The sequence below is a fragment of the Tetrao urogallus genome (genome assembly GCF_951394365.1).
Source record: "Tetrao urogallus genome assembly, chromosome: 11".
Lineage (NCBI taxonomy): Eukaryota > Metazoa > Chordata > Aves > Galliformes > Phasianidae > Tetrao > Tetrao urogallus.
This window is the reverse complement of record NC_136824.1, coordinates 7,333,668-7,404,199: the sequence shown is the minus strand read 5'-3', so window position 1 is coordinate 7,404,199 and position 70,532 is coordinate 7,333,668. Positions and strand designations below refer to the sequence as shown.

Here is a 70,532-nt window from a genome sequence, read left to right as displayed (position 1 = left end):
CTCTCTCCTTTCCAGCCACTGCTTCTCACCGTGCCAGGAGCTAAAGGCTTGCTGGTCTCTCATAACTAACAAATGGAAGCCTGTGCGGGCACTGGGTGCGTGCTCCCCGCATTCCTCATGCCCCACTGCTCCGAGGAGACGTGCAGGACTTTCTGAGTGGGATGCAGGCACCTGGCCGCACCTCAGAGGCACTGTGCCTGAGTGGCTGGGTGCTGGAAGGGGGATGGAAAATGAGGTGGGTTATAGTGCAGAGCAACACGGCTGAGCTGCTGAGGTGCCAGAGCCAAGAGAGGTGCAATTCTGGGGAAGAGTCAACACTGAGCAGCATGGAACTATCTGCAGTTGATCAGTTAATTCTAAAACGGGGCATTTTGCAAGAGGAGATAAGATCAGCTTTGTGTTCGGGAGGAGGGAGAGGAGCGGATTTCCAGCGCAGAAGCAAATCGTCCTGCATTCATTTACCGTGTGGTTTCCTGTACCCTCCTCAGAAGCGGTTGCTGCTGAATACGAATTCAACCTGAGACAGCTTAGCCCCACTGTTCCTGCCTTGTGGGGCCGAGCTCCTCACTTGGCACCAACCCTGGAAAACAGCAGGGCTTTTCCAGCACGGGTTCTGAGCGGCCACCACTCAAAGATCAGCTTGTTCGCACCGTGCCGGCCCTCCCCGCAGCGTGCCGCGCACACCCAGCATGCTGCTGCCGTGTGGGTGCACCGCAGCACCTCGCTTCCAGGCTGCTAACCCAGCACCTCGCCCTACGATGCCCATTTTGCTTCGATCCCCCCCACCCGTAGCCGCGACCCGCCGGGGCAGCCGCTGCGGGGCTCCGAGGGGCCGGGCCGGGACCGCCCCGGGGGCGGGCAGCGGAGCACGTGGGGCCGGGCCGGGCCGAGCCGGGCTGGGCTGAGTCACTCCCCGCCCCGAGCCCCGCGGTGGAGTGGAGCTGCACGGCTCGGCTCGGCTCGGCTCGGCTCGGCTCGGCTCGGCTCGGCTCGGCTCGGCATGGCACTCAGCATGAAGACAGTGAGGCAGTGGCAAGCGCTGCTCCTGCTGGCGCTGGGGCTCACGCTGCTCGTGGTGGTGGCCGGTGAGTTGGGTGCTGTGATCCCGGGACGGGGCCGGGGTGCGCAGCCCTGAGAGCGCAGGGGGACGGGTAGAACGGAGCCTGAAAGCCGTACATAACCGAGCCGCGCTATGTCCCGTGCTTGCAGGCGAGGATAAGCGTGCCAGCAGTGTAAACAGCTCCTGGGAGCGGTTAATGCGGCACCTCCCCTGCGTCCCGATGGGGTGCGTGACCCCAAAGGGATGAGTGAACGAGGAAAGGGGTGCAGAGCCACGCGCGGGCTGTGGGATAGGCCGAGGGGTGCTGCTGGAGGCTCTGCTGGGTCCGTTCTGGGTGCCCGTGCAGGCAGCCCTGACCCTGCCTCCCCCAGCCCCGCTGGGTTTTGGAGGATGTTGTTTTTGCCTTTCCGCCAGCTCATGGGTTCATATAAGCAAACATTTCCCAAAGCGGTGGCTGCTCTGTTGTCTCTGCTGCTGGCTGTCCAGTCTGCGGCAGCGCTGGCCTTGACCAGGGAAATGCACGTGGGAAGGATGGAGGTGCTGAACCGTTCTGAGAAGGCCAAGAAATAGGAGCATCTCAATCTCCAAAGGAAACCGTGACCTGTGTGCTGTGCTGCTGGGCAGGGGGCTGGCGAGGAGACACGGAACGTACGGGATAATTCTGGGAGAGGATGAGAGCCTGCTTACTTGCAAAAAGCAAAGCATAAATCTAGCAGCGGGACCCCTCCCGTCCCAACCCTGGGGAGAAATGTGGGGAATTTTACACCGCTTCTCCTTTGCTTGCTGCGTCCCACCCCAGGAACTCTGGGCTGCCGAGGAGCACACATCACAGGGAGCCGCAGGGCTCTGGCAGCGCAGTCCGTGGGACCCTCAGCACGGGGATGCATCCCAGGCCGGCGTGGGGCAAAGGTGTCCCAGTGTATCAGCCTGAGCCCTCTCCTCCCGCGCCGTAGCTCATGGCAGCACATTGATGGAGCATGAGGTCATGCGGAACGCGCTGGGCAGTGCAGGCAGCGACTTGAACCGCTGCCCAAATTTTTCTGCCTCCCGAGGCTGGGCTGAGGGAGACGCTGCACCTTTTGGAAATCGGCGTGTAACTTCGGGTCCTGCCTGGCCTGCCTGCTCCCAGTGCGCACCCTGCAGTTGTGGAGCGTTGGGAAGAGTGGGATTACCTTGGAGGAGCCCTGCTATTAAAAGACTGGTGATAGGAGCTTGCTAAGTGATAGCTTAGGCTAATGAGAGCTATGCTGCCTGCTGCTTGCAGGGCTTTCAGGTAGTGGGGGTGGTGGGTCTCCACCTGAGTTCAAGCCTTGCTCTGAGCTCAGCAAAGAGATGGCACCAAGCGATGCACTGTTCTAGCACCTGGCATGCAATCAGTACAACTTTCAGCCACGCTGGTGGAAATCTGCTCCGTTTTTATGGAGAGTGCTACTGTTCTGCAGCTGTTAGGGCAAAACGCATTGGAGGGGGGGGGGAGTTCCCTGATGCCGTGCAGCATCACACAGAGTAGGACAATTCTTCTTCCAGTGCCTCCAGCATCTGAGCTGAGGCACGTGGGCCCCCCCTACAAGGAATGTTTTGTCTTGCAAATGCTAACTTTTGTTAGGAAAACCCAGCAATGTGAGCTGCCTGATTCCCTGCAATAATCCTGTCCTGCTCGTGGCACTGTGCCCCAGCCTGGCTCGCCCTGCTCCCTGGCTCAGCAGCGTTCCCTGGGCTCTGATTTGACATTCAGACTCTGTCTAACAGATTTTTCTATGTCCAAGGAGCCCTGCGTGCCTGTCCCGGCTACCTCTGTTGGTCACTGCCCTTCCTGAGATACCCAGCACGTGGGTCCTGCCGGGCTGGGCTTCTGCCAGCCTGGGATGGGGCCACCTCCACGTGAAGCTGGGGCTGTGGCGGCTGCCCAGCATTGGTTTGGCTCATAGTGACATGTGGCTTTGCTGGTAGGTGACTTCTGCAGTGTGAACTACTGTCAGAATGGGGGTACCTGCCTGACTGGCATCAATGAGACCCCCTTCTTCTGCATCTGCCCTGAAGGCTTTGTTGGGATCGACTGCAATGAAACAGAAAAAGGTGAGGCTTGGGGAGGAACCTGTGTTCCCATCAGGGGTGACTGGCACACAATGAGGATGTGCTGACTGCTTCAACAGAAATGAACTGTACTGCATCCTCAAAACACTCTGGGTGCTCTTATTTCCCACCTGTGCCCAGCTGAGAATCCATTTTCCTCCGTTCTCTTTCCCCAGGCCCCTGCCACCCCAATCCTTGCCACAACAATGGTGAGTGCCAGTTGGTCCCGAATCGAGGGGATGTCTTCACTGACTACATCTGCAAGTGCCCCACTGGGTATGATGGGGTGCACTGTCAGAACAGTAAGTACAGCAGGGAACTAAGGGGACACCAAGGTGACAGGTCAGGGACCACAGGGCTCTGCTCTGGGGGATGCCATGGCTCTGAGCTCACCTCCTAAGCCCTCCACCTCCTCTGTCTCCTAGACAAGAATGAGTGCTCCTCAGAGCCTTGCAAAAATGGGGGCACCTGCATGGACATGGATGGTGACTACGCCTGCAAGTGTCCTTCTCCCTTCTTTGGGAAGACTTGCCATGCCCGTAAGTCCCCTGTGCTGATTCCTAGAGATCCCTTTCCATCCCTGCTCTATAGAAGAGTTATCATCAGCAGTGCGGTGCCAGTGTGCTGCACTGAGCCTGGTCCTGACGGAGGTGGAGGTGCCACCTCCTGTCCAGTACTCTGACAGCGGCAAATGAGCTCCTGGCATTGTTCCCTCATCACCTCCTCCCTTTGCTGCCATCCTCAGGCTGTGCCATTCCGCTGGGCATGGAAGGAGGGGCCATCTCTGATGCACAGCTCTCAGCCTCCTCCGTCTACTATGGTTTCCTTGGCCTCCAGCGCTGGGGGCCGGAACTCGCTCGCCTCAACAACCACGGCATTGTCAACGCATGGACCTCCAGCAACTATGACAAGAGCCCATGGATCCAGGTGCTGACGGGAAGAGTAAAGCGTAGGTCTGTCTACATCTGGATGCACACCATGCTCATCTTCTTGTCCTCTCCAGGCCAACCTGCTGAGGAAGATGAGGCTGACTGGCATTGTCACACAAGGCGCTCGCCGTGTGGGCAAGGCGGAGTACGTGCGTGCCTATAAGGTGGCGTACAGCCTGGATGGGCGTGAGTTCACCTTCTGCAAGGATGAGAAGCTCAACACAGACAAGGTGGGCTGGGATATGGGGCTGGGTGCTGGGCTTGGGTCAGGACCACGTGGAGACCTATCCCAGCAGCATTTGCTTGACCAGAATCATATCATAGAATCACAGAATGGCTTAGGTTGGAAGGCCATTCTGTTCTGACCCCCTGCTGTGGTCTGGTTGTCCCCCGCCAGCTCAGGCTGCCCAGGGCTCCACCCAACCTGACCTCGGGCACCTCCAGGGATGGGGCACCCACAACTCATAGTGCAGACAAAGGAGCAGCACTGATTTATTGGGGTCATTTGGATAATGACTTTGTAGCTGACACATGGTGGGATGTGGGCATGGTCTGCAGATGCTAGTGAACAGCTTGCAATGCTCTGTGCTGAGCACAAGACCACTGTGTATCTCACAGCCTCAAGTCACTGAGTGCAGCATTCTCCATTTTTTTTAATGGCAAATGCATCCTGACTGCTTTTTCTGCATCCAAGGAAGAGCTGAGAATATCTGCCTTGCTTAAACCAACAAAAAGTCTCACTCATCTCTACAGTGCTGGAAAAAAAATCACATGCAAGCATGATCTGACAGCACTCTTCAAACAGGTGTCATATTTTGGGGACTGCAGCCATAGCTGCTGTGTTAAAAGAGTTCGGGATGCTGCCAGCTCGTGCAGTCCTCGGGTAGCCCAGCTTCCCTGCTCTGCCCATTTTGGGTACCAAACCCTGTGCAGTAGGCAGGGGGCTGCAGGATGCTGGGGGCTCAGCCCTGTGTGCTGTGTCAGATTTTCCAGGGGAACGTGGACTACGGCACCATGCAGACCAACATGTTTGACCCTCCCATCACAGCACAGTTCATCCGCATCTACCCCGTGGTGTGCCGCCGCGCCTGCACGCTGCGCCTCGAGCTCATCGGCTGCGAGATGAATGGTAAATGCCCCCCTGGGCCACTGCTGGTCCCCGTTTGGCCAGCGGGCGTTCATTCTTCTCACGGTGCTGGGAGCTTTAGGGGCTGTTAATCCCACAGCTCAGCTGGGCCGAGCTGCACTCTCACACTGCTTACCCTTCCCAAGCTGTCTCACTTCAGTCTGTGGTTTCTCATTGTTCCCTATCTGAGCCCCTACCCGGCTGGTTCTCCTGCGGGAGAGCTTAACAAGCAGCAGAAGATCAAAGTCCCGTGGGAAACGTGACTGATGATTAGCCAGAGCCCTCGGCTTGCCCCTCGCCTCCCCACATTCCTGCTAAGCACACGTCCTAGGCAGTGCCTGGTGCTGGGCTCTGAGCCACATCCTGCTGCTGCCCAGGACCGAGGTGTGTCCTTGTGCCGGGCTGTGCTGTCAGGCTGCAGCAGGAGGCACTGTGCTGCAGGGAATAGCTCTGCTATGAAAACACCGTCCTGGCTGTATCCAGGAGAGCTGGTGAGCTGCATCCCTGCACCTCTGCGGTGCTTTCCTGTGCTCCCAGGTCCTGCTGTGACCACGGGGTTGTGCCACTGGTGTGTGGAGCTCTGCTGGCTGCGGTCGGGTGTCGGTGCTTTGGACTCTTTCCCTTTCACTGTCTGTATAAACCGTTGTGTTACAGTCTATTTCAACATGGCAGGTTGCTCGGAGCCTCTGGGCATGAAATCCCGCCTGATCTCTGACCAGCAGATCACAGCCTCCAGCGTCTTCAAGACGTGGGGCATCGATGCCTTTACCTGGTATCCCCATTATGCCCGCCTGGACAAGATGGGCAAAACGAATGCCTGGACAGCACTGCACAATGACCAGTCCGAGTGGCTGCAGGTGGGTAAGGGCTGGGAGGGCTCATGGCACACCTCTGTGCACCCCAGCCCAACTCCTCCCCTCTGTTTTGCAGCAAGGATCGGGTCTGTGCTTCTATTCCCGGGCTGGAATGGGAACAAATAGTTCTGAAATTTCCTTCTCGGTTTCCTTTGCTCCGCTGTTTTTATACTTTTCACATGATTTCATGACATAATGGGACAAAGCTGTTTAGATATTTGTCCCGCTTTTAATTTTATTTGGGGAATGATTAAAAGCAGCTGCTCCTCAGCTCAGAGTGAACCAGCTTATCGGGACATCTCCCAGCGGGGTTGCGGTGACACACTGCGCTGGGCTCTGACACTGAAGGCTGTGTGCTTGTGGACATGTAGGTAGATTCACACGTACACCTATATATATATAAATATGTACATGTATGTGTGGTTAGCGTGGCCCTCGATGAACATAAAGAAGGAACAAAATTAAGGAGACCTTTGGCTCTTTAGCTGCGTTACCCCGCGCTGTGCCAGCAGAAGTAACGCAGTGTGGCAGGGCAGGAAGCAAAGCAAACAGCACAGAAACGATCTCCCTTGCTGCCCAAATGTCAGCCTGCATTCAGCTGCGTGTTTTCTCATCCAGAATCACTTTCCATTGGAAATGCATTTCCTCTGGGAGTCCTTTTTAATCATTTTTTTTTAAATTGGGATTTTTGCCATCATTCCCGCGTTGACCTCTCCAGCACGAGGTGCCAAAGCAGCCGCAGTGATGTGTGGGGAACAGTTCCCTGCCCTGAGGGTGCTCAGGGGTCAAATATTTCCCACAGCATTTCGTTAGTCCTGCTGGGGCAGGGGTTGGTTGAGCAGTAGGCAGGGACTCAGCCCCATCTCTATTCCAGATCGACCTTCGGGACCAGAAGAAGGTGACGGGCGTCGTCACGCAGGGAGCTCGTGACTTTGGCCACATCCAGTACGTGGCAGCCTACAAAGTGGCCTACAGTGACAATGGCACCTCCTGGACTGTGTACAGGGACAGCCAGACCAACAGCACCAAGGTATGGGGGCAGCGAGCCGCGGGGGCCTTGGGGACACCTCCCGGCTTGAGGGCCATGCGTAAATGGCGTCGGGGTCCCTGTGATGCTGACTGCTTCTCTCTCCTCCCAGATCTTCCACGGCAACAGTGACAACTACTCGCACAAGAAGAATGTCTTTGATGTGCCCTTCCACGCCCGCTTTGTGCGCATCCTGCCCGTGGCCTGGCACAACCGCATCACGCTGCGTGTCGAGCTGCTGGGCTGTGACGAGTAGGGGCGTGAAGGAGGGACGGCCCCATCCCCATCACCCGGCCCACACTCTGCCCACCCCGCACACCTCCCGCTCACACCTCCCTCTCCTCCTCCCCGAATTTTGGAGGGAGGCTCCGGGCGCTGCCTTGCCTCAGGAGGTCCCCTGCCCTGCGCTGGGGCTGCAGCACTGCACTTTATGGGGCTGCTCTGGGTAGGATGTGGGGATGGCTCCTGCCCTTCTGCCCTACAAGCTGTGAGTGAGACCTTCTCCTCTGCAAATGGATCTTGGCTGTGGGACCCTATCCTGCACGCAGGTCTTGGTTGCAGCCTCCCCTAAGCCTGGAGATGACTTTTCTCCCTTTTCCCTCTGCTTCCAGCAGTCAGCAGCAGCACCCTGTGTGCGCTGCACCGTAGTTTAGGGCTCAGCCATTGTGGGGGACCAAACCTAACCTCTACCATCCCTCCTCCTCCCTGCATGGCCATGTGAAGGAGCTACAAACCTCAGCTCTATCCTTTCTGCCAGGCCCCGGGGCTCTCTGTCGGCTGTATCAGTGCTGCATAGTGCGAGGGGAGTGCTGAGAGGGGGAGAGGCTGCTCCTATCAGTAGTTCTTCCTGCTGCACTGATTTTGTGGCAGCTGAGAGCCCTCCCCAGCCCCCAAGAAAGCAAACCCATGGGTCTGTGGGGTCGAGTGGTGAGGGACATCTACCCTGGGCACCCTGCAGCCCAAGGCAGGGGGGTCTCAAAAATGTTCTTTTTCCCTTTTGATCACATTCCCAGGGTACCAACACTATTGTTATGGAGCAGCTGGAGGAGCTGGTGGAGCAGCCCCAAACACAGAGCCCTGATCCTTTTTGTATCCTGATTTTTCCCTTTTTGGGGTGGCGATGCTGGAGCTGTTGGGATGGGCAGTGGGAAAGCATTGAGCCAGCACCAGCGAGTGGGATGGCTGCTAGGAAAGTGTTGGTGGCACCATTGTCCCCGTGGACTGGTATGGGATGTGGCCACAGCGCTGGGCTGGCTTTGGGAAGGACCGAGGGGACCCAGGTGGCACGGCCTTGCTCCAGGGTGTTGTTGACAGTATTAAAACTGAAACTTTGGGTTGTTGGCTCACTGCTCTGTGCTTGCCGTCTCTCAGAGGCATCCCTCCTGCCCTCACACACTCCTGGCTCCCTTCCTTTCTCCAAAAAACAGTACCAAGGCTTGTATACATCCTCCCCCTGGCCTCCACCCCATCCCAGCTGCTGGAACCTGTGCCTGCAGCTGGCCGAACGCAGCGCGATGGGACGCGGGGATGGGAAACTACTATCAGCACCCCACGCCCTGCGCATCCTCCTTTGGCTTTGATCCTGGAGCAGATCCCCAGCTTGGAGCAAAACCTCTCTCAGAGCTGCAGCTTTGAGGAAGCTGTGGCCAAACCTCCTGGGCATGGTGCTGGATGGGGGCTGCTGGTTGGGATCCCACGCTTGGGAGAGGAGGGGGCACTGGGGTGTGGTGGAGGAGCTCTACCGCTGAGTAGGGTCCCTGAAGCTGATAGGAATGGCCCAGAGCCTCCTGCATCCCTCAGTCACCTCCTGCATTCACCACAGCCATGGCTGGTCGGAGACAAATAGCACCCAGAGCCAGAGCAGGGGGGACAACACTCCCACCCAGACGAGCCCTCTTATCGCCGGGAAGCAGCAGCAGAGATAAGGGCAGCCTGCTCTGAGTCTGGCGAGACAGCTCTGAGGTAGGGAGGGCTCTGCAGGGAGGGCAAAAGGAGCCAAAGCCACGTATCACTGCAGCTGTCACCACTGCCCCACTGAGGGGCTGAGCCCTTCCCTGCCCCACAACATTTCCTTCCTCCTGCCCAGCACCAGTGCTGCCATTGAGGGCAATGAGGGCTCCCTCACCCCATGCAGACCCTCACCCCTGCCCCTCGGATGCTGTTCCTGGAGGCAGGAAGGCTGGCATGTTGCGGCACCCCACTGCCTGCCTGCAGGAAGCAGCAGCAGGACAGCATCCTCTCGCCAGCACCAGGAAACCCAGCACTTCTCACAGCCCCTTCCATCCTGCAGCAGATCTGGGTTTCCCTCCCCACTTCCAGCCTCAAGCGTGGGTTCCCGCTGGAGCTGCTGGCAGAGACTGAGCCGCGTCCTGTGCAAGCAGCGTTTTGCCAAGAAATCCCCCTCCAGGACCAGGTCGAAGCTGCCATTCACTGGCTCTGAGGTTGAGCAGCCGAGCTGACACCTTTATGGCTCTGTTTGATCCATCCCCAAACACCTGCCCATCTCACACAACTGCTGGGTTGGATCTGCGCTGACCCCACAGCGCTGCCCCACCCGGCTGCATCCCTGGGGAGCTCAGCTCCAAGCCCAGCTCCAGGATCATCCTCCAAGCAGCGAGGATGGGGGTCACAAAGCACCCTTCTCCCAGGGAGGGCTCTTTGCGGGGTGCTTTGGGCACACTGCAGCTTTTTCTTCCTCTGGCAAACAATGGGGTGGCAGCGCCAAGGAGCAACGTGCCCTGGCGGGAGGGGACCGTGGTGTGGCTGCAGCACGGGGACACGGTGCCGGGAGAGGTAATCACCCCATTGTGGGCCACGGGACAGCGCGGCGTCGTGCCGGCCGTCACGCACCGGGGAGGCCCCTCCATGGGGACCCTGTGGCAGTGCCACGTGATTCAGTGTCAGAGAATCATAGAACCATTAAGGCTGGAAAAGACTTCTAAGATCATCCCGTCCTGTTATCTGCCTACCGCCAACAGTGCCCACTAACTGTGCCCCCCAGCATCCGAATCTCAGCAGCGTGCACGGCACCCACACTCTGTATCTCTGTCCCTCGAGGATGGCTGAGCAGAGCTGTGAGACCCTGTGCGTCCCAATGATCCCAGCCACACTTCCCACGGGGACAGAGCCGCAGGAGACATGGCTGATAGCGCCGTGTCCCAGCCCCTATCAGCCCGCTCCGGTGCCAGACGGGCTCAGTGCCTGCAGGATGGGGTCGGCGGATGCTTTATTTTCACACGCGGTGTTTTCTTTCCGGTTTGACGCCATCCTGCGCGGTGGGGCAGGGGGCAGGGAGCAGGGAGCAGGGAGCAGGGCCCCGCGCCTCATTTCCTCGCCGTAAAACAACAAAGCAGAGCAGGGTCAGGGCACACGCGTGGCCCCGAGGCCTGGCAGCGTCCAGCCTGGCAGTGGCTCTGGAATTACGTGGGTGATGCCTTGACAGAGGGGTGCAGCCGGATAGTCTAAAGGTTTTGGTACAGACCTCCCAAACCCACCATCCTGGAGCTGCTCGTGCTCGTGGCACTCCTGCAAAGTGCTTGCATGGCACTGCCATTGCCAAAAGTTGGTTCTGTGGTGGGATGCAAGGTGCTCTGTGGCAGTGTGTGCGGCTGTGAGTACGGCATCACGGGGCTCACCCCAAGATTTCAGCATCCCCAATGGAGCACGCCTTTCCCCTCATCTTCTCCCTTGCACTAGGCAATGCTGGTGAGCAACGCATCATGCAGAGGCATGCAGTGAGGGCACACGGCTCTGGTTGGGTGTGACAGGCAGGCAGGGGGCTCGGGGCACCCACCCCTACTCCATCCTGAGAGCAGGGGGTTGGGAATAGCGTGTGTTTCCCTTTAAGAGGCAGGCCCTGGAGCTGCTTCCTCTCAACCCTGAGAGTCCTAAACACACTGCATCTGCCTGCAGCCTGCCCGCTGCCTGCTGCTGCTGCCCGCCGTGAGTGGGGCAGGGGATGGGGCTGGGGACGGGGACGGGTGGAACGTGGGGTGAGGCACTGTGTGGGATGAGGAGGGACGGCAGGGACAGCATCACCGCATGGGTGCTGGGCATCGCTGCTGGACGTCGCCGTGCTCCACGCCGCGAGCGCTGTGAGCACGGTGAGCACCACGCTGCCCAGCGTAGCGGTGGAGGATGCTGGCACGCTGGCACATCACCACGCCGTGAGGTTGGGGATGCAGCGGGGTGAGGTTCGGGTGTCCCCAGCCCAACGTGTGCGGCTGCGGGTGCTTCGTGCCCGTCCCAGCGCCCTGTGCCCGCAGCACGTGGCTGTGTGTGTGCATGTAGCGCACAGAGGTGGCACCGGGCTGATGGGGTACCATCCCATCCCATGCTGGGAGCATCCAGCTGCGCTCCTCCGCCCTGGTGGCATGGCCGGAGGTCACCTCTGTCCCCTGCACTGTCCCCGCTGCGGACTCCGGCACTCTCTTGCAGCGCTCCTAAACCTCATCTCAACGCGGGGTGCGGATGTCAAACCCCTCCTTGCAGGGGCTGAGGGAGGCTCCGTGGGTGCCGGGCCCCCTCTGCCGGCTCCGGGGAAGCCTGCAAGCCCCGCTGCCCGCCCTGAGTGCCACCCTTGGGTGCCAGCAGGAGAAGGGCTGCGGGGACGTGGGGCACCGGGATTCTCCTATGGAATGTGGTTGGTGTGTTGCATGGGGACACCCCTCTGCTTGTGTCCTTGTGTGCCAGGGAATGCTGGCCGTTTTGGGGTTACCCTACAGCATGAAGAGTGGCTGGTGTGGGGCTGTGTTGAAGAAATTTGGGTGGTTAACTGGCTGTGGAGGGAACACTGGTACTTTTCTAGGCATTGGTAGGATGAGGGGTAATGGCTTCAAGTTGCCACTTTATCAGGGGGAGTGTCAGGACAGATGCTAGGGAAAATGTATTATCTGAAACTGTGGCGATGCAGTGGCACAGCTGCCCAGGAAGGTGGTGGAGTCACCGTCCCTGGAGATGTTAAGAACTGTGGGGATGTGGCACTGAGGGACGTGGTGGGGATGGGCTGATGGTCATACTAGGTGAACTCAGTGGTCTTATCCAACCTTAACGATCCTATGATTCTGTGAAGGCCCAGGGTCCAGCCTCATTCCCCAGCTATGCTGCTGCTCTCACTGCTCCTCAAGGCTGCCCTGCTGCGGCTGGTCAACTCCTACCACCCCTTCTACAACGGCTTCTATTACAACCACGTCATGAATGATGATGATAACGGGCACGAGAAAGGTACCGTGGGCTGAGGGGACTGGAGAGTCATGGCAAGAGGCTGAGATGCTCCCTCCACCTCGAGGAAGGGGATGGGACCCACATGATGGGAGCCTAGAGGAGCACATGGAGTGCTCATGGGATGCTCAGGCAGCTGAGGAGGTGGCTGGAGGGAGGGAGTGGAACAGCTGCAGGGAGAGGTGAGGACCATTCCCTCACATCTTCCCTCCTTGTCCCCAGTGATTGATTTCAATGGGGTCAGGCTGGTGGTGGAGACCTCCAAAGACCCCATCTATAGCTTCAGCGGTGCTAATGTCACCCTGCCTTGCCACTACCACCACGAGCCCGAATCTGAGGCCAAGCACAAGATCCGCATCAAGTGGTCCAAGCTGCGAGATGACTACACCAAGGAGCAGGACGTGCTGGTGGCCATTGGCAAAACCTACATGGCTTTTGGGGACTTCCGAGGCCGCGCTCACCTCCACCGGACCGGACAGCGCGAAGCCTCGCTGCTCATCAGCGATGTGCGCCTGCAGGATGATGGCAAATACCGCTGTGAAGTCATCGAGGGGCTGGAGGATGCCAGTGATGTGGTGGAGCTTCGGCTGCGAGGTGGGGGCTGGCCAGCATGGCCCTTGGGTGGCAGCAGGGCGGGTGGGTTGGGAGAGGCTATAGGCGGAAAGAGGTTGGGATACTCAGAGTGATGCTTTGGGGCTTAGTGGGGAGCTGTAGGCTTGTGTGTTCCTACGGGCCAGCCATCCCCACGACAAGGGTCTGGCCACCTCCCTGTTGGCATCCTTGATGGTATTCATCACAGAAAGGCTTGGGTTGGAAAGGACATCTAAGATCACCCAGCTCCAACCCCCTGCCGTGGGCTGGTTATCCCCACCAGTTCAGGTTGCCCAGGGCCCCTTCCAACCTGGCCTTGAGCACCTGCATGGATGGGGCACCCAGCTCTGTGCAGCCTGTGCCCCCCTGTCCTCTGTGTCCCTGTACCCGCAGACCGTGTATTCCCATGGCGATATTCCACCCCCTGAGACACCGTGTGTGTGCTAGGACTGTGATCCATATGTCCCTGTTACCCTACTCTAAGCATCCCCATCCCCGTGCGCACCAGTGCTGTCCCCATGCGTGATTGCACGTATCCCCAGCACTGAGCCCCTCTGTCCCTGTGCCACCAGATGTCGCTGGCATCTTGTTGATGGTGGCTGCTTGCCCAGAGCGTCTCTGTGCTGCTGGCGGCTCTGCACCCTGGGGTGATAGAGTTTGACTTTGGGGTGGGTGGGCGTGCTGCCTCTGAGCACCCCGTGTGCCCCCAGGCATCGTGTTCCCCTACCAACCACCCCGCGGGCAGTACAGCCTCAACTTCCACGAAGCCGAGAGAGTGTGCCAGGAGCAGGGTGCCCTCATCGCCACCTTCCACCAGCTCTTCCAGGCCTGGAGCGAGGGGCTGGACTGGTGCAACGCGGGCTGGCTGGCCGATGGCACCGTGCATTACCCCATCCGCCTGCCCCGCAAACCCTGCGGCGGGGTGCACCTCGCCCCGGGCATCCGCAGCTACGGCCCCCGCCACCGGCACCTGCACCGCTTTGATGTCTTCTGCTTCTCCTCCACACTCCGAGGTGGGTCCCCACGGGGTTGTGCCACGTGGTGGCGTCCCATGTCCTTGTTGTCCCTAAGGATATGGCGCGCGGCGATGCTGCGGGTGATGCTCAGCCCCATGCACTTCCCCCCTGATGCCGCTCTCCTTCTCAGGTGAGGTTTTCTACCTGGAACACCCAACCAGAATGACGCTGGAGGAAGCCAAGCAGGCGTGCCTGGACGCTGGTGCAGAGATTGCCAAAGTGGGACACCTCTACTCTGCATGGAAGTTCCACGGGTTGGACCGCTGCGATGCTGGCTGGCTGGCGGATGGCAGTGTCCGCTACCCCATCGCCAAGCCCCGTGCCAACTGCGGCCCCGCGGAGCCCGGCGTGCGCAGCTTTGGCTTCCCCAGCAAGGGCAGGTTTGGAGTCTTCTGCTACAAGGAGAGATAAAGAACGAGGAGGGTTCCTACCCGGCCTGAGGATGTTCCCATCCCAACGGTGCCTGGCCTTGGGTGTACCCAGGGCTGTTTTGGGAGTGACTGGGTAGGGGGAAACTTCTTTGGTTTGAATTCTTCTTCCTTTATGTTTTACACTTTCTGAATGCAGCAGGAGGCTGGGCTGGAGCATCCTGCTCTAGAGCAGGGGACTGGCTCCATATGGGCTACATGCAAGGACGATGGCCCCTCTCCCTCCATCCTAGTTCCGTGTCCCTGACTGCATGGGACCAGGGCATGGAGTAGGCATCTCCCCTACAGCCCAGCCCCGCTGCATCCCATCTCTGCTGCAGTCTCGTCCCATCCCACTGAAGGATGCTGCTGTGCCTGTCCCCGTGGTGGTGCTCGTGCCTTATATCCATGCACCCCACGCCCGGACCCCATTTGAACTCTGGTGCCTTCTTCTTTCAAGTGTTTTGTTATGAAAACGATGATGTATGCTCCTGGACCTCTTCTAAATAAATCAGTGGAGAAAGCCCTGGAGCAGTGTGGCAGTGTCCCCACTTCTGTCTCAGTGCAAGAAATGGAGAGAAGTTGGGGTCCCCCACCAAGACACCCAGGGACGTGTATGGAGCAGTCAGGAATGTGCCATGCACGCCTCATCCTTGGCTGAGCCGCTTCATAATGAGTGCGAATTAAACCCTGATCTGGAAGGCAGAGGGTGAAGCGTCTGCTGGTAGTGGGTTTTCCTGCTGCTGGGTTTTAGTTGGAGTGTGTTCCTGGGTCTAACCCCTCCTGAGCACCTCCTGCTCCATGCCGTTCCCATCTCCATTCAGTGCCAGGGGTCCCCCCACCCTTCTGTCCACACAGCCCCTTTGGGATCCCTTCCTTCCCTGCTACCCTACCCCACTCAGCCACCTCCTTCTGCCCCCCAAATTAAAAAAAAGGAACCACAGCGACCCTTTCCGATTTCGCTCTCTTTATTATTTATCACTCTTTCAAAATAGGATATGTTCAAAAAATATAAATAGGTGCAGGGAACGCTGGTGCCCCGCACGGTCCCCTGGAAAGAGCACGTCGTCCCGGGATGGGCGCAGCGCTGTGGGGCGGTGGTGGGGGGCTCTCAGCCTCCCCCCGATTCCCCCCACCGCAGCCCCCGGCCCTCCCGGTACATTCACTGCCCCTCTGCCCACCCGCCCCGACGCGCCGCAGCAGTAGGATTCTGGAAAAAAAACATAAAATAAAATTAACCCCAAAAGGTGCTGTTCACCCCGGAGATTAAATAACAGAAATAATTACATTGTTCGTGGATAAAATCAGGAAAAAAATAATCATCTTTATTATTTAACTTAACCCCCTGCCCTCTGCGATCCCACCCCCCTCCCCATCCCTGAAGGCACGACGATAATTGGAACCGGACCGTTAGTAAGAATGCTGACTTCTAATTTGCTTTGCTTTGGTGCTTGGAAAACATTAATTTTTTTTTTTTCTTTTTTTATATATATATACACAAAGATGGGTTTGTCTGTAATATAATTTTTTTTTTTTTCCTTATATGACAAAAAAGCAACAACAAGAAGAAGAAATCGCCTCTGTTAATATAAGTGTTCCGTAAAAATCTCTCTTTTCTCTCTCTGCTCACCCCTCGCCCCGCTTTAATGGGTGGGTCTGTGCATGACACCGGGTCTCGACCGGCTCCGGGGGCTCCTCTTGTATAGCCGGCGCTGGTAGCTGGAGGCTGCGGGGAGAAATGGCATCGTTATTGGGATGAGGAGAAACAGGGGAGGAAGGAAAGCAGGGAAAACGCAGCACCAGGAGCGCAGCACTGCGCTCTCCTCCGTCCCTCCCGCCTGCTTTCCCCAGCTCTGGGACTGGGCTGGAGCGGAGCTGGCCAGGAGCCGGCCGGCATTTGAGGGATGTGATTTGGCTGAGCTCGATGTCATTGTTGGGAAGCTCCGAGCAGGGATGGGAGCGGGGTGTAGGCAGCCTGGGGATGGGCCGGGACGCCTCGAGAAGGGCCAGAAACCCGGCCCCATCCCTGGGGCCAGCCCTGTCTCCTCGGCAGGGCTCCCCACTCCCGTCCTCTGCTACTCACCAGCTGCAGGAGCTGCTCCTTTTTTTTCCTTTTCTTTAAGTAGCCTTGGCTCTTATTAAGCTTTTTGCTCCATCCCTCAGCTCTACCTCGGGAAAGCTTCCAGCACGGCATCTTCCCATGGCTCAGCACTGCCCTACACCCAGTGCCACCCAATGCACCTGGAGGTGCTCAATGCCAGGCTGGACGGGCCCTGGGCAGCCTGATGCGGTGGGGGGCAACCAGCCCACAGCAGGACGTTGGAGCTGGGTGATCTTTAAGGTCCCTTCCAACTCAAGCCATTCTGTGATTCTATGATTAATTCGATTCCCATTCCTCCCAGCTGCGTGCATCCAGCACCTCGAATATCCACATCCCCAGGGGAGAGGGGGGGGAGGGGGGGGGGAAATTGTCCAAGGGCATCCCTGTGCACCACCCCCCAGCTGCGGATGACTGGGATGGCTGAGACGTACGGTTTGTGCAGGATATCCGCGGCTCCTCCCAGCGCCCGTCGGGCTGGCAGCGGATGGTGGGCACGTGGCGCTGGATGTAGCCATGGTCGCACTGGTACCGCACCAGGGAGTTGATCTCATAGCGGTCCTTCTTCCGGCCAAAGGTTCGGGCGTTCTCCACTACAGGTGGGTCCCCACAGGCAACTGCAGGAAATGGGGAAAGACAGTAAGAGATGGAGAACCCCTGGCAGGCAGCTCTCAACCCGTCAGCCCCATTGCTGCTTCTCCTGTGCTGTCCCGTGGGGACAAGAGGGAATGGCCTCAAATTGCACCAGGGGAGGTTCAGGTTGGATATTAGGAGAAGCTTCTCAGAAAGAGGTGATGCGGTGGCACAGCTGCCCAGCGAGGTGCTGGGGTCACCGCCCTGGAGGTGCTCAAGAGCTGTGGGGATGTGGCACTGAGGGCACAGTGGGGATGGGTTGATGGCTGGATTAGGTGATATTAGTGGTCTTTTCCAAACATGGTGATTCTGTGGTGTCTGTAAGTGGGTGATGGCCGCTCCTTCTGACCTTTAAGTGAGGCACTGATGGGGTGGAAAGATGCAACCACCTTGCCCATCCCTAAGATGTGGTGGGAGTGATGCCCTCCCTCGTTATTCCCCTGCTGGAATGGCATTTCTGATCCAGATAGTTTCTGGGACCCACGTGGGCAGGTGCTACCCCTCAAGCTTTTATAACATCCATCAGTCAGACCCGGGGCTAGAGAATAAGCTGAGAAAGGGGAGATTGTTTCCTTAGGAGGGGAATAGATGGAGATACTACAAAAACGGCACTATTGCTAAAGAAGTTCAAAGAAACCTAAGTTCATACAAACTTCAGTGGGAGGCAGGCTTACAGCATGAACGTTCCTGGCTGAACATGGGGCTGTTACTCTCAAAGAGCTCAGTGGCAGAACGAGGGCTCATTCCCCTCGTGCCCCAACCCCACAGCCATTGATTGAATCACCCCCATCTTGCTGGTGCACAGCAGGAGTTCACCTGTTCCCTTCTTGCACGTGAAAGGCAGGTGATAGTTGCAGGGGACGTCGTTCCATTCGCCTTGCTCATGCCAGATCATCACAACGCAGTCCTCGCCCGCGGAGAAGAAGTTGTCAGGTTGGTTGGGCCGCCAGTTCTCAAATTGCTGGGGGGAGAGGAAAACACTCGAGCCTGAGTCCCCTCTCTCCTTCCCTCCTTTGTGTCTCCTCCTGCCTCCACCTGCTAGAGACCACAGCTACCTGCACTGCTACTGCAGCCATACGCCTATGGCCATGGTGCCACGGAGCTCAGCCTCTGGTCAGGCGTGGTTTCACCAGAGCTGGTTAAAGCCAGGAAAAACCATTCAGCTGAGGGCTGCCTTCACACCTTATCCAAGCACTCAGCGTGTCACTCGAGGGCTCTGTCCCCAGCACCATTCCTCCCACCAAGAACACCAATTCCCCCGCCCCAGGCTGACTAGGTCTGTCCCAGTTGCTCACCAGCGAGTGCCCATCAGACCAGCGGAAATCGTTCTCCACAGCTCTGTCACTGAGGCCGATCCACTGATAGTCCTGTGCATGGCCTGGGAAAGCAGAACAGAAATAGGAGGGTAGGTGCTGGCTCACCACGCTGTGTGCAGGCTTTTCCAGCTCACCTCTTCTGGACCTGGGGCCCCGGGGTCATCTAGCACTTGCTTTTCACATCATTTTGCACAAACCTCTCCACCATAAACATGGAGTTCAGTGGATGGACCCCTCTCTGTTCTCGTGTCCCCCAGGCAGCCCCAACACTCACTGTTCACAAATTCTTGTTCCTCTGGAGTAATGATGCTGCTCAGGTGGGCTTGATGTTCTCGGCACCTGGACTCTGCGTCCATCCACGTCTCCCTCTCTTCAAAGTGCCTGTAGCAATGGCCCTGGAACTTGATCCAGCCTTCCTCACAGTTTGCCAGGTCTGAAACACACAAAGGAGGGTTGAAAAGGAGTTGGTGCAACGTCTGACAGCTTTCCAACTCACCTCTTGGCAGCTCACACACTTGTGGCACAGGCCAACACATGGTCACCTCCTCTAAAACACAAAACCTGACAGTGTTGTCTGCATGGCATCCCAGGGAAAATGATCAGAAGACACCCAAGACAAATGCAAAAGAGAGGGAAGCCTATGCTGAAGATCCCGTGTTTGTCACAAAGTTATGGGTGCTATTGGAAAACTCAAGTGACACAGATTATTTCGGAGCAATTCCGTCCCCATTTGTCTTCCTTGACTATTTTTTACGACCTGATCAAGGCAACAACCCTCTTTTTTCCTCCTGCAGAGTTTTGTTGCTTTGGAAAGCGTCTTTGAAACCTGAATCTCCATGACAGAATCGGCATTCGTACATCAAAAAGGAACTGAGTGGTGAGAGCCCAGGATGAGGCAGTTGTCACATTCCTTGCTGTGGTTCTGGGTTTTAGAAGAAAAGCAACCCAACCAAGATGGGAATAAAGAGATGTGAGCAGGAACTTGCTGCTCTTGGGGTGGGATTCCATCAGTCCTGATGCTTCCATCCCTTTGCATCCCTTTCTGTGCTCAGTTTCTTTCTTCTGTTGTTCTTGGTAGGTCAAAGCACTGTTGTCTTCAATAACAGAAATTCCTGCTGGTCCACCCTTCTGGTCTTCTTCCAACTGAAGACTGCAGAGCTGCTGCACAGGGCTGGCAGCAAGGTGAAGCATTTCGATGTTTTCTGTGCTTTCTAACTGATCAAATGGAATATCTGGAAGTAGTTGAAGCTCTAGGCAATCACACTGGAAAACACCAGCAAAAACTCATGGAAGGGACACTGACATCGCGACAGGAAGGACTGACTCCTGAGCGTCCTGGAGACTGAAAGATTTTAGGGAAAGGAAGATCTGCCTCATGGCAATAATAAAGAATTACATTCACCACTGAATTTGAGTCCTTTCTTTCTTCTTGTATCACCCAGAAAATGGGATGCAGGCATTATGAACCCATAAATCATAGAAAAGAGGAAAGAGAAAATTAAGTCTTGCTTGGAGCAAACAAGGTCATGAGCAGCTGCAGGGTAGGAGTCTTCTGACAGAACAGAAGGCAGCAGGGATGGGTAAATCAGAGGCTGATTAGGTTGCATTGACAAAGAGAAATAAAGACAGCACCATTCGTGCCCAAATGGTCCAAAAATCCTGAGACTTTTTTTACAGTTTACTCCGTATGCTCATGTTGAAAGCAGAAGGAGAGACACAGAGAAAGATGAAGAAAAACCCAATGCATGTTAGCGTGAATTCATCTCAAGGTGAGTAAGAAATGCAACTTATTCCTCTTGCTTGAGCAAGGCAGGGGACCTTCCTCTCAGTTCAGCTGACAGAAGTTCGGCCTTTCATCAGTTTTAAGAACAAAAAAATGCTTTTTTTTCCTTCTTGCAGAAACAAAAAGAAGTAACAGTGCAGGTCAGAGTGCGCCTCATTTTGAAGTAAAAATAGGTCACTTTATGTTTTCTCAGATATACATTCCCTGCTGGCTTTACCACAGGAAGCCACGTTGAAGAGATGACAGAAATGTCATGCTGTGTCACATCGGTGGAGACTCCTGGAGTGAAGGAGCCTTCTTCACAGAGTGAAACACAATCATTTTTACATGGCTCAGTTGAAGCATCCTTCCATGAAATTCCAGTCTAGCAGAGAAAGTTTGCCTGGGGTGGAGATGTACTCAGATGTTCCCCTACTGTCACAGACGAACAGAAAGACCCTTGACCCAAAGATGCAGCCATCAACACCATCACAGTCTGCATGCAGCTTCACCGGAGAAGCTGAACACAGACAAGAAAGCTGAAGAGGACGCCACAGGTCCCTGCTTGGGAATCTTAGAGAACACGATGCTGTGATGAAGAAATGAATCAGAACATGAAAGCAGAAGGCTCAAAGCTTTTCCCTACTGTGTTCCAAGCTGGCTGTTAGAGGTTAGCTAATGTGATGGGAGCAGCTGGGCTCAGCTTTCTGGGGATAGGGCTGGAAGGAGGTAATGAGGCTGTTAGTAAGATTAGCTGAAGCCGAGTAGGCCGTACCGATCTCACACAGGTCCCCTCCGTAGCTGGGAAGGCATAAGCATTTGAAAGAGTCGATGCCATCAACGCAGGTAGCTCCATTCAGACAGGGGCTTGAGTGGCACTCATCAGTGTCTGCAAGAAATCAAGGGCTTCCATTAGGGCTCTGGGCAGAGAATTCCACCAAGAGGAGAACTTGTTTCCTTGCTTGTTAGGAGGGAGGATCGGTTGTTTTGGGAGAACTTGTTCAGGTCTTACTTGATAACATACTGCCACTGCTGCTGCTGGAGGAGTGAAGTCAAGAGACCCAACCCACCCTATGAGGAAGGCATTCTTGTGATGTCGCCTGATGGTTGAACGCCGTTCTGCAGATGTCAGAGCAACCCCAGCAAGACATTTCCAATACACAGCACTCAGTGACTGACAGCTGTGGAAACTTCTTTGCCCACCAGCTACCTGATGGGCAGAACACACCAACTTCTGCTGGGTCACAATCAGAAGAACACTGTGAAATAGATCCCTGACACACAACTAGCATTGCTGGAGATAGCTTTTTTCTTAATTCTAATTCAGATGAAGTCCTGAGGTAAGAAATCTCATCTCAGTGAAGCTAAGTGAAGGAAAGAAAAGAAGTGGGTTCAAAGGTGGTTCAGCCTTTTGCTTTTCAGGATCACAGCAAAGACTATGGTAGCCTCTTCCTTGGTGAAGAACTCCGGAGTGCAGTGCACCTCTCCACACTACTTGTTTTTTTCACTTGTGATGGGACTGGAAGAAGATGTGCATCTTTCTCAGCTGCTGATCCCCTCATGGTGGAAACTATTCCTACTTTCCCATCTAGAGCACGTCTTAAGGAGCTTTCTGCTTTCTCAGAGATGAAAAGAGAAGTTGGTATGGGAGGAATTGGACTTCCAACTCTTCAGTGTTTCTCAACCTGCTAATTAGCACAAGCCTGGGTACTAAATGCTGTCATCTGGTAGCACTTCCATGCTCTGTCTTCTTGGGGAAGAATGAAGGAAGCACGGAAGCAGGTCACAGGCAGGCAGCTTGATCTATATACTAGAAAATCTAGTTTGTGCTGGAATTAAAGGTCTTCTTCTAGTATATCTCCAGATTGAGCCTTAGTCCTACTTACTGAACTTAAGAATCAGAAGGAAAACCATTCAGAATGAAAAGATCTCAGAGATGTTCAACTCAAGAAAGAGGACTAATAAAAAAGTGGGTGGACACCCATGCAGATTATGTTAAAAGATTGATTAGATCTTCATGCAAGACAACATTTCATTCTTTTACACTCAGAAGAAACAGAATGCTGTGAAAGTGCTGACTAACACACTCCATGCTCTTGTGGATGAGAGGGGTTAGTGAGGAAACATTCGAAGATGATGAACATGCTGGCTATAGGAATACCAGAGCACAGTAGTGATGTGAATATCTTGCTGCCCAGCAGCCAATATCTGATAGGTCAACTAAAAGCTGACATGCTCTGTAGTGTGCCTGAATGATGTGAAAAACTCTTCCTGACCTTGGATGGCAAATTGATTTGTGCTTTGGAGCATGAGAATTGTCTTCTTTATTCTAGATCATACCAACATAAGCAACATATTTGTTCCTCAGAAGGTTGATGAACCACTTAATGCCAGTTTTGCAGCTAGCCCTTCACTGAGAGAAGGAATATCTTCCTCTGGATTGCTCTTCTAAATACTCATGAAAGACTTCTATATTCAATATAGTGCAAAGAAAATTTGAGATCTCATTTCCACGACATTATGAAATACTTTGAGAGTTTCCAGAATGTATGAGGGGCTGTGTGCCTGGTAAGAGCCTGGTTGGCTCTTGTCTGCAGTGACACTTGGAGTTCTTAGGAGACAGAAAACATAGGGGAAAATGAAATGTCCTCAGGAATGATGACAGCTCTAGAGGATCCCTGGTCTTCCCAACAGCAGTGGCAGCAGATGTTTCATTGATCCCAGTGGGCTCCAGCTGAACAAGGAAGGAAAGGCTCTTCTTTGTCCATCAAGCTCCATCAAGAGGAAAGCACACTGCGGAAGTGGAAACAAAGCACGTACAAAGCAGAACATTTAGTAGGGAAGAAAGAGCCTTTGGTCATCCTCAGCAACGTGGAGTAGAGTTTTGGTACGTCCAAGGTCTGTTCTGAGATGCATGGGACTCACTGGGAGCTGCCATCCCTGGTGCTGAAGGAAGAAGGAGCAGACACATGCAGATTCGTTGCCACAAGTCTCCAGGTAGGAAATAACACTGGAAAAGAATTTCCTTTTACAGATAAGGTATATAATATGACTGCTCATATTATATGTGCTGTAAAAACAAAGCTCTGCATACAACATGTATGTTATACACATACACACATACACTTGTATATATCACACAAAAAGTGCAGTCGTCAGTAGCGTTAGGGAAACAGACAAATACAGATGAGACAGTATTTTTTTTCATGAGCATCGTGCAAATGGCTGGAAAGAAGACATTCTAAGCACATGATGATAAATACCAAACTCCTCCTTCAGCCCACATGCTGTTGGGACAGCGACTGGATCTCCATCTGGATGCTGAATCATAGCATTGTTTGAGTTGGAAAGTCATCTGGTCCAGCTCCCCGCTATGAACAGGGGCACTTACAGCTTGATCAAGTCACCAGGCTGATATCAGGAAACTCAAACATGTTGGCCAGCCTGGAGGAAAAGTTGCTGATTTTGGTCCCCCCAGAAAATCTGGTCTTTTAGAACTGTAAGTTTTAAATTGGCAGCCGCGGTGCCTCTGGAAAACGTGGCAAGCTGGTTTGTGGGTATTTCTAGGATATCACATCAAAGCCATTGGATTTAGGGGAGGTGAGAACTCCAGTAAAAAAATCCCATCTATCACTCAGTGCTTGGTTCTTAACCTTTTACATACCATACACGTATCCCCTTCCACAGGGTTTATGGCTGGTGAGGTCAGTAAATCACTGTGCCCATCCCCAGCAGCAGGAAAGCCTGCAGCAGGGGGGAGTTTGACATTCTTCCATGTAAGTGAGCTATTTGTTTGCTTGGGTGAGCAGCCATTCAAAAGTCAGCTCTGCTTTAAGGTGCAGCTCAACAGCTTATCAGCTAACAAGGAGAAGAGACCTCTGCTATTATTACCCAGTGCTCACAAAGAACAACTGATGTGGCATGGGATGCAGAACAGAGGCAGCCCTGGCTTTCAAGAGCTTCAGTTCTGAAACAGAGACAGGGAAGAAAATGCTTTGCTGTGCCAAGAATAGGAAGCCCACTTATTATTAACTCACTTCTCAAGGATAATACAAAATCAAGAGCTCTCTGGGAGATGCTTTGCACCGCACTTCATATCACCCAGAAGTTACAAAGGATTATTCAAATCTATTGTGACAATAGGTCCTATTTTTTACTACTAACAGGACCTAAGGGATAACTTTTGGATTATTTCTTATTAATGAAACCAAAAATTAAAATTAAAAAAAACCTCTAATGTAAATAGGGGCTTGCATCTGGAACTTGTAAACTGCTGGCTGGCAAAAGCAAGCGGAGTTACAGAGTTACAGAGCAATCTTTGAATTTGCCTCACACCGTTCACTTCCTCAGCTTTCTCTTACACTGCCAGATACTTACTATATTTAGTCAGCACTATTTTCTTTTGATGCAGCTAAACACAGCACAAGTATTCTCCCAGCGCCTTTGAAGACAATGTGCTGTACTGGATCATAGCAATTGGAAAGAGAAACCCTTCAGAAATGAAAAAGAAATCAGTCCTGGCTTTGCTCAGAAGGCAAACGGCATGCAAGAGTGGGCACACAGTGAGAGAGAAGGGAAGACTTTCAAAATCCCTCATCCCAAGCTAAGCAGACCATCCTAGAAACACTGCTAATGCTCCTTAAAACAACACAGTCTGTGCATTTCTCTCACTGACAGCCCGCACCCACGAGAGCAAAAGTACTCCTGAAATGAAGTTAGCTTTGTGCTTAGAACACTTATGGAGGAGAAGCAGACTGCAGACAGGTGGTGCTGCCACCCATCCCTGAGCCAATTCTAGTCTTACGTTGTGAGGAACCAGTTCAGAAAAATACTCTATGATTTGTACTCTTGCTTTTGTTCTGCATAGGAGAAAATGTAAGGCTGGAACACGAGGCATTTTCTGCATGTCCAACAGTCCCTGATGTGCTCCTCAGCCCTTCTTTATAGACCTTCCTCTAAGTGTGATTATCCAAACAGGGATTCAGAGACCAGCTGCATCATTATCTTCTAGAGACTGAGGTAAAATTCCAGGTACAAGTTAAATTTGCCTTTCTGAGTCCCAGGGAAGTTTGAATTGATCACTCAAATAGAGAAGAAAAACATCTGACTGATGGACTCCTACAAGGAGAGGAGGAGCTGAGGAGAGCAATTCCTCCATGTACCAGCATCAAAAATCAGGTAGCCAGCTAGTGACTTATGAGCAATTAAGTTACTAAAAGAATGAACTGTATTAATCAAACCAAAGCTGCTTCTGGAATGATCTTTTTGAAGAAAAAGAAAAAAAGGAAAAAAAAAAAAAAAAAAAAGGCTATGCCTTGGATTTCTGTAGTGTGAAGGAGGAAACACCATCAATACCTTTTCTCACTTGGATTCTAACCTTACCTACTTTGGGGCCATTGGTGGAAGACTCCATGAGTTCTTTTCACCAGAGGCAAACAAAACTTAACACAAATTGCTGCCATTTCAGCACATTTCTATTTTTCCCTTGACTTGAGTGAAGTTTTTAGAGCATTGGCTGGTCAGAGTGCTCCAAACCACAGCCTTTCACTGAAGTGCCAGCATGCTCTTCTCAGTTAATAATTATTTGTCTCCAAATGTTACCCGAAGCAAAAAGGCCCACTGAGCTGGCAAAGCTCTGTGTGGAGAAGCCAAGTCTATGGCCATTTCTTCATGCTGTAGGCCTGTAGGCTTCCTGTCATCAAGGACGAATCCAACTGCTGACAAAGACACATGCAGGCAAAGCCTTCATTTTTGTTAACAACTAAAAAATACTGGCATCCCAAGTGTTAACCTCCAGTCTTCTTGTCCTTGTGGCTTTGTCTTTGAGAGAGAAGTAGAGCCTACAGAAAAAATGTAACTCTTCTGAAGTCATCCCACTAAAAAGACTGCTGAATCTAATTGGAACGCTTAAATGGCAGGACAGGAGCCCAGCAGCTTCGTGCCCTGCCCTGAGCTCCGAGCTCCTTCTGTGAGCTGAACCAGCTTTGGTCATGCCTCAAAGGTAGCTGAAACACATTGCACTTAACGAGCATCCACAGCACCCTACAACTCTGAGCACAGCACGAGGTTCCAAACCGTGGTTCCAACCCATAGCTCTTCCTTGTAGGTTTTTGCATTCACAGTCATTCTGAAGAGCGATGAGTTCAGAAGAGGATACCTGAGAATGTTTTTCTTCTTTATTCTTCTTCATCAGCACTGTGCCCTACTTTTCTAGAGGAATCTCACCCCTGTGCAGAGGTGCTGCACATTCATGGTCAGCAACACTTTCTTGCTGCCTGGATGAGCCTTGTTCAGACCCTGACCTGGACTGCATTTCACCCTGAAGAAATACTACAGCAAAGAAGCTTATCAACAAAAGAATTCTTATACCCTGCATTATCTTCTAGAGAAGCAAAAACCAAGCACGTGTTCTGAAGCCCATCTCTAGCGCACAAGGAATCCACAGTCAAGCTTCGTGCAGTTATCACTTACCTCTGTCACCTGTTAAGAAGCCCCAGCTGCTATTTTGCCATTCCCGTGACTCACAAATACACAACATATTCCAATCTTGGGACCTTTTTCAAACCTCTTCACACATGAGCTGCCTAACACATGGTTTTCTTTCAAAATGCTTCACAAGAATGTTGGCTAACAACCGCTCTGAAGAATCTGGCAGTAGCCTTGTGGGTAATTTATAAAAAGAATAAGCAGTGAAATAAAACAACACTTTGGGGCCAATTTTTTCTCTTTTTGCTGAGCCTTGTTGGCTGGTTCCCTTCTTTCCCCTTGTCCTTCTGACTTGTTTTTGTCTCCAGGCTAGGACGTGGCAGCAAGCATGGCCCAAGGGCAGAGCCCATGAGGGATGCAAGGAGGGTTTTGGAGGCTTTCTACAAAGACAGATGGGATGTGTGGGGAGCAGGGCTGAGCTGTGGTCACCTGTTTTCCCAGAGGGAAATGATGCAGAGTGAAATGCAGTGACTTGTCCAAAGCTTTTTGAGGATGGGAATGAAGCTTGAAACAAGGCTGAGCAGCACAGAGCCCTGCATTACAGACCCGTACCAAATCCAGGTCTGCCTGTGCTTAGTGGTGTGGGCTCACCAGGAAGCAGCAGACCAGGAGGCTGCGTGGGAAGGGAGTGGAGTGAATACTGCTTTTGCTAGAAGCAGATCGCTTTGCAAATGCATTTTTTGCTATATTTCTGCAGCATGGCCAAATGAACAGAACCACAAGATATCTAAAAGCACCAATGTGTTTATGTGACAAGATGATTTTTGCAGTGGAGCCTGTGCTCCAGAGCCTGCTCCTGGCTGTAGCAAAGTGAAACCAAGCCATTGCCAGGGATGCTGTGGGACGTTACAGGGCTCCTTCCTGGCCAAGAAGTGGCTGGCAAACATGAAAATGTTCCTGCTTGTCTTCTCATTGTAGCATCCTAGTGTCTGCATGGCACGTAAGCACTACTTGGTGAAGTGCTGTCAGAAAGCTGGTGAAGCATTTTCACCATACAAGGTTACTCAGATTTAAATACTGTATATGTTTATACTTGGCAACTACCAGCCCTGCTAAAGCACCAAAAAGGGGCAGGGTGAAGGGAGCACATGTATCAGCTCAGCTGCCAGAAGCTATGAGCATCTCCTCACACATTTTGCCCGTTTGTGCTCCAGCGAGCAGCGTGCTCAATGCAAATGCTGCACTCAGCAGTGACAAAGCTGAGAGCAGAGATCTTTGTTCCTAGCTGGCTTGTGCCTCTCAGTCCTTCGGCACAGCAAAGCAGCTGATGGATGGCTGCTGTGGACAAGAGCTTGGAAACACCCAGGGCAGCGAGTCAGCACATCATGGAGAGAGAAACAAAGCAGGGCAGAGGCTTGCAGGCTGCCTGATCCAACTTCCCAGCCACATCTCCCAGCCAGAGTGGAAGTCTCAGGCGGGTGGAGCCGTCTTTGCTCTGCTTTTCACATGATGACAAAAAAAATGTTGTTTTCTTGAGATGAGAGCAATGGCTAAGAGCAATTTCAGACGGGGTGTGAATGCCCTGGTGCCTTCCACTGATGTATCACACCCAGCGGCTCTCACTGGTCATTCACAGAGTACACTTTTTCCAGCCCCTGTTCCAGCAGCACGGAGGGGAGAGGTCACCTACATCCCAACCATCACCCATATAACCCAGGGGCACACGTAGGTAGCCCAGTCATGCTCCCAGCAGGTGCCAGCTCCACCAGGAGCAGCAGCTGGAAGGAGCAGTCAACGCCTGCTGCCATATTGCCGCAGGGAAAGGTCCCCGTGCACCTCCTGCTGCTTCCCCTGGGCTGGCCCTCAGCTCTGCAATGGGCAGGCGGGAGGAGATGTACCCCCTCCCTCCTTTCCCTTCCTGTTAGGGTTGGGAGAAGGCACAGTACCTTCTGTCGTGGGTCCCAGTGCATCTATTGCTTCTTGGGAGGCTGGATGCAGGGCGGCAGTAGCAGTGGCTGGCAGATGGGGATTGTCGAGGACAGCAGCTGTTTCTGTCTCTTGTCCTGACGCCGCGGGAGCGGAGGGCTCTATTTCAAGCTGAGCCTCTTCAGTGTTTCTGGGTCCCTGTGTTAGTTCAACATCTGGAGCGCTGGTACTGATTATAGCGTCTGGGACAGAGGTTTCCCCTGAAACGCCTGCGATCAAGTGTGATGTTGCGTCAGGAATTTCCTTCTCAGGAGCACTGGAGGGCTCACCACTGTCCAGAGACGTGGCAGCAGTGTCGGTGCTAACAGCAGGCAGCCCAGGAGTTTCCCCACTGCTTTCGTGGGCTGTGGATGTCTCTATGCCAATCTCAGGAAACGCAGATGTTTCACCACGGGCTTCCTGACCTGTGGATGTTTCTACACGAATTTCAGGGAAGGCGGAACTTTCCCCACTTACTTCTTGAGTTGTGGATGCCTCTATGCTAACCTCAGGATAGGCAGATTCTTCACCCCTGGCTTCTTGTGTGGAAGTCTCTATGCTGATTTCAGGAAATGCAGATGTTTCCCCACTGGTTTCATGGACAGTGGATGTCTCTATGGTGATCTCAGGAAATGCAGATGTTTCACCCCGGGCTTCTTGACTCGTGGATGTTTCTATTCTAATTTCGGGAAAGGCAGACGTTTCACCGCTGATTTCATGGACAGTTGAAGTTTCTATGCTAATTTCAGGAAATGCAGATGTTTCTCCACTGATCTCTTGAATTGTGGAGGCTTCTATGGTAATCTCAGGAAACGCAGATGTTTCACCCCGGGCTTCTTGACTGGTGGATGTTTCTATTCTAATTTCAGGAAAGGCAGAACTTTCCCCACTAATTTCATGGACTGTGGACGTTTCTATGCTAATTTCGGGAAAGGCAGACGTTTCTCCACTGGTTTCATGGACTGTGGAGGCTTCTATGGTAATCTCAGGAAATGCAGATGTTTCACCCCTGGCCTCTTGACTGGTGGATGTTTCTATTCTAATTTCAGGAAATGCAGACGTTTCCCCACTAATTTCTTGAAAGGTGGATGTTTCTATTCTAATTTCAGGAAATGCGGATGTTTCCCCACTGCTCTCTTGTATTGTGGATGTTTCTGTGCTAATTTCAGGAAAGGCAGACGTTTCCCCACTAACTTCCTGAATTGTGGATGTCTCGGTGCTAATCTCAGGGTATGCAGATGTTTCCCCACTGGTTTCTAGATTCGTGGATGTTTCTACACTAATCTCAGGGTATGCAGATGCTTCCCCACTGATTTCTGGACCTGTGGATGTTTCTATACCCGTTTCAGGGAAGGCAGATGTCTCACCACTGATTTCATAAGCTGTTGATGTTTCTATACCACCTTCTGCAGACGTTCCCCCACTCAGGTCTCCAGACGCAGAGCCCTCACCACTTGGCCCAAAGATATAGGGAAATGTCACAGCTGTTTCCCCACCCAGCTCCTGCGAAACCGTTGGCCTTGTCACAACTTCTACTAAATCAGATGTGACTAAAGTGACTTCTGGAAGTCCCGAGACCTCTCCACTAATATCAGTCACTGCTGAAGGTTGTCCACTTAGATCTGTGGCTCCAGAAACGTCTCCACTGAAATATGGGATTCCGGATGGCTCTCCGCTGAAGTCTCCCGTTCCTGAAGGAAGCCCACTAGACTGCACAGCTCCAGACCCTTCTCCAGATAGTCCTCTGTCTCCAGAAAGAAATCCACTGATTTCTATCATCCCAGAAGGTCCTTCTCCCACCTCTTGCGCAACTGATGTCTGCGTTACAACTTCTACCAACGTGGTATCCACGAGAGACACGGTAGGAAAGCCTGACGTGAGCCCACTTTCCTCTCCAGATGCAAGGCCACTGGTGACTTCAACCCCAGAGGTTTCTCCACTGCTCTCAACTTCTCCGCTTGGAAATCCACTCATCTCAAGCACTCCAGACGCGCTCCCACCGAAGTCAATGTGTCCTGAAGGCTGACCGCTGACCTCTACGCTCCCAGACACCATGCCTGATGTCTCTCCTGAAGGCAGTCCGCTGATCTCCAAGATCTCTTTTGCTTCTGCTTCTGCAGTTGACGGGGTTGTCACTTCTTGCAGGCTGGTGCTTATAAAGGTAACGCCTGAGATCTCACCACTTCCATCAACACCAGAGGTAAGGCCACTCACGTCCACCGGGCCGCTCACCTCGGGTATGCCAGATGGTTCCCCACTGATGTCCAGTCCTGAGGGAAACCCGCTGAGCTCAGGCACCCCAAAAGGCTCTCCACTGAGCTCAGGCAGCCCAGAATGTTCCCCACTGAGCTCAGGCACCCCGGAATGCTCCCCGCTGAGCTCAGGCACCTCAAAAGGCTCTCCGCTGAGCCCAGGCACCCCGGAATGCTCCCCACTGAGCTCAGGCACTCCAGAATGCTCCCCGCTGGCTTCAGCACCTGAAGGCAGCCCTCTAGCCCCACTGCTGTCCCACTCTGCAGATGGAAACCCCGACAGCTCTCCTTCACCACTGACTCCAATTGATCCTTTTCCCTCCTCTTGCCGTCCCGGTGCTGCTGTTACAACTTCCACCAAAGTGGAATCCACAAGGGAGACGGTGGGAAAACCAGAAGTGAGCCCACTTTCCTCTCCAGATGGCAGGCCGCTGATGAGCTCAGTGCCAGAGATTTCTCCACTAAATCCAGAATGCAGACCACTGCTTTCAGCTCCAGATGGCATCCCGCTAACTTCTGGTATCCTCGAAACAGACACCGATACCTCTTCCTCTGCAGAAGGTAAGCCGCTGGTATCAACAGTGCCAGAAGGCAACCCGCTCACGTCCCCTGAGGGAAGGCCACTTTCTCCAGGTACAAAGCCACTGCTCTGCAGGTCTACAGATGGTAATCCACTTTCTCCAATCCCGGAGTGCTCTCCACTCAGTTCAAAACCCCCAGAAGTTGGTTCTCCACTCGTGTCTGGGGCTCCAGATGCTGAAGGTTCGCCACTGGCTGGGTGCTCTCCAGACTCAGGGAACTCTCCAGACACTTCAGGGATGGGAGCACTGGTACTTGTTTCCTCTGGTATTACAGTAGCTGGAGGAAAAGCAGATGGTCTCGCTGGAGAAGGAGGGAAGAGAAAGAGGGAAATAGGACAACTAGTTAATATTAACAATTTCCTAATTTACCTCCAAACTGACATCTAATAACATCACATTTGGGATAAAGGGCTCTGTCAGAAATCCTTTGATGCCCTCAAATCTGCTAATGAGGATAATGTCTTAAATAACTGTTACACACAAATTGCTGGGAAACTGACAGAATACATCAACTTCTGGCATGGGACAATGGCAGCTGTGACAATAATTCCCAGGAACCAAAATAAAGCTACAGTTTTCTTTGACATGGCATGTGGAAGAGAAGTTTGGTGCTGCCCTGAGCACATCTTGGCTCTGTCCTCTGGGCGTGGGGTCAGTTTCTAGGCTGCCTCCTGGACACACAACATATTTTGTGAGATGCCCTGGCAATGTAAATGTTGGTCTGCAACAGCTATACTGGCCAATGCCATTCCGGTAGCACAGCTGGTCACACAGCAAAAAATTCTATATACCCGTGTAGCTCCTCCTGTGGAGCTCCTCCTGTTGTACCTATGTACACAACTAATTTGCTAGTAAGGTGAAAAACACAAAACAAACACAAAAGAATATGGGACTGCCTATCAGTTCACAGCCTGTTCCACAGTAATGCGCAAAACCAGCGGAGCAAGAAGTCCTTCCTTCAGTTTAAATAACTGAAGTTCCTTGGTCCCACACTTTCTCTGAGACTCAGCATGCCCTTCCCGTCCCATTGCCTCCACTTTAAGGTAGCCTGTGGAGGATGACGTGTCCCTAAGGAGCACTGTGTGTCTCGAGTGCCTTCACACTTGCCAGCACACTCCTCTGAAATGCACCTGAAGCTGTTACATGAAAAGCTAACTCCAATGAAGAGAGCCCTCTAATTCCACCTTTCTCCTCAGCTGCATTTGGAAGGCCCTTCCTTCAGCAAGGACACAGTCAGTTTATTTCAGAAGTGCTCTGGTTCAACAATACCAATCACGACTCAAGAGACAGTGCCTGGCCCACCTGAGAGCAGCGATACGTCGGTTGGGAAGACCTCTGTTCCCCAGGCTGTCTGATTCTCAGGCTCAGCAGACAGCTCTGTCTCCACAGTTGTCTCCTCCCCAGAAGGTATATCCTCCACTCCAGGGATCACTTGGGTTACCATCACGTCTTCTTCAAAGGGTGAGGTCACCCCCTCCTCCTCCATGGATGGCAGAGCTGGAACAGAAAGACACAGGACGGAGTGTCCAAGAGCTCATAGTCCCAGATGAAGCAGCTCCATAAGTGATCCAGATACCAAAATAATAAGCCATGGTGAAAAAGTATGCTGGGCTCCTGATACTGGGAGACAAGCTGAGCAGAGAAGCGGAGGCAGAGGGAACCGGGTGAGATTTTCCCTCTGAGGCATAATGAAGGCCAGGTTGGATGGGACCCCAGGCAATCTGATCTAGTGCTTGAGTTAGTGGGTGGCAATCCGGCCTGTGGCCGGGCGGTTGGAAGTGGATGATTGCTGAGGTCCCTTCCAACCCAAGCCGTACTATGACCAAGTTAATAAAGTAAATACACAGTTATGAGGATGTGCTTCTGAGGTCCAAAAAGAAGCAAGGCTCTGGTGAATCCCACTTAGCCTTAAGTATGACCCTGATGCACCCATGCTCCCATTGCAAAACCCCATTCCCCAAGGAGGAAGGACCTAGTAGGGATGGGACAGTACCTCTGAAGCAGAAAGCATGATGCCGTGACAGAGGGTCAGGAAAGCCTGTCTGGTTGTAATGCTGGTAGATTGTCCTCACACCAGGTGCATCCCCCCCACAGCCAGGACGGGGGCTCACGATGGGGTACCGCAGGCTGCCATCAGCCAGCCACCCAGGGTAGCACCTATCCAGGCCCTGCTTCCAGGCAGCGTGGAGTTGCCCAGCAGAGGCCAGCGTGGCATTTTGGCTTGCACAGTACAGCTGGGCTTCTTGGAAGGTGAACTGCTCTGGCTGGGTCGCAAAAAACACCTCACCTGTGGGCCGATAGAGAAGACAAGCATGAGCCTGAACCTCACCACCTCCAGCATCCCGCGGTGTGCCTGCCCAGCACTGCTGTTACCCACACATGGAGGAATGGGGGCAGCATACCCTTCAGCCTGTCGATGTAACAGTACACATCGTAGGTCTCTGAGGCCGGGCGCATGCCGTATGAGCGCACACCCGGGGAGCTCTCTTTGTCTCCTGCACAGTTGCTGCGGGGATTCACAATGGGATATCTGACAAAAGAAGAGAGGAGGTGACCCACAGTCAGCTTTATGGACTCTGGGCTGAAGGATCTCAGCATACTTGGGAACAGCACATCGTATCTTCACATTTAGAGGTGCTTGGTAACCCCAGCGTGACTTGGAAACCTGCACTTACAGCTTGGGGCAGTGAATACAAACTTTCCTCCATTTTTTCATACATGTCAGCTCGCTGTGAAATTCATCACTAATCACACAGATTAGGAACAGACTGAGAAGAACGAGTCTATTGGCCACTATATGATGAGACAGCTTCAGGCTAGGACAGCTTTAACTGCAGATAAATAGAGCAGCAGCACAGACCAGAGGGAAGCCTCAAGTTCATAGAATGGTTTGAGCTGGAAGGGACCCTTAAAGGTCATTTAGTCCAGCTCCCCTGCATTGAACAGGAACACCTACAGCTGATCAGGTGCTCAGAGCACCGTCCAGCCTGACCTTGGGTGTCTCCAAGGACGGGGCATCCATCATTCACGGCTGAATAATCATTTCACAGAGATGTATTCCCTTCATCGATACGGCTTTACCTGACCGTCTGGTCCCGCAGCCAGCCAGCATCACACTGATCAAAGCCAGCCTCGTAGGCAGCCTGGAGCTGCTCAGGAGTGGCAATAACGGCGTTGTTCTCCAGGCAGGCCTGTTGGGCTTGGACGAAGGAGAGGGCGTATCTGCTGGTGGCAGCACGGTAGTGAAACACCACGCCTGAGGAAAGAGGAACCATGGTGAAACAGGGCACTAGGAACCCCCAGACTGAGATGTGTCACCAGATAGGATCTTCCCAACAGCAATGCAAGGATCACTCCTGCAAACTCACTTGGATGGAGATCCCTCGTTCATTGAGCTCTGCTGCATTATAGAGTGATGTTCTGGGCATCTCTATAGCCTTCCTGGGATTTAGTTCCCTCGACTTTCCCCTCCCCAGATGCATAAGGGAATGCAGAGTACCACCACTGCTGCCATCAGACATCTGATCCCCATCCTGCTTATGATGAAGAACCCACAGCTCCCCTCCAAGGCCCTTCCATCCCACCCATGGTGGAAGCATTCAGCCTGCAACTCCAAGCACCCAAACAGGCCTGCAGACCTCTAGAGATCCGGACATCCTTTGTACTGGCAGAAGATCAGACTATTTTCAGACCATTTTTAGGCTTCTTGGAGTGCTGGTGACTTACCAGTGGGGGAAATGGGCTGCCTGGGGAGGAGGGCAACATCAGGGGCTGCTGTCACTTGCACAAGATGATCTTCTACAGTGAATGGTGAGGCAGACTCCAATTCTGGCGTGGCAGTCACTCCTATGGCCACCTCCACCGAGGTCACCTCTGCCATTCCAGTGGTGAAAGCAGTGTCTGAGACTGATGTCGTGACCTCTTCAGGCACAGCCCATACCCCTGTGACCTCCTCTGTGGTCACGTTCACTTCCCCTGGGGAAGCTGTCTCTACTGTGACACCGGTGGTGAAGAGGTCGGGCAGGACAGTGAAGGCTTCATACAGCTCAGTGGCAGTGGCTGTGATCTCCATGGGCTCCAGGGTAGCGATGCTGCCACGGGCCTCCTCCTCCGTGGCATTGCGTGGCAGGGGCAGCTCCACCTCAGTCTGTGTGACGGTCTGTATGGTGAAAGCACTGCCCAACTCGGTCCCAACCTCATCGGTGAACTGTCCTGGGATCAGAGCCTCGAAGTCATCACCTACATTGAGAGACAAAGCAAGGATTGCAGGACATGGTCAGTCCAGCAAGGTATACAGCGCTGGTGCTGTCATGGAGGGGGAGATGAGAGTTTGCTGGCTCCAGTGGCAGCAGGGCATGGAATCACAGAATCATGGCATGGTTTGGGTTGGAAGGAACCTTAAAATACCGTTTAGTTCTGACCCTCTGCCGTGGGCATCTTCCACTAGATGAAGGTGCAAAGCCCCATGCAGCCTGCTCTTGGATAGCCATGAGTTGGAGGCAATAACTCACCCCGGCTCCCCAGCTGGAAAAGCAGAAGGCTTTCCCCGTTCCCCCAGCTCCCGTTCCCGGGAGCACCCTGCACAAATCCGAGTCTGCACTGACCTCTAGTGCCTGCCGCAAGGAACTCAAGGTGGCATGGGAGCAAGGAAAGCCTCTACAGCAACTCTGAGCCTGAGGAAGGCACAGAGATCCTTAAACTAACTGCATGAAGTCACACCTGGATCACTACCTTCCTGCTCTGCTCAGCTGGGGACCTAGGAACTCATCACATAAATGCATGCTACCTCCACCACCGAGACAGCTGAGGTCACTCAATGCAGCAAACTTAAACAAGTACTTTACTCCCAACTTCCTCCTCCCAAATCACTTTTCTGCATGAGTCACGTCCTTTAGGACAATATGCTTATTGACATCCCACTGAGCAGGTCAGCCTGCAGATGGGGACTGAAAGAGCAGCACTGAACCGAGCAGGTCAGGGAAGGATGGCAATACAGCGAGGCAGGTCTCAGCTGGAGAAGGAAAACTAACAAGATACCATTAGGCTTTGCCCATAATACTGCTGTCCCCACTCTATTTATTTCCAATTCCATTTTCCTGCTATTTCATTTAAGCCAGTACCTCTCAGATCTTAAAGGATTCAATAAATTAGCCAGAGATGCTCAAGCAAGGACTGGCTGTACTCAGCAATTTTGAATGAATGCCCTGAGATAACTGGAAGGCTGTGCTGTGGGAACACAGGTCACATAGATGGATACCAAGAAGCCTGAGAGCTTTTACAGGGACAGATACTTGAGCCTCCTGATGCACAGATCATACTTATATCTGGGCACAATTGGTTTGAATGAAAGGGCTTTCAGAACATACTATTTTTGTAAAGAAGGACTTCTACGTGAATGCTGTCCCCTCTGGCTGCCTAAGCTGATTGTGCGCAGCTGCGTCCTTGCTGCAAGGAGAAGAGTGCAGGCAGGAGAAAGAGGGCGTAGCGGGGACGCTCTGCACTTCCCAGGCACGATTTTGCCAGAGGCTGCTGCACTCTGATTTATCCCAGCATGGACACTCAGATGTGTGCCTGCACTGCATCGCAGCCCTACACAGGGTCAGGTCCATTCTCTTTTTCCTTTGCTTCCATCTCCTGCACTCAAAGTCCTCTGCATGGAGCACCTGAGGTTTGTTCCACATCTCCTGAACTGCTACTCGGACAGACATCCATACACTTCTGGGACTCTTTATTTCCTACCTGAACATGAATACATGAAGAGCCCAAGATCAGGTACCTTTGCAAAAATAAATAAAGAAATAAACAAAAATCCAAGAAGCAAGAAGCTTCTCTGCCTTAGTTCAGAGAGGGTCTATCATAAAGGTAAGTATCATACAGTCTCTCATACAGAGAGACTAGAATGCAAGTGTTTGGAGGCACTGGCTAACGAGGGCAGGTGAAACAGTAATCTGCAATCTGTCTTTTTTATTGGCGTGCCTTCTGTGCTGCTCTGCAGTGACCAGAAACACTGAACCACTACACCACTACCTGGGAGTGCCTGAGATGAAAAATGACCAGCAGTGGAATACTTTCCTCCCCCATCTGCCTGTGTGAATTACTATAATTATTTTAATTCATGCTCCTAGACTGCATTAGTGAATGGTTTTGAAAGAAAAATTGGAGTAGTCCCATCTCGTCCCCATTCAAACCAGCAGACAAACATCGGTGAAGACCGTGATGGAAACGCACTAGGGAAATGTCCAGGTTAAGTGAGCTGCAGACAAGGAGCTCCTTCTCGTTACGTAGGCAAGGAGACATCACTCAGAGCACTCACCACTGTAGCAGATGGCATCGTAGCGGGAGCTGGGGTGAGGGTACCCCGTCTGGTTGGCAGGGTTCAGGTAAACGGTCCGCACGCCCACCAGGTTCCCTCCGCAATTGGGCCGTGCTCTGGAGATGGGGTAGCGAACGCTGCGGTCAGCCAGCCAGCCTGCACTGCACACGTCCATGCCATCCTTCCAGGCCAAGTACAGCTCGCCCGTGGTGGCCAGGCGAGCTCCCAAACTGTGGCATTTGTCGAAAGCTTCCTGGAAGGTGAACTTCTCGGGGGAGGTGGCGTAGAAGACTTTGCCTGCAATCACAAGATCCATTAGCACAGGGGTTAGCTGTTGAGTTTAATCCCAATTCCCAACCCCAATTCCCAATCCCAATTCCCATTCCATCTTCTTCCCACTCCTGAGTCTGGATAAAATCAAAGTCCTGTGTCCTACAGCTTAACTGCAGCCTCATGTTGGTGATTATCTCTAAAGATCAGAATAAAGGGGGTCTTAGGGAGTAAATTAGTTGGAGGAAGACTTCCTTAACTATCTGGAGTCAAAGGGCCAATTTCAATTCTGATGTGCTGAATAATTCAGTGGATCCCTGTTGTGTGCATGGTGGGCACTTCTGGAAATCACATCCTGGAATGGATGGTCAGAGACACGCGGGATGGCATGGCTCTGTGGGAGGCTAGACCAACTGCACCCTCTATGCTGCATTAATCATTTAACAGTAAAATTATCCAAGGTCTTACAAATAGAATGTAGAGAACATTTCGCCTTGCTGGGGGATGTGATTTCCAACTGTAAATTGTCATCTTCTAGGTCATTTGTGCCCTGCTGTCTAGACTAGGCACAAGCAGAGCATTGGCTGCTTCTGCATCTAGTGAGAACCCCCCAGTCACCTTGCATTTGCTCTGCATAGCAGTAAACATCATAGGTTTCATCTGTCTCACGGACACCGTAGGTCCTCACTCCTGGAAACTCATCCTTGTCACCGTAGCAGCGCTCCCGAGGCAGATGGATGGGGTACCTGGGGGACAAGGTGCATAGAAGCAGGATGGGGCAGCAGCACAGGGCTGGAGGAACTAGCATCCTGCTTTCCCTGTGACAGTCTTGAGAACAAGCCAAACACATCAGAGGCCAAGGTGCCCACGAATGGGGACACAGGACTCAGCATGGTTGAGCCACACTTGTGGATTTTCTTGGCATTTCCCAACTGCTTCTCAACCATACTCCAGCAGTGGCTTTGTTACAAATACCTTCCCTAAAGTGGCTTTTATCTCCCCTTACCTGACAGTCTGGTCAGCCAGCCAGCCGGCATCACACTGCTCGTACCCATCCTCATAGGCAGCCTGCAGCTGCTCAGGGGTGGCAATGACAGCACTGTTCTGGATACAGGCCTGCTTTGCCTTCTCGAAGTTCAAGGTGTACCTTGTGGATATTGCTCTGTAGTGGAACACGACGCCTGGAAAACACAATGGCCATCATGGACACGTCTGCTGGAGGGCAACCAGCCCCTTCACCTCCAAAGGAGTTAGGGATTGAAAGAAAGGGGAGAAAAACAATGAATTATTTGTACTGGTGGTGTGAGTTTGAGCATCCTAAGATAAAGGGTGACTTGGTGGACCTTGCAGAGCACATGACATTTTATATCAAGGCATACCACTTAAGGTCTGTAGATTTTCTGAAGGTATCTAAGTTTTGTTTTTTGTTGTTGTTGTTGTTGTTTTAATAAACAGGACTCTGTACAAAGGATGGCTGTCTGTATGCTCTGGTCTGGCACCAGTTCAGTGGAAAATTCACCAGGAGGCAACGAGGGGATTGTGATGTGGATACTCCAGTGCATGAAACCAGCAGAAGCCTGCTGGTTTCTCCTGTTGTGGTGGAAGCTATCCTCCTGGCCTGCATTGAAAGCAAAACCCTTGATAAAGGTCAGGATTGTAGGAACCCTAACTTTACTTATTTTATTCACTTGTTAATAAAATGAGATTTGGGGAAAAAAAATCCAGAACAGACTAATTGTCCAGCTGAGGGCATCCCTTCTCCTGCAGTATTTGGAAGAATTAAAAGGCTTTGCACTAGCCCTGCTCCTGATTCACTCCTCTGAGCAATGGCCCAGAATATCCAGCTCCACCTCCTGCCAAGACATCATCTTGCCGTCTCTGTAACTCACCTTGTCAGAGGAGTCAGTTTATTGGCATCATATTCTGCCATGAGTCATTCTACTGTTTTGTTTGCTCTGCTGGAATAAATACTTGGCCCAGGGCTTGTGCTCACCTGCACTTGGCCTTGTGTGACCTGACCAGAAGGGCTGGTGCTTACGAAGAGAGCAGCACCTTCTCTCCTTTCTGCCCAGGCCAGATCGTGGGAGGAAGCAGCAAAGGCAGGGTCTCACCTTTCACCAGGACTTCTATTGTGTCTTGTCTGTCCTCAATCCCGTACATCACTTCACAGCGATAAATCCCCGTGTGGTTGGATCTCAGCGCCTTGATTTCCAAGGTGGCGTCAGTAGGGATGGCGGGGTAATTGGGCAAGGAGATCACCTCTTTGTACTCTGCATTGAGCCGGATCTTCCCACCGGTGGCCACTAGTAAGACGATCTCTGTTTCGTTGGAAAGCTTGCTCCATTTGATCCGTGGGGTTAGCAGAGCGCTGGTGTCCTCTTCCTCTGGGATGTTGAAATAGCAGGGGATGTTCAGGGAGCTTCCCAGCACGACACGCAGGGGAGACTGCTCAGGTATCTTCACTTCCAGGCCATCGCTACTGTCTGCCAGTTCCCAAACAAAACAAGGGTTACATCAGTAATGCACTTTATCCTAAATATCTAGGGCTTCCATATGCTGCAGTGCCTCTGCCTGCTTTGAGAGCCTCCTACACCCACATATTCAAGTGTACCCTTTTTGTCTAGTCTGCTGAAAAAGCCTTGCAGAAACGGAGGCTACAACAATTACCCTTGCTCCATGGTTGCTCTTGGGAGTTGGGAGCAGCGCCAAATGTGGGGATGAATGGAGTGAAGGGGCCTCCTGCAGTGTGGCTGCTGTCCACAACATGAGATCACAACTGATAGGGCAGAAGAAAGGGGGAATGCTGAAAATCCCTTGACTTCCCCACAAACCCATGTTCGACTGAACTGTCTCCCCATCCTCCCAAGCGCAATAACAATGACAGATGGTGGCATCGCACCCATCCAAAGAAGGGCCCCATGCATACACGGAGCAAGTCTTGGGCACACCTAGAGATGTCCCCGTTTGGTGGTGGGACCAGTGTGCAGCACGTTGCTCAGTGCTGGCTCCTAGCACCCTGCAGCACGTACCTGAGAGCTCTGCGGAGGCAGCTGTGGTGATGGCTTGCAAACACACAAACACTAGTAGTAGAGTGGTCATAGTTTACCTGCTGGGAACAACACAGGGAAAAAGGATTTATAACAGCTGTATGTGTAGAGGGGAGCTGTGGGTGATGCAGTGGGGCAGGGCAATGCTTTCAGCACCAGCTCACATCAGGAGCTGCCCATGACCAGCATCTTCCATCCAAGCCAACGTGGCTCTGGGACCAGATGTCTGGATGCATTTTGTACACCTTAAAGGGAAAACTGTCCCCATAAAATGGAAAAAGCAAAGGTTGCAATGCTTTAGTTCCACTCATTGCAATGACAGCATACATAGACTTACATGCAAATGGATCCTGAATGGATATAGGGAATCCATACGATGTAATTCTAGGCCTTGCAGCCCCATACAATAAATATCTTGTCAGGATCCATCAGCTAGTCAGAGCAACCTGATACTTCAGAAAGCTTATGAAAAGAAAAGAGCATCCTACAGACACTGAATGACAGAAGCAATATAGGCTAGACCAACTAAATTAATCCTAAACGGATTATCATTCATAATAGTTCTTCTGTACCATATCATTAGATATAAAACAGCTGCAAGTGCTGAAGTTGGTTTTAATATTTCCAGTAAAAACTGTGTCCTCCAGCAACACGACACTGTTTGGCACCACATTTCCCCTGTGACTCAGGATGGACCACACCTTCTGAATCACTGGCGTTTCCTTTGAGGTCACCTGTCCAAATACTGGCCACTTCTCTTCCGTGATCTAGAAAGATCCCAGCTGGCAGGGAACGTCCTGAGTATATAACCTGTCAGTCTAGAAGAAAGGGCCTCCAAATAGCATCATTGGCATAATGTGTGGCCAAAAAACCCCCTCTTCCTGAACAGTCCAGCATCAGCCTTTTGATGCTGAAAAATTGACCTCCATGCACACATTCATTTCAACATGATACATCACAGAATGGCATCTCTGTGAAGTCTCTAGTTAATAGAGACAGCTGTACTGGAGAAAAACAGGACAGACTGGGGCTCTGGACCACATTGGCAGAGCAGCTCTTGTAGGGCTATGTAACCAGACATATCTCAATTTCTGTTGGGCCTGGGAACAAAAATGCCAGTAAGTGCCAACCTCAAGGACAAACTGAGGAGTTGTGTGTGTGTGTTTGTGTGTCCTTTTAGCTAGGAATGACTTATACGTGTATAATCAATTTACTAGGAACAAAACAAACCACAGCCATGGTACTGGCCATCAGTAGGGGGAAACAAAGACAGTTGTCATGCTGTAGTGATGCAGAAGAGGCCAAGGGATTTGGCACCCAGAAGCTGGACAATAGCAGAGACAGAGCACGGGATGGTCTGGGGGCAGAGAAGTGCCTTCTGCTCCTCAGAAGCAAGAATTGGAAACACCATCTGCTATGGACAAACAGAATGAAATCAGCCACACTCAGGAGTCCTTAAAGAGCTGGCTGCATAAACTGCTGGCCCGCTGATGTTCGTTTTTAATGTGTGCTGGAGCACTTGGGCAGGTCCTAAACACTAGAGCACCGTGCCAACAGTCAGCAGCGACACGCAAAGAAGAACCTCCTGGTTTGACTGGCATCAGTTGCAGGCAAAATAATGGAAAATCTGATGCTGCCTTCAGTTCACTAAGCACTGAAGAATACGTACCATATCTATTTTAGCTGAGGAACTTGCAGAGAAAACAGATCAAGATTCCATACTTAATATTGTTGGTTGGTATAATTCTAAGTCTGCCTGATAAATCTGCCTTCATGGTTGTAACATAATGTAATTAGATTTTGATAAAGTTTGACTTTCGTGGGGTTCTGTGCTATGAGGATGCATAATATTGATAATCATAGAAACACGAAGTTGGAAAAGATCAACTAGTCCAAGCATCAACCTCAGCAAGGGCTCTTTAATCTAACAGAAAGGCATAACAAGAACTAATAGCTGGGAACCATATGCCAATCAAATTCAAACAAAGCCCACATTTTAAACATGGGCTGATGGATCACTGGAACTGGTGCCAAGGGAAGCAAAGGAGTTTCTATCCCTCGGTAGTTTCAAATCCATACTTGGAGACCTTTTTGCAAGATATGGCTTAGGCAAAGTAAGTTACTGGGTTTGATACAGAGATAGCTGGGTGAAGTTTGAAGGGTCTAGATGCCCAGGAGATCAGCCCAGAATGATTCTTTCTGACATAAAAATTCATGAATACAAATATATCAGTGTTCCAATCTCTGCTCTTGTATTATTCATCTTACCTGGCTCTAGGCAGTACAAAGAACCATGAATATCATGCAAACTTTTTAACAGCCTTATAGAATCGAAGGCAAACTCATAGTGTAAAGTTAACTGCTTTTCCTGTTCAACCTAAGCCAGCCATCCCTCTGGTCTGCCCAGGAGAGGCATCAGGACGGAGAAAGAGATTTAGGGGTAAGCTGCCAGCGGAGGAGATGGATAAGGGCTTAATCTGTATTTTAGAGAACATCTCCAGGTTACAGATGAGTCACTGCTAACACATGAGGCATCGCAAAGAGCTTGAACAGCCTCAGCATTTTTGCATACCTTTAAACTTTTGGGACAAGCCCATGCACTCCTGGACTCTCTCAAACTCTATGCTGATCTTTCACATGGAAAAATAGCCTCGTAAGTTAACAGCTGAGACAAACAGTATCTTCACAGCTTGCTTAGCTGCAGGGAAAAAAATCCAACCTCCCTTTATCCAATAGAAGCCCAGAAGCAATGCTTTTCCCTGCGAGCAGCGGTTAAACAAATCACAGTAATAATATTTTGAGTGTATTCTTCCAATACATTGACTCCCTGCCAGTAAGAAACCCAGCCTACTCATCAGGGTGCTGTTTCCAATGCTGATCTCCATTTCACACTCCCTGTAAGCATGCCAAAGAGATCTGGCCCTGAGCCTGCACACAGCACTGGTTGGGATTTGCAGCACTGGGAGCGCCTCTGACTCTTGTTCCATTTGTATGGCAGAGATTCCATGCTGTAACGTTTGCATGTCTCCAGTGGGATGGCCAAGTGCACGATAATGAGCAAAGTGCTGCTTCAAGGGGCGGTTCTGGATTAGTATAAGTAAAGACAACAACCTGCTGACACAACACCAGTAGTGCAGATGATGGAGACGTGGTCTGCACAGCTCAGGAAAACGGGTCACACTCCTCAACATCTAAACCAGACCATGCAACATGTGCCTCAGAGCTGATGACTGAGAGCTCCACTGCCTATCCGATCCTGCTCAGGATCCTCCTGATGGCCCCAGCTGTGGCTGAAGGGATAAGGAAAGAAGTGGATCTGAGCAACACACTGGGGATACAGCCGGTGCCTCTCCCCTGTGTGTCATGAATAACACAGGTTTCTGGCAATAACTTCATCTGGCTGCTTTAACAAACGAACCTGTCTTCTACCGAAAGGTGGGCTGCTAAGCCCATAGAAGCTAACAGGTAATTGCTGACAAACTCAACTCAGTTCCAAGTTCCTTATCTTCTAGTAGAAAACATCACTTGGAGGAAAAGTTCTGCAGACACTTTGGTGGAGCTCTCTAGGGTGAGCACTAAGACCGGACAGCCCTAAGGCTAAGAGAGAATCATTTCTGCAGCTCACAGCCTGACACACAAGGAACTGTGATCATGTTATGCTTCCTACAAGGTCCGTGCTACAGAGCACCTTCTAGTCCTGCAAATGACTTTATTGCAAAGCTCTAATTGCTTTTGCTGGGAGAACAGCTACAGCAAGCAGCTTTTGTGGCAGGAGGACGGGAGGAGGTGGGACACGTGGTACAACATCACAGGTATCCCTTTGCAGCAGGAAAACCATCCCAGCACAGGGCACCAAGCAGCAGAGCAATAATCCAACCAAACTGCCACAAAAATCCCAGCTATCCTACCTGCCCTAACCAGCGACCAGCTCAGCCCAGGCCAGTAAGAATTCGGGAAAAGCTCTTGCCTTTCCAAAAATGACAGAGTCAGGAAATGCTGGGAGGCTCTGTATGTCTCTGCCCCAGAGAACAACCATCTCTTTTACTGAAGTTTCTTGCCACTTTATTTTACTCCTTAGGGCCATGCTTCTGTATCAGGTTGTGTGCAGACTATCCTAAATTGGCATATAAATATGTTTATTTGAGAACCTAAGTGTGTGTGGAGCAAAGTGTGCACATATGTGCAGACAGGTTTAATCCCTCACTCTTCCAACCCTGTCCCCAGCTTTTCAAAGCAATGAAGAATCTGGAGAGAGCAAGAAAAAGAGAAGTCACGGCAGTCAAAGTCCAACAAAGTGCCTACACAGTAAGTCTGTACAGTGGAAAATAGCCAGATGGCCCATTTGCAGCAGTCTAACTTGTTTGCTTGCTGGAAAGCATTTTCTCCTCTAGTTTATTTTAATTGAGCCCCATCTGCAGTTTCTTCCGTGGCCTTTGCTTGTTCCATACCATGTTAATCACTCTTGTTGCAATTAAATTTATTTTCATCACCCTTAATCCTGCTGTTGTCCTTTTTTTTTTTTTTTGGAAGAATCACTTCAAGCTTCCTTGTTTCTCAGATTTGGAAGACCTTTAATACACTTACGTATTGTTTCTGGCAGCTAATAAAATGCCACTCATTAACTAGAAGATATGCCTGGGCATAAGAGCGTTTCCAAAGACAACATTTCCTTCAAAACCGTGGATATAAAGAAGCTCCTGAACAAGACTCAAAACCAGCACTTCTTATTTAGCCTTGTGTTCTCTCTTCTCAACTGGTTTTCCATCCCCTGTTTGTTCCCCATTAGGGAAAACAGTTTCCCTAGGATACCTTCATCTAGCATGATTATTTTCAGGCACCAGCTGTGGGGATGGTGAGGTTTGAGGAGGCACCATCACCCAGCAGGCACCAGGAGGGCTCTCAGCTCTACTGGGACAGCGTGCCCAATGTCTGCCCAAGAGTGGTTTCTCCTCTCCCACGTAAAACTACAGACCGTTGCTCTATGATCTCCGTGAACAAACACCTTATTGTCCCTTCTGCGTGTTCCCAGCCTCTGTGCAGCACTGAGAGCTTTTCTGTTAAATATACCTCAGCCTGGTCCAGGAAAAGGGAGGGAAGGAAGGGGGAAAAAAAAAAAAAGTGAGGGGGGGGTGGGCAAAACTCGTTTTATTTCTTCTTCTTTTTTTTAAACAAGGCAAACTTTGGAACCGAAATATGGTAATAAATGCACTCCTGTGATTTTTCATGTTTTTTCAGCTGTAAAGAAAATAGGAGAAATATTCCATTTTGTCTGGCTTCCAAACCATTCTGAGAGTAAGGTCTTTATGCACAGAGCAGCCTGGATGCTGCTCCTGCCTGCTCTGTTTCTGAAATCGTCCCTAGAACAATAACCTCCTTTTTCCCCCAGTCAGAAAGACACAGGGCATAACTGCTCTGATACTGTGTCATCCAGGGATGGAATCCTTCACGCCAACGGTTCTGCAGCATTGGCTCCTTGGATTGCCACAGGAGATGACAAACTGACAGCAGAGAGGTGTGCTTCGTGCACAAGACAGAAAGCAGATTTTGGTTCTGAGTTATCCCTTCTCAGTGTCACTACGGCCTTTCCTTCAGTAGAATCTCCAGCCTGTTATAATTTGGCTGTTTATTTAATTGCATTGCACTTATACTACAGCAAGAGCCAAAACACCCAAGGATATGTGGACAAGCCTTCAGCAAGTAAAATCCAAAGGAAATCTTAGAAACACCTAAACAGTTGAATGCTAGATCTAGTTATCAACCCAAGCTCAGACATACAGTCTGCAACTGACATTCAGCTGAACACAAAAAGCTTTAGAAGCATTTCTCTCTCTCCTGGTAACTACCACAGAATGGCTGTCATTCTCCCCTAATTTATACTGGTTTTACACTACATCACCATTAATTTCAGCAGCACCTCTCCATCAGAAGTAAGCCGAACATATGGGCCTACTGCTCCAGAATAGCAGAAGCCCATGCCATCGGCCACCCAAAAACAACCTGATCTCACAGAAAAACCAGAGCTGGCTGTTACTTGCAACACACACTGGCAATTTTCCTGACCCTGAAAGGGCAGACATGTCTGTTGTGGTGAGACAACAGCTGGAGTCTCTCACACAAGGTACAGCATCGGCACTAAGGTAGAGCTGCCATGCTCTGTCTGCTCAGTATGGAACAAGAGCTGCATTAAACAGCACACAGAGCCTCTAAATTCAAGGGAACAATGAGCCTTTGAGGCTCACTGAAGCTCCTACTCAAAACTCTCACTAGTCCAGGTGAAACAGATGTCTTGGCTGAGAACCTTCATAGTGTGGCTCAGTCATTTCAAGTAGCAGAGCCTGGAGCACCATTCCAACTTGAAGTCCAGCTTTTAGAGAAGAGAGGATGATTATGCTCTTCATAAAGCCTCCTTAGGACCTGGTTCTTCTTGCACTGCAGTGGTAATCGGTACTTATCCCTCAGCATGCAAGGAGGAATGTAACCCACAAAGAAGAAATGGAACTTGGAAATCTCTTTCCTCCTAGATATGTCATCTGTGGAAATGACTGTCACCCAGTCATTTATTTATTTGTTTTTTGGAAGCAGGAGGCATGTAAGCCATTATAACCTAGAGAACGTATGTAACAATCTGCAGGTGCTTGGTGGACCTGCCATCAGCCTTGAGCAATTCTCTCTGAGACACATGGAACAAAACCACCAAAACACAGAAGAAGGCACCCAGGACACCAGAAGCTTCCAGCACGTCACGTGTGAAAGTTGCCATGTTCCAAGGAATCTGAGAACAGGCTCTCCAAGTGACAACATTTTCTGACGTGAGTGCTAAACAGGCACGCTCGTTCTCTGCAGTTGCTGTGAGATAGAAAAGAAGTAAAGCTCAGCTGGTGGACAGCAGCTATTTGCTCCATCTAGGGGATGGCTCACTGCTTTGCTGGAGAGCATGAATGGTGCACATGCTATGCTGGAAACATTTACTTGTACAGAATTTGACTTTGTACTTGTTTTATGAGTAGACTGAAACATCGCTTGTGCCTGTGGGATTTTGTTTCAGTACAGAAGCCATAGGCACAGAGACATAAGCCTAAAGCTCTTTGCTGGCTTTACTAGCTACTGTCCAAGTCTGGTATCTGTTAATACTCTGCTGCCCAAAATTGCCCTGGAAATGCGGTGTGAAAATTCTCTTAATGAGGCACTGGGCAGGGCCAGAACAGACATCCTGAAGCTGGTCCCTGGCACATCAGCTTCACAACTTATGAAGATTTTTCCTCCAGGTAGAAAAAACATCAAACTAGCATGGAAAATCACAGAACAAACCTAAGAGATTTGAGGGGAGAGCTAGATTTCATGTGGCATGCATGGTTTTAGGGCCTCTGCAATAACTGCATTTTGAGTCATGCTAACGACAAGGAGTGTGATCACGTTCCTGGTTGGTATCATTGTAATACTGTGCGTAGCCTTGGCTTGCATTCACATGTGAATATGCACCACATGTAGGATATAAAGGCTGCCATTACCTCCTATCTAAGATACCTCCTTTTGCTGTTCTGCAGAACATCATGGCTTTTGCTGAAACCGTCCATGCTGTAAATGCACACAGCTGGTAACACCAACCACCCTCACACCACCATCCCACGGACACAGAGGTGACAAGTGGGCAATCACTTCCTATCTGGTCTTTGCTTTACAATGCATTGCATACCCTTGGTACTTGACTGTGGAAAAAACCAACCTCCTATCCAACCTGGAGGAAGAGCTTCTAGCTTCATGACGGGTTCAGTTTTGGCCTCTTTTTGCTCCCCGTTTTCTCTTTCCAAAGTTGGCACCTGAAAGTTTTCTCTGCATTAATTCCAGACATTGTGTAAACACTGTGCTTAGATTTACTTAAATGAGGCTGTTTCAGATCTAGCCTTCTTCCCAAATAGATTTCCTGTCTCATAAATTCAAGACATGCACAGCTTAGTTTTGCTAGGAAGGTGGAATCTCGACTTGTTCCTCTCTTGGAGGTGATCTAGGAGACAAAAGGGCAAATGGCATGGGAGAGGGCCAGGGACTTTCTGCTTTCTGGCTGGGAAGGGGAGAGTCCTCCTACGAGCAGTGCAAGAAAACATTACTACTTGCCATAAACAATCTGCAACTTTTGAAATCTAACAGTTTCTTGGCAATTTTTTTTCCCCAGAACTCCAGATTTATGTAATTTTTTTGACACAAAGCACTCTCTTCTTCCTCAGCAGATTGGTCTCATTTCCAAGGGAGGGAGAAAAGATTATTATTTGCTCCTGTTTCCAGATGCTCCAACTCTTTGTGACTCTTTAGAGTGTGTATTCCTTGTGCAGGCAAGCAGAGAGTCTCCCGGGAGAGAAGGAGCCCTGCCTCTTTTATTCACAAGCCTCTAATCACCAGCTTACACCGAAGACTTCAGATACCCTTTTCAACAGCAACACGAGCCCCCAACCACAGTGCAACCATGGATTTTGCTGCTGATGATGAAGGATTTTACACACCTCTTCCTATGCTGCAGAGGCTTTACCAACATGTTGGAGCAGGTTTTCACTATGAGTGTTAGATCTGGAGGCGCTGGGCCTGCTTTGCCTTCCAGCTGACAAATGGTACTGAGACCATAGACCTCACATTCAGACTGTAAAGATGGGCTGAGAGGTCAGGAAGAGTTTGGTGCTTCTGCTAACACTGGCCCCTAACTACTCACACATCTCTCCACGCTAGAAATGTCACCTTTTATATCAGGTCTCTTATTCCTGTAGCACAGCAGCCATCTAAGAGGTCTTCTGACAAGAGCTGCATCACCAAACCAAAATGCCTGCAATGTTATATAGATAATCTCTCCCAAGCACTATATGGGGTTTCCTGAATGGATGTTGAAAATCTGATCAAATTTCCCTGTGCTGTCTCTTCACCCAGGTTCTTTTTCCTTGATATTGACCCAGTATCCAGCTGAAGCCATCTCACAGCTCCTAGTTGCCCTTCATCCCTGTACAGTTCCTTCCTTCTCTGTATGCTCAAACCTTTCACATACCAGGAGGCTGTTCTGGCATGCAGTGTCCTCTTCCCTCCCAGCCAAGACATACAGTGTGTGTTTAACTCAATTCACCTGGCTCAGTCAATAAGGGCTCTGTTTATAGCTCTATTCCTTTTGGGGAATGGAGCTATCTGCCCTGTCCCATCATAACAAGGGGATTTCACCACACTGGGGACACCGAGGGATGCTCAGCTCTCTTTTCTAGGAGCAGTCCTGCTGAACAGCATTTGCTTGTCAGGTCACTTAATCCAAACGATAACTCCTGCCTTTGGTTCAGCCTGGTCTGTGCTTTTGGGACAGAAAGAAACTGGGGATCCAGGCAGAAAATAAATCTTTCTCTTGGTTTTCGTTTGTTTCTACGTCAATGATGCTTTTGAACCAAGCCAAACTGCACGGCGGAAAACAAAAGAACTGAAACAAGGATAACAGGAAAGTAGTTCCCAGCTGAGCAGTGTTGCCTGGTCCATGTATCAGAGACCTCAAAAGGCTTCAGTCCTTCCTCATGGAGCTGATGGGGAGTTGGAAGGGAAGGTGCAAGTGAAATTGTGAAAAGTGAAATTGTCCTGACTCTTTAGGAAGGCGCATGTGAACCTCTGGGTGATGCATTCATCCACCCAGCAGAAAAGAGGACCCTCAGTGAAAGGGAGGAATAACGAGCAGTGGGCTTCAGTCCCCTGTCTGAGATTCCCATTTTGGGACAGTTGAAAACCACTCCAAGAAAGCTCTTCAAAAAGAAGTTTCTGAAATTAGCAGCAAATATAAAAAGATTAATTTTTAGTCATATGGAACTTAATGTTCAGTCTAGAAACAGATCAAACTGTTTTGTTCTTTTGCTGAGGGAGATTTCAGCATCTTTCAGAAAACTGGCCACAGCGAATGGCCTATTCCCTTTCAACACATGGTGAAATTAGCCTGAAGAATAGAAGCATTGCCCTTTAATAACAGCCTGACTCTGTGACTTGAATGTATGTTGTGCAAATAGAAAACACTCTCTCAACACATGGACAACATCTTAATGGGCAGTGGAATGGTGATACCTCGGAAGCAACCATGATGACATGGCACTGAAAGAGAGAGTGAAATGGAGACAACCGGTCTCTCCAAAATTAGTTGCAGGCTGGGGTCAGTGAATGCATATCAATAATCTTTTCATTATAACTCAGACCTCAAGGCTCCACTGAATTGGCCCTTCACCGAGAGACAACAGATCCTGCCCAATAATCTTGCAACCTATAAAACATGCTGCTGACTGAATCTACAGAGCACAAATGTGAATCTGGGAAGACCACGAGAATCCTGAATCAAAACAAGGTTCCTACACGAAATATAGAATCATTCTGTGAGGTGCAAGCTGTAGAAAGAAATTTAACCTTAACACAAGCCACAGACATCCAGAGAGACAATGCTGTTAAGTCCAAATCTAGTTTGCTATGCAAAGTCCATACATCATCCCTTCAAAAAGAGAAAGTGAGGAATGGAGGAAACCAGAACAGCAATTAAATGGGAATACAAAGTTTTCTGAGAGGCAAATAAATTCCTGTGTATGAGACGTGGTTGAGAGGAGAGCCAAAACGTTGCCCACCATTTGGTGAAGCATTCTGTAAAGGCAACAGAAAATGTTGTTTTTCCAGAGGTATGTGGAACAGTTTGAAACCAACAGTACCCACATTTTGGGGGAACCGAAAGGCACCAACACAGATGCCCTTGTGGGGGAAATAACTGCCTAGCAAAGTGTTTCAAACCAGCAAACATGCTCAGACATTGACGGAAGAGCATGCTGCACCATATTTTGTCTCAAACACAGTGCACTAGCAAGAGAAATGGCAAAAAAGTAAAGCTTGTTTTATACTTTTGGTGTAAAAGACTCATTCAGAGACAAGTAATGATTATGATCTATCTTAAACAAGCTATCTTCCAATTTTTCCAGTAAGATGGGTAGATAAATTATCTGGTGGATGGATTCAGTTTCCACTGGACTCAAGAGAAATGTTGCCATTTAATCCTGAGGTTTGTGACATCAAACTGGGGTTCTGGTTTTAAAACCTAGTCTAGACATGTAACTGCTTGAAACAAATAGACAACAGGGAGAACACTTGAGAGGAAGTCCCAATCCCCACGACTTTGCATAGAGCACTCAGCTTTCAGACAGAAGAATTAATTCCATAAGACAACACATCAAGGAAAATCCTGCTTGGCTCTTACACACTTACACAGTATGAGAACTGGATCTAATCACGCATAATATTTGGCACTGTCACCAAGCAGTCTGCAGATTGTGGCAGTTCCATGGCTGTGACAGAAAGGCGTTGTGGCATTAATGCTCATCAATCCATACCATTTGCATAAAGGAGGCAACGTTGAGTAAGACTAGCTGTTGAGCTTCATAACGAAAATATTCTCTAGCACTGAAGATGAGCATTCTGGCAAACGCAATCCTGCTTCAAGTTATGACTAAAAGGAAGTGTAATGGGAAGGTGAGGGGCAATGGCTGATATAAGTTCTCATCCCAAAATATCAGTCCTTGCAGACCCCAGCCTTGTCCAGCCAACATCTGGGGCCTCCATAGCTCTATGTGCTATGCAGCACTGAGGATGTTCAAAGCCATGTTGGATTGCTCCCCTTGGGTTGGATGCTCCATTCTTGCTCTCTCATATCAACGTATTTCCTACCATAAGGATGTTGCAAAAGGCAGTGAAAAATGTAAGTGTTCCAGAGAATGAAAGAATCATGCACTGCTGGCCATTAACAAAATTAGCAAATAGCTGAGCTTTGAAAGATCTTGATTGTAAGTTTTGACAAAACAGCAACAGATGAGATTAGCTTACAGTGTGTTCTCCAATAGTTGCCGCAAGATTTCTGGGAATGTCCAAATTGTTGAGTAAAAGTCTGATTACCTGCCAAATCATCCACCGTATCTCAGAATTTAAAGATGCAAATGGATGAGTGAGGAGCTTAATGGGATTTGCAGAAGAGATTCTCTTTGTCTCTGGGCACTTTGCTGCTTCTGCAAAATGTGGCCTCGAGTCCCTAAAGCTACTTCTGGAAAAGGACATAATTTTATAAGGGAAATAAATCCAATCAGTGACACCATTCCCAATCAGTTTCAAAATATTATTGTTTAATTTCACTAACAGCACACATAAGAGAGATATCACTGAAGTATGGGGCACCACAGATCTAACAGAAAAAGTCAGCTGCATGTGCACTTGCAGCAGAGTTGGAGAATAGGAGAAATTGGCAACACACCATGCCAGAATTGAAGATGCCAACCACTGTACCTCATATCTTCTATTTCCCCAATACAGGGGATGGAGGCATGAGAAGAGCTTCAGCATTACCATGAGAAAGATGTCCGCATTTTGAGCGCAAGTAGGCCTACACTTTTTGTCTTAGATGCTAAACTGTGATTCTGAAGCTATGAAACACTCGCTGCACAACAACACACAAACAGGCCTGGGCACCCAAGAAAGAACGGGCTGAACGTTTTATCCATGAAGTACATTGGTTTACTCTGTAGGTGGAATGGTGGAAGGAGGGTTTGTATTAGCCAAAGAATCCCTGCTTACCATCTCAGTCACATGCCTTATGTTGGCTAAAGGAGAACATGTGGTAGCTCTAGCAGAAGGAAGGACAGAAGACTACTAATTCTTTGAAATGGAGTCTCTACAGGAAAATATAACTTTTCCAATAGAGACTGTGGGTGACAACTGAGGGTTATCAGCATTTATTTCTTCAAAAAAGTTTCTGCAGGTAATGCTGTGCTGCCTGTCACCTGCCTTGGCAGTGTGGTGTCTGCAGAACCCATCTCACTCAAGAACCTATCTTGCTTCTCAGGAAGGTTTTGCAACCCACACTGAACTAAGTGCTGTCTTGGTTGGAGCGGTAATTGTATTGTAAGTCACTTTGGGTATGACAGTGGGAACTAGAAGCACAGCCCTGAAGATGAACTGAAGTGAAAGATGAGTGGTGGATGCCCCCATCCTCGAAGACATTCAAGGTCAGACTGGACCAAGCTCGAGCACTGATTGAGCTGTAGGTGCCCCTGTTCAGTGCAGAGGAATTGGACTATGTGACATATAAGGGTCCCTTCCAACTTGAATGATCCTATGATTTACTTCTCAACCACTGAGATCTTCATGCCTAAAAGTCACAAGCCTACCTGCCCCAAACAGAAAAGTGTGAAGGAATGTAAGCATGCCTATCGTTGCCTGATATGGGAATAATTATGGAGAAGAAATGAGTACATGCTGCGTGCACAGTAGTCTCAGACACTGCACCCTCCTGCTGGTGTGTTCAGCATCATTAGCAGCCCAAGCACCCTGCTCTCTGAGGGTATCGCTTGCGTATCAATTACTACAAGGCAGCAAGGTATTATTTATACAATAAGTGCTATAGAAAACAGCAGGGTAATACTGAGAGGGCAAATACAATGAAGAGGAAGGGTGCAATTTGTTCAGCAGCAAAAGGATGTTCTCTGTTCTCCAAAGTACCATGCAGAATCAGGGTGACACTAAGATGCCAAGTACTGCGGGAGGACAGGGTATTATTTAAACCCCAGATACAATAGTATGGAGAGAGTATTATTTACTAACCAGACGGGATGCAACAGCAGCAGTAACTGCATGGTATAATTTCCAACAGGGGAAAAGACATCATTTGCAGACCAGTCATTACAGAATGGGAGGGTATTCATTATGGTGCAGCACTGAAGTATTACTTTGAAGCGGAGCACCATAGAGGCACAGGGTATTATTTATACACCAAACACCAGAGAAACTACTTTTCTGGGGTAAGTAACAGTGACAGTTAATCGTTTATACAAAAGCCATCCTGTAATTTCCAATATGTGAACTACGTGATTATTTCAACCTTGAATCTGTGGCACAGATGATGTCATGTTAATTACGCTTGGGTCTATGGCTGCTGTATCACAGCACTGCTAATCCAGAGTAGTCCTCTGAATACAATTAGTTTGTGCCAGCTGGGCTGAATCTGCCCTGCCCCATGTGAAGGCTGCAGTGATTGGGGATTTCCAGGGCTGTGCTGGGGGTTTACCTGTGACCTGCTAGGATCTCAGCAGGAGCAGCAGGTTTTGCTGTGCATTAAGGCTGTTCAGTGCCGAGCACTGCTCTCCCAGTGGAGCTGTGAATGAGCTCCAGCTGGAAGGGATACATACTACCATTTGTACCTCTTTATCAGCTGCTGGCCTGTTTTCTTTGTACAGCTCTTTCCCCTCAGTCCATGAGTCGGGAGATGCTCACTGGTTATTTACTCTTAGTTTCCCCTGAAGAATATCTACAATTTCTGGTCACATTATTCCTATTTAAATTTCTGTCAAGTCAAACCTGTGGCCATCACAGACAATTTCTTTTGTCCTTCGGTAATTGTCACTACTGCTAATTACACATCCAAGTCCTCTGCCCAGCACAAGGGCATTTTAGAAGCCAACAGCCCATGGAAACTGCCAGCCCAGCTGAAAACAGCGTTGTGTCCAGGCCAGCATCCTGTCTTGGACAAGATCTGTATCACTAACATCAGAGCAAAGTTCTCATCATCGAAAAATAGGGAAGAAAGTGCTGAGGAGGAAGTTTCTTTTTAACACTCGGCATTTAGTGGTCGCCTTATGCCTTGAAGCATGAATATTTACATTCCATACCCTCCCACTAATGTAAGCGGGGTTTATTGGGCATGTCTTCCTTCACTCGGGCCCAGCTTGTGAGCGCGGCCTGCTCCGCCTGGCCAGAACGCTGCCCTGCCTGACTGCTTCCCTGCGGCACGGACCCCCCTAACAACAGGCCCAGGACAAGCAGCACAGACCTTCCTTCCCCAAAACGTCCCGTAACCCCAATTCCACACGACTTGCGTCTGTCACAGAGCTCCGCACCAAGGTAAGGCTCATGGTCTGCTTCACCACAGCTTGCATGGCGGGAACGGAGAAGTGGTGGCTTTGGGACTTCACTGCACGACCCAAGTCCCTGCCTTTCCTTCTCCTTCTCTGGTGATGGGACCGTGTCCCCATAACGTGGCTCCATCTGAAACCGTGATGTGTCTAAGCTCACCCAGATGATTGGGTTTTTAAAGCAGGGCAAGGGAAGCTGAGAAGAGCAGTCTGCTTCTCTGCTGCTTGGCTGCTGAGGGTATTTCAGCAGCTAAACCATATGGAGGCTGAAAGAGCTGGAGATGTTAAGCCTGGAGAAAAGAAAGCTCTGGGGAGACCTTATGGTGGCCTCTCAGTATCTAAAGGGGCTGTAAGAAAGAGGAGGACAGACTCCTTATCAGGGTCTCAGTGGCAGTAGAGAAATAGTTTTAAAATAAAAGAAGGGAAATGTAGCTTGGAGATAAGGAAAAAGTTCTTTACAGTGAGGGCAGCGAGGCACTGGCACAGGTTACCCAGAAAGGTGGTGGGTGCCCCATCCCTGCAGACACTGCAGGTCAGGCTGGACGGGGCTCTGAGCACCTGATCAGCTGTAGGAGTCCCTGTTCAGTGCAGGGCAGTTGGACCAGATGGCCTTGAAGGGTCCCTTCCAACTCCACCGATTCTATGATTTTGGGGTACCCCACACAGATCCTGGCCTCTCTCATCATCCCACCCACCCTCTTGCTCCCTGATCTGTACTGAGCAAACACTGGGAAAGGAGAATATCACTCAAGTGAGAAGTGGAAATTTCTATTAAAAAATGGGAAAGCCCATCATAAAGAACTCAGAGGAAAAATCTCACCGGGAAGCATCTCAAAAAAAAAAAAAAAAAAAAAAAAAAAAAAAAAAAAAAAAAAAAAAAAATCAGCACGGTGAACATTACAAATCCCCCACCTATTCATGAGGCCAACAAAAAGCTTCTTGAGCTCAGCACTGTGAGCCCATTGAGAGCAGCGCGGGGCATGGCACACACCCTGCCTTGTGCACACAGCAGCGCCCGCAGCCCCGCCGCGCACACAGCCTGGGCTGTTCAGCCCTCGCACAAGGAAACACTGAGTTTTTAAAAGTAAACTCTAAGGTTTCCGTTGTTGCACTGGGCTCAAGATTTTTTTTTTTTTTTTTTTTTTTTTTTTTTTTAATATATATATATAACAGCTCCCTCTCTTTGCTGTCTCTTTCACTCTTTAAACAGCCCTGAATGCAGCGGGCCGCTCTGCAGCCGTCGCACTCTGGCTCCGTATGTGGTCCAGAGCTGGGATGAAGACAGCTTTTGTTGCTGCTGCTGGGAAGCTGCCTGTGAGCAGCACACACAGCCCGGCTTGTTCACACGTGGAGGCTCCGGGGGGAGTGGGAGGAGGAGGAGGACGCAGTATGGGGAAGGCTGGGCTTGCGGTGGAGCAGCCGTCCCACCGCCAGCAAGGAAAAGGGAGAAACAGGGAGATGGCAGAGGATGGTGGTGGAAAAGATGTCTCAGGCAGCTAAGAAAGGTCCTGTTGATTTTTAAACTGGGAGCAGCTGGACCTCCACCAGTTCACGTCCCTGCTGTGTGTAAGGCAGCGTGGGGAGGCAGTGAGGTCACCAGACCTGGGCCATTTGTGAATGCAGAGAGCGGAGGAGAGGAAAGCCCTGCAGTGGAGTGAGTTTTGGAGTCCCCGGGGCTTCTGGTCACACATGGACGACACCATAGCATTGAACATTTACAATCATTCATTTGTCTTTTATGGGATACCATCCAACCTCTTCTCCTCTAGAACCCCTTAACATTCCTCTCCATGCAGGTCATGTTTTATAATGCTGAGCTGCCATTTTCTCCACTGGCGCTAGGTCTACAGCCTTTATATTAATGTCCTTGTCTCATTTCCCTCTGCCTCCTTCACTCCCTCAATTTCCTATCTCCTGGGATCTCTTTGCCCACCTGCCTTCCAGCCCTCATGCTGCTGTCAAACCCCACTTTTGTCTACAATTAGAGGAAACATTAAACAGGAGTTCAAGCAGAAGAGATGCAGTTTTTCCCCAGAGACCACTGGAGCTGCTGAGAGCACATCATGGGAACATCTCTGGTCCAGCAGGGGCAGGAGGAATGCCTCTCCATGCTCTGACAGCATCTCCAAATGTATCAGGGAGTGGAAATATCTCCCTCTAGCTCACCACATGAGCAGGAAAATAAAACCCCAAAGAACCAAAGCAAAGAAACAAACAGTTCAGCTTTGAAAATTTCCAACAGCTCTGCTTGGTGAGGTGTGAAAACCCACCTAATGCCCACCTCAATCCCCAGTCCCCTCTGCTCAACCCATATCCTCTTTCTGGAGGTTGTAGAAGCAAAAAAGCAAAGTGGTGAGGAATGCTAAGAAATTCCTCTCTCCCAAATGTTTCGTCATGGGATATTCCCTCCCTTTCCACATCTGGCAAAGTTATTTTAGAAAAGTAGGAGAACTTTTCAAAAGTGTATTTTTTGGCTCAAAAGTTTGGGTTAAAACACACACTTTCTGCTACGTGCAGAGGGTAAGCTGCTACTTGGCACAAGGTTCAAGTGAAAAGTCTTAAGAAATGGTGAACGACCTAAAAGGAGATATTTCTGATGCAGATTCCAAAGGACAAAACTTTTTGCTCTGCCTGCTCTTGCAGAAGAGCTCAGCTATATGCAAACCACTGCTAAAAGCACAGAGGAGGAGGGCAGGTAACAGCCGGTGCTGGGCTCCTGATGCCACCCGGCAGGTCTGCCAATGCCGAGCGCTGCTCACAGCCATCCACACACACGTGCTCCGCTGTCAGATCTCCCGGATCCCATCCCTTCTTTTCCTCCTCCCTCTGAGCCACCCTCTGTGTGTTCTCAATAACGATGCAATTACCATGATCAGAGCAATAACCGGGAGAAGCATCACAATGCTTTAGGACGTTTGCAACAGTTCAGTTCAGCAGCAAGATGAGAAATGCCACGGGCAGCAGTAATCCATCACCCCAATGCACCGAGAGCTCAGAGCGGGGGTTGGAGGACAAGAAGAGGGGCAATCCCCGCTCTGTTCTCCCCACTTGTGGCACGGGATGCACACTCTTAAGTCGCATGGCTTGCTTTCCCTCCTTTCCCAAAGAAAAGTGAAAGCTCCATGCATAGCCCTGGTCCTCAGTGGTGGGTTTGCATTCTGCAGCCTCACAGCAGGGCTGGGGAGCACCCCGCAGTGCTGCTGGCAGCACAGTCCCATCACCCGGGCTGGCTCCTCAGGCAGAAGCTCTCTTTGCAGGAGAGCTGCTCTGCAGAAAACTTGCCATCAGCCACTGCACAACTTTTGGCATGTTTCTCTGCACAGGGCAAGAACCAAAGCACTCAGAGCCTGCACCCCTAAAGCAGTGAGGAAAGAAGTGGGAAAGTTAGGGAAAAAATACTGAAGAGAGAGGAAAGCACACCTTACCTTTAACAGTTCAGTGCAGCGCTTGGAGAATCTAAGTCCCATACACCTGGCAGAGAAAGTAGGTGTTTTTCGGTGCTCAAGATGGAAAGAGCTTTGCCACTTCTTGCTGTTGCTGTATGTCTTCTTTGCTATCTCCAGAGGACTTTTCCTGCCTTTTTTTTTTTTTTTTTTTTCTCCAGTTCCCCAGAAGAAATCACAATTCCCTGTATGGTATTTCAGGTCCTTTCAGGCAGTGGCAGCAGCAGCAGGCTTGAAGAGTAAGTGCTGTGTGTGAATGGCAGAAAAGAGAGAGAGGGTTTCAGACCACATTAACTGCCACTGGCTGCAAGAGAGACCATCAAACTCCTGTCAGCCTCCTTAGATACCTCTTGAAGAGCTGGCACACTAAGTGTATTGGATCCTCCTCTGGATTTTAGAGTAAAGGTAGGCAGGCATCCAGGGGGCAGGGGGAAATAGGAGGGCTTAAGGACAGAAAAGGAAGCCCAGCCTCTTGGAAAGAGGGGAAAAAAAAAAAAAAAAAAAAAAAAAAAAAAACAGAAAAGAAAAGAAAGGGAGGAAAAAAAAGGGAGGAAAAAAAAAGGCATTGCCAAAAGAAAAAAAAATGTACTGTAAATGGAGAAAGCTGAATGGGGAGTGGGGGATTAAATTTAGCCCTCTGGTTTGGAAGCAAACTACACAGAGCACCACAAGTGGTTGAGAGAGAAGAAATAGTTTATGCAATAAAAAGAGAGCACGGTTTATGAAAACTAAAATAAGATGAAGCTAATTAAGGAACCTGGGTAAATTATGCATGTCTGCAATGCAGTCAATATCACTGCAGTCTGAGTAGAAATGAGCACATGTACCGGGGAGCACAAAGAGAGCAGAGAACTTAAGAACCTCTCCTCTGGGCTCTGCTGGCTGTGGGGTGCAGAGGAGGGAACAGGTGGTGGAAGCGGTCCTGATGTGGGAACAGGGAGAGGATGCTCAGCGTTAGGAAATGTAGGACACCTGGTGCTTATGGATAACTGATATGCGATAGAAAGGCAGAGGAAGGAGGCTAAGAGATAGGGCTGTTTGTAGGCTGTGTGGGTAGAATTGTAGAAGGACTTAAGAGCTGGTGGAGACTGAAGCAACCACCCCAAAGCCTCAAGGAGAATCCTGGAATGGAATTCTCAGCAGTTCTGGTGCTGTGAGGAGCTGCTGAAGAGGCTGTTCTGAGTTTTTTTTCTTCTGAAAGAAAAGTGCTGCTGACTTCTTTGAGTAGAAGAAGCTGTGTTGGAGGAGAACGCAGTGTGTCTGATGTTACAGGCCTGCTCCTTGGCTTGTGAAGGAACTGGGGGAGCTGGGAGGAGGTGGGGAACAGCTGAGACCATACACTTGGGAAAGCCTACTCTGATTGAGGAACACTGCATGTCTCCTCTGTGAAAGCTGACCATGGGCAGAGGACATGGGACTGAACCTGTGAGCAAAAGTAAAACTTGCATGGTGCTACGTGGGGGAAAGCCCCCATCCTGGCCCTTCTCTCCCTGACACAGTAGGGATGCTTCTTCTGAGTGTATTGTGCTCCAAAGCCACGAGGTGGTTTCAGGGTCCTGAACCTACCTGGAACAGCAGGCATACTTCTGTTGGCCCTGCTCCATGCACCGAGCCTCACACCTGTCCTCTGCCTCTTTCCCTTCTTCTCTCTTTCAGTATGATCTTTAATATCTGCGCTTCCATCTCTTTTCCCAGTGCCTATGGGCTGACCTGGCCTGTTTTCACTTGGCACTGGTTTATGATATGATAGATTTCCCACCCTCCGTGAATTATTTTGATACTATGTCTCATTTCATAGTCTGCTTCCTTGGCTGTTTCACGCCTAAACCTGAGGTTCGTGAGCCTCTTGCTGCACTTATGCCCTCTCATGAAAGCAGGGCATCCATCGTCCTGACAGCAGTGCTCCCACAAAGCAGTGTAGGGACCCACTTCTTCCCAGGAGGACATTAGAATCATTAAGATTGGTGATCTTTTCCAAGTCTGACCTTATTCCACCTTAGGAATTCACTAACAAATTTTGGTTGTGAATCTTCCCTTTGGATTACCCCTTTCTTCGGATGTGAAAACTCAGTATTAAATCTTTTCTAGTGCTTCAGTGGTAGAAGGGCAGCGAGGGTAAATTCTTTGTGACCGCGAAACAGGGCAGGGCGTTTGCATCCCTGTCCCAAATTCCTATGCTTTATTTCCTCCTGCCTTGCATGCCTTCTGGTGTAGAAGAACACTACCTATCAACATCAGATTTAATATTCCATCCTTTAAGGTCAAACGAGGGCTCACCACTGACTTAAAGGGCATTGGGACTGTCTCAGGGGCTGCTGCCATCTCAGGCTGTGCTGGAGCATCGGCTGCCTGGGCAGCATAAGGACAGGCGAGGCGTGCTTCAGACAGAGCATGATGGCTTGTGCTTTAGGCAGGGCTCGGTATTTCCAACTGGGGTGAAAAAAAGGCACGTAGACAGGAGCTATAAAATGTACCCGGAGTGATTTTGTTCTGACTCATGTGTGCAAAGGACTCTGAAATATCTCGCGCCTTACCGCAGCCCTTTCTCCGAGCAACATAAAGTTCTGCTGGGAAACGTATACATTGAGCTGTTTTGCTGGGGATGGACTGGGAGCCCCGTGTACCCTCAGCTTCCACTGTGGTTTGGCAAAGAAAACCCCATGTGAACCTTTAGTGAGCTGAAGCCAGGGAACAGAGAAAATTCCCTTCGGGGCTGACCAGCTAGGAAAATGTGATGCTCCACACAAAGTGGTTCCTTAGCAACTTCGGGAAAGGGACAGGCATGGCTCAGTACCTGCTGGCTGTCCCTGTTGTGTGTCTGCATCAGGAGCGATTGGAAAAACAGCTCGAGACGTGCAGAGAAATTGTGATTCATAACCTGCGATTGGAACGGGTGGTGTTTGTTTGTTTTCAGACTGAGCAGAGGCTGCGTCCAAAAAGTCATATAAGTGGCTTTTAGTTTTTGTTTAAAGCAGGGGAGTGACAATTCAGAGGTCTTTGGAATACAGGTGACAAACCAGAGAAGTGCTTACAGTGAAATAAAGCTGTTACGTGTCATTATGAAAATCAGAGGAGACCTGTGTCTGTTCCCAGTGAGGCTCAGCCTTCAGGGAGAGCAAATATTTGATCAGAGAACAAACCCTGTGCCCAAGGAAGGGTGAATAATAGATTTGCCTCTTGAATATCCAGAATTTGCATGGTAGAAGCAGTTCTGGATGAAAACAGGCAGGAAAGGAAATAACACCAGACAGAAAAAGATTGAATCGGTATGGCTGATTGCTATTTGCAGTTTTCCAAGAGCAATGAAAGGCAGGCTTGGTGGCTTTCCAGCCAAAAGTAACCCCAAGAACCAAAAAATAAGGAGAATAAACAGGAGAACAAAGAACAGTCAGAGGGATAAAGAATAAAACCCTCAAAGTGCATTTAAAAATGGTGAGACCTACCCACTCAGTGTGATGAAGTTGCCCCTTCTTCACAACCACCAACTCAAACCATCTCACAGCCCATAGCTCAAACCTTCATGTGCCCCTCGGAGTGAAAAGGAGGGCTTGGTGTCCTAGAAACGTTACTTCTAGAATTATTTAATCCTATTTAATGCTAACCAGGCACTTAGGAACTAGCAGGGGCGTGAGAAGAGGGTTCAGGATCCCGACTGATCCTTGAGAAGGCAGCTGAATGGGGCAGTGCACAATTTAAACATCTGTGCCAAGACCTCAGGAAAAGGCACTGGAAATCTGAGGGTAACCTGGGAGCTCTGAGCTTTTGCCTGAAAAGTACTGTCCATGCTTTTACAGAGAGCATCTGAAGGGCTCCTAGATCAGCTGTTGTGAATTCCTTATCTGTAGTAGTATTTGTTGCAATTGTCCTTTCTGAAGGTATGGTGGGCAGTGATGCTTGGGGTGAAGCTGGAAGTCACTTTGAATGCTCAGCTGTGTTTTGATTCAGGTGGATAGAAGCTCTGAGCTCTCCTTTCCTCACAGTGGGGAAGCATGGAGTGGAGGATTCAGTGCCCAGCACTAGGAGGAGGAAATCTCTCTGGAGCTGCTGCTGGGGCACAGCAAGGACTGCTTTGAAGGGAACAGACTCTTTAGGAGGCTCTGTTGTGATAGGACATGGGGAAATGGTTTCAAACTAAAAGAGGAGGGGTTAAAAATGGATATAAGGAAAAGGGTTTTTATGGTAAGAGTGGTGAGGCACAAGTTGCCAGAGAAGTGGTGGGTGCCCTGCCCCTGGAGGGGTCAGGTTGGATGGGGCTCTGAGCACTCGATCAGTTGTATGCATCCCTGTTCAGTGCAGGGATTGGGACCAGATGGCCTTTAAGGGTTCCTTCCAACTCAGATGATTCTGTCATTCTATGATTGCATGGAGCAAAACCTGAATGTCTCTTGTCCAGGTGCCTCACCTCAGTTTGGAATGGCACGTTTGGGTCCTGCACTTATTCAGAACATGGTCTTAGGCTGGGGAGAGCATGGTGTGATGTACAAGGGTCTGCATAGCCCATGTCACTGCCTCATGGGTGGAACATATGGTCCTACCCTGGGGTTGCGTGGCAGGATGAGCAGCCAGAGGGATGGAAAGGCAGAGCCAAAATCCTGTTAGGTAAAAAATAGGAGGAGCCTGAGGGCTCCAAGGAGACGCTTTGCCCACTGAGAGCATGGGAGGGGGCTGAAAAGTCAACACAGGGGGTAAAAAGGGCACAGAAGAGCCTCCCCCAAACACAGCACCTGTGCCTCTCTTCCAGAGTGAATATCCTCCCTTGTCGGCGTGGGTGGAAAATTCACCCCATCTTTAAAAAGCAAACCCCACGCTCACACACTGCTTCTCCCAACCCTGTTTGCATCCCAGCTTGGGATTGCTGCCCTTCCTGCGCCTCCAGCTGCACAAGGCACCCATTCAGCCTCAGTGAGTGGGACGCTCTCAATGGGCCGCCTTCTGCTGCCCCGTGCCGGCAGACGTAAACAGCTGGGCTCCCCCTGCACCCCCACCCCGATAGTGTGGTTTATTCCTCACCTGATAAAAATAGCAGCCCCGGCCCGTGGGTGGGATGGGGAGCACAGAGGGGGCTCTGTTTGGCAGGGAGTATTTTTTACGGAATATTTTCTTCTTTTTCGCTTCTCCCATCCTCTTTCGGCGTCTTTCCGATTGCTCAGTGGTGTTGTGTGAAGGGGTGAGGATATCTCTGGTCATGTATTCATTGTTGAGATCACGTGGATGGGGCGTCTTGTCTGTGTCCTAGCTCCTCGTTTCTGTGCTTGGATAGATGCAACTGGGGTGTACGGGAGGGTGTAATGGGAGGAATGGGCTCCAAAAGTGTCTGTGCCTTTATGTGTTTGCTCCCCACCCACTAAGGGGCTGCACAGCAGCATGGAACAGTGACCCTGAGAATGTCCCCCCTGTGTGTTGGGCTTTTAGGGTACAGGATAATGGTCATTTTCCCTGCAAGAGGCAGGAGCAGCATCCCAGGATCACAGCCTGATATGGGGTTGTTAACTGGGATGCTGTGGGGTCTGCCTTTGTGCATGGCATCCACACTGCGGATTGGGAACATGGCTAGTGAGCATGATGGTGATGGGTTGATGGTTGGACTTGACAATTTTTCCAAACTTATTAATTCTGTAATTCCTTGCACAAGGGACCTGTTGTTCCTTAATCCACTCAGATCCATGCTCCGAGTGTGCCATCTGTGTGACCCTTTCTGGTCATCTCTGGATGACAGTGACATAGGTTTTGTCCCAGAGGATCATTCCCTTGGCTGAGTGATGCTGTGTGCATCTCCCACCCATGAAAAGTCCTCTCCTAAAAGCACCTCTGCTTTTTTTTCCCTTTGACATATGTGCATACCCTCACCTCACCTTGCTAAACAGCTGCTTGGGCTGAACCTAGCTTTGACCCCATCCCTAATGGAGAGCTGTAAGGAAATGTGGGAGTGGGCGATACGCACAATATTTATACAATGAATGAATGAAAACAGTGCTATTTTTATGTTCCTTCCAGCCTGGGATAGAGCAACATGGGAATACAGCACCTTTTGTGCTGGCAGAGGACATCTCCTCTGTTTGCTTTCCTCCCAGAATGCCTCCCCTGACCCAGCACCATACAAACAGCTTGCTGTTGACCTTGGAAGCTGGTGGAGGGATTACGTCAAGCGATGCAGGCTGGCTGGGCTGGATGCTTTGCTCTCCATCCCCTTGGCCTTACCTGTGTAGGTTATGCACACCATGCACGTGGGCTCAGCTGCTGACAAAGGGGGCTGGGGGCTTCATGACATTCATGATCACAACCATCATGACATTACTGGCAGACCCATCAGGGTTCCTCCACCAGGAGGTGTCAGTCCCATGCAAACCCAGGGGAAGGGAAATAAGAGGAGGTCTCTGCTTTTCTCAAGGGCCAGCCAGCACCCCAGTGAGGAGCACTATCACAGTCCCTCTTCTGCCTTTGAGGTACCAGGGGGCTGTGGAGAAATCAGGGGACATGGACTGACCTTTTCTTCCCTATCCCCCTTGACTTGAGATGGGTAGGTGCCACAGAGCATCTCTTGGGAAGCCTCAGGTGGCCACTCTGGTAAATAAGAATTAAGAAAAGCAGGTACAAAAAAGGAAGATACTTAGGAAAAAACCAAGGACTGCCTTAGGCAGAGTTTCCAGCTTGCCATCCCCCTGCAGAGGATGAGGCCAAGGCACTTGTTTTCACTTTCCAGGAATCCCCCAAACTAAGCAGTTTCAGCCAATAAACAAAGGGATCATGGACGGATGGCCTGGTTGGCATGCTACAACCCAGAGGTAATTATTTCAGTAGAAAGCCCAAAAATACTCACAGCAGGCAGTGGGCTTTTCTTGCTGCAGTTACATCCGATTTTGCTCTTTCAGCAACAGAGGCAGATACTTGTCTTTGGAGGTCAATCTTTTGTCATCCCATTAAGGCCACGCTCCCCCTGAGCCTTTTAACCCCCTCAGACCTGTCCTGGAGTACTCATTTCCTCTTCCCCATTTATATCTCTGTTTTTTTTTGTTGGTGAGTAAGAAAAAGGTGTAAAAAAATCAATCTGAAAACCAAAACCCCACCGAAAGCCCCACAGTCCAACAGCATGGACCCACATGTAGCAAATGTGGATGTGGGATCACTGCTAAAGCAGCTGGCTGCCACCAGACCTTCTTCTGGGGCGATCAAAGCTCAGACTTAGATGGAAGGAGAAATGTACAAGGGGTTTCTCCAGACCTAACACATGCAGAATTCTCCATCCACAGGCTTGACAGTGAGTGGGTAGTTTGTTCTTTCTAACCCCCTTATTTATTTATTATTAATCTCAGTTGTGAAACCTCATCCTTCAGTTTCCATGTTTCACTCCTTGTTTTTCAGTCTTCAGTAAATGCACCTTTTTGTTTGACGCAGAAGAGTGATCCATTCTCTGTCTGGGTTGTAGGGTGGGTGGATGGAGCTGGAGCTCTAATTCAGAAGCCCAGAAATAGCCTCAGGGTCCCTACAAATAGCATACATCATCTTTTTCTCTCAGTGGAAGATCTAACCTGCCTCACCTTTCAGCTCTCAGATTTCAGAGCACCAGATCAAAACCTGCCATTTAAAACCCATGATTACGGGGCAGGTTGGGGCTCTCATGTCCTTCCCCCAGTGCAAGTGGATCTCAGAGGGGCATTGAAGGTTACAGAGGTACTCGTATGTTTCTCCAAAACCAACCACACCTCTGGACATCCTTCTTTTTAGCTCCTTGCAGCTGAGCCTTTGGCCACATGTCTCTGCTTCTCTGTGTACTGCTGCTTTAGAATAAGGACCTACAGATCTCTGCTCCGTTTAGCTGAGTCTTCTGCTGAGTCCAGAGCCTGAGCTTCTAGGCTGAAGTTTGAGGCCGAGTTGAGGCATATAGTTGGACTTGGTGGTCTTGCAGGTCTTTTCCAACCTAGGTGATTCCATCAGTCTGTTTCCACGATTCTGTGATTTCAAGATTCTATGATTCTTTGATTTCAAGATTGCATGATTTCACGATGCCATAATTCTATGTTTCTATGATTCCGTGATTGTTTGACTCAAGTATTTGACTGCATGATTCTGTGATTCCAGCGTCCACAGGCTGTCAGTGCTGTATATACCCCTGGATTTTCCAGGAGTAGAGCCACGGGGGATGAGGGCCATTAATATGGAGGGGATCAAACAGCTTCATGTGTTCTGAAAACAAATTAAACTCTCCTTCTCACCTTGGGTCCAATAAATGTATCTTGGCCTTTGTTCTTTTGCTCAGCAGACAGCATTCCCTTTGGCCTGTGAACATTCAGGTGGGAAAATAGGCATTCAGGGCTTTGTGATTTGCTTGACCCTTTCCTTTGTTGGGTCCTTTTACAGGAACCCAAAAGTGCTGTTGTGAAAAGACAGCAGAGACTGTGTGGACCTTGGTAACTTTTCTGAAGACCGTAAGACCTGCCAAACAGCCTGAGAGAAAGGATCTTACTGTGTTGATTTGTTTTCTTTGGTTTATGGGGGGAAAAAATATTTCACACATAATTAGAGCAGCCACAGAGAGATTGTATTAAAGGCGCTTTACTGGAAATTTCAAGGGACAGAACAAGGGAAACCTGTGTTAACACTAGCAACCAGGAGAAGGACCTTGCTTGCAAAATGGTGGGGAAGGACAATGCAGAGTGTTCAAGCTGCAAGAAAGAAACTGTTCAGGAGGGCAGCATGTGCATCGGGACTGGGATTAAACTAAGCTGCTGCGGGCTGTGATGCTCCCTGCTCACCTCCCCTGAGCCCGGTGGCTGGGCAGCCTGGGTGGCCAGGTGTGGGAGTGGTACCACACTGTGCTGGGAGGGAGGAGGGCTCCAAGAGCCTTGGTGCTTTCTACTGCTGCAGCCACCCAACATCTGCCCTGTGACAGAGGGGACAACCAGACCGGCCTTCTGCCTGAAGACCTCTCTGGCATGGTGCAAGAACTCTTGCCTGCTTCTTCCATCCAGTGATGCTTCTCCAATCTTTTAATGCTTAAGTAGTTCAGCCTTGCCCGTGTTCTAGTCCCAAGCCCACCATAGATCTATCTCTCTCAGGACATCTCCATGAAACTCATCACTGCAGGCTCTGCAGCCTCTGCAACTTGGAGTTTTTGTAGCCTTGCTACATCTCTTTTCTTTCCTTCCATACACTCTCTGAAGAGAAAGCTACATGTGTGGGATGTGACCTTACTTAGGTGGAGCTTTTCACTGTTGCTGGGATTTGGGGATTATTTAGGCTCAAGTGAGAATCCTGGAAATGAAGATCTCAGGTTTCAGTTTTACTCTAGTTTCAAGGAAACAGACTGACGTGCCCTTGAGACCTGTGTTGCTTCTGTATGGCATGGCAACTGCTGTTGAACCATCTGAGCTCTCCACACACATTGGTGACATTCAGAAGTACCATCATTTCTGCTTTAAAAGTAAAGCGGTGGAACACATGGTCTTGCCAAGGGCCATGCTGAAGTTTTTGATTTGAATATATTTAGCTGCCTACAAATAACATAACATCACAGTAGCCCTGCGCACTTGTTACCAGGCAAGGCAAGCAACACTTAGACTCGCTTGCAAATCCTGCTCTCTCTTCTGAAAATGAAGCACTTGCTGCCTGCTGGTTTGTCCCTTTTTTGTTGCTGCTCACTTTGTTTTCCAACCTTACATCATCCTGTGGGCAGCAGTGTCCGTGTGTCTCACAAGAGCCACTCTTTCCCAGGTTACCTGAGGGCAGTGCGAGGGCTGAACAGCAGCTCTACAGACACAGTGAATATACTGTGGCCATTTATTTCCTCCTGTATTTAGGAGATGAGGGAAGCATATTTGTGGTAGCTGCTATTAGACATTAGGGAGGAGCATTGCCTGGTGGTTAGCATAGGGACCGACAGGCAGGAGTCCTGGGCTATATTCACTGCAATGCCACTGGCTTTGAAGGCAAGGTGACATGACCTTGTCTCCTCATGTAGGAGGCACTGGTATATTTAGCATATTAGTATTTAGTGTATTTAACTACTCCACGAGTGGTGCAGATAATTCAGTAATCAGTATGTGCTGCTTTCTTTATGCCTTATCTGGCTCAGTGGCCACAGCATGCAGCTCTGGCTATATGGTGCTTGGCTAGAGGATATACAGAGAGTCACAGAATCATTAAGGTTGGAAAAGACCACTAGGAGCATCTAATCCAAGCACCAACTCATCCCCACCACGTCCCTCGTGCCACAGCCCAGCAGTTCTTGAACACCTCCACAGATGGTGACCCCAACACCTCCCTGGGCAGCCTGTGCCAGTGCCTCAACACTCTTTCAGAGAAGAAATTTATCCTAATACCCAACCTGACCTGGATATTAAAGTTACAAGTGTTAAGCACTTACAGCCCATGGGGGACTATGGAGAGAAGCAAAGAACACAAGTTCTTTAGCACTACGTTTAAGCTGTGCACATCTCTTTTCTCAGATCTGGTCTCCTTTCCTCTTTTTCTCTTGGACTCTGACCCTTTCTTTGCCCAATACTCCTTGCTGGAATGCCCCTCCTGGTCTATTCCCCATCTCCTCTCCAGAAGGCCATTTCTTTGCTCCCCTCTGCCTTGCACCCCATCGTTCCATGTGGCCAAGGGCAGCCAGATGTCCTCCATGCACTACAGTGGAGCCCCAGGAAGCTGTTGGGAAGCTGTGTCCCAACCAGTTGCTGGAGACCAGGAAGAGAACAGAAAGGAAAGAAAGCAGAGAAGCAAAACCCAGATAAAATCTCAGTTGTGACAAGGAGGAAAGCAAGTGGAAAGGTGCTTAAACTGAGACAAGTGTGAGGCTACACTGGTACCTCTGGGTGTGAATTGGAACTGAGGAGGAGGGCATGCCTCTGGCCTCTGCTGGCCAAGGACACCTGGGCACTGGGGATTAGGTAGGTAGGTGAGTACTGCTACCTGATATAGAACTATTGCCTGAAACTAAGGATGCAGGTTAATTGAAAAGCAGTACCAGGAGGCAAGGAAGGCTTTGGGACAGTGTTTACAGCCCTCGTCTTCAGTATAGTGTAAGGGTGGCCAAGAATAACCTCTACTCACACTGTCAGCAGGGTGAGCTCGTTGGATTTTTCCACTTGTCCTGTGTGTGGCTCTCATCTCTGTCCCCTGGCGCAAGCCAGCCTGGTTGTACCGAAACAAGCTTCTCTATTCAGTGCTGCTGGGCCTGTGGGGAGGAGGCTGTGGTGG

General features: G+C 50.2%; 3 protein-coding genes across 5 annotated transcripts; 2 read left to right on the top strand and 1 right to left on the bottom strand.

The window, feature by feature from the left end:
• Positions 1–1,012: 1,012 nt before the first annotated feature.
• MFGE8 (milk fat globule EGF and factor V/VIII domain containing) lies at positions 1,013–7,325 on the top strand (the record flags this gene model as incomplete). 2 transcript variants are annotated; one of them, XM_079541201.1, is made up of 10 exons in its annotated part: positions 1,013–1,085; positions 3,011–3,136; positions 3,310–3,435; positions 3,559–3,672; positions 3,879–4,060; positions 4,137–4,292; positions 5,047–5,191; positions 5,861–6,045; positions 6,917–7,072; positions 7,182–7,325. In XM_079541201.1, 10 exons carry the CDS (start codon positions 1,013–1,015, stop codon positions 7,323–7,325), a joined length of 1,407 nt encoding a protein of 468 aa, XP_079397327.1. The 2 variants fall into 2 exon arrangements, with proteins under 2 accessions (XP_079397327.1, XP_079397326.1); XM_079541200.1 differs by having other exon boundaries at positions 5,843–6,045.
• A 4,843-nt stretch (positions 7,326–12,168) lies between these two features.
• HAPLN3 (hyaluronan and proteoglycan link protein 3) lies at positions 12,169–14,307 on the top strand (the record flags this gene model as incomplete). The annotated part of the gene is made up of 4 exons (XM_079541182.1): positions 12,169–12,292; positions 12,512–12,883; positions 13,591–13,893; positions 14,027–14,307. 4 exons carry the CDS (start codon positions 12,169–12,171, stop codon positions 14,305–14,307), a joined length of 1,080 nt encoding a protein of 359 aa, XP_079397308.1.
• A 1,639-nt stretch (positions 14,308–15,946) lies between these two features.
• On the bottom strand, positions 15,947–41,018 carry ACAN (aggrecan; the record flags this gene model as incomplete). 2 transcript variants are annotated; one of them, XM_079540717.1, is made up of 17 exons in its annotated part: positions 15,947–16,029; positions 16,836–17,018; positions 17,851–17,995; positions 18,330–18,412; positions 18,625–18,783; positions 20,888–21,001; positions 28,485–31,637; positions 32,639–32,833; positions 33,330–33,623; positions 33,739–33,866; positions 34,418–34,592; positions 35,063–35,575; positions 37,650–37,946; positions 38,538–38,665; positions 38,926–39,100; positions 40,031–40,402; positions 40,949–41,018. In XM_079540717.1, the coding sequence occupies 17 exons, from the start codon at positions 41,016–41,018 to the stop codon at positions 15,947–15,949; spliced, it is 6,267 nt and encodes a 2,088-aa protein (XP_079396843.1). The 2 variants fall into 2 exon arrangements, with proteins under 2 accessions (XP_079396843.1, XP_079396844.1); XM_079540718.1 differs by lacking the exon at positions 20,888–21,001.
• Between the last annotated feature and the right edge of the window lie 29,514 nt (positions 41,019–70,532).